The sequence below is a fragment of the Siniperca chuatsi genome, linkage group LG14 (genome assembly GCF_020085105.1).
Source record: "Siniperca chuatsi isolate FFG_IHB_CAS linkage group LG14, ASM2008510v1, whole genome shotgun sequence".
Lineage (NCBI taxonomy): Eukaryota > Metazoa > Chordata > Actinopteri > Centrarchiformes > Sinipercidae > Siniperca > Siniperca chuatsi.
Genome location: NC_058055.1, coordinates 17,591,729 through 17,663,817, shown reverse-complemented (window position 1 = coordinate 17,663,817; position 72,089 = coordinate 17,591,729). Strand labels below are relative to the sequence as shown.

The following is a 72,089-nucleotide window of genomic DNA, read 5'->3' as shown; positions in this document are numbered from 1 at the left end:
TCTGTACATTATGAAAGACCCTCTGGAGAGTGAGAGAGCAGAGAAACTAAATTCTGCATGGTGTAGGAATAGGAGTGGTAAAAGAAAAAAAACAAAACAGCTGTGGACTTGTAGGCTAACAGCTCCGGATATTGTTCACAATCAAAATCAGGACAGAGCAACATTTCACACATACAAGGACCTCATTCACAGAGCAAAATTATTCTTTTTCTTGAGCAATGTGGCTATGTAAAACCAGAAACCAAAGACTTGATGTGTGCCTTCAGGTTTATCAGCTGATGCATTTTCTACAAGTTGGACTGTCTCTCTTTCAAAAAATTAAATTAGAGCAAATAAGAACCATTAAAGCTAATAGGTGACTTTGGACTTGTTGTCGTCATAATGTTACCGCAAGGCAGTTGCATTTTACAAAAGTCAGCAAATAACCTACCTTTATCCTTTATCCACCGTAGATTTTTCCATCTATGGCGTTGAATCCAAAATGCTTCCACACATTAAGTCTCAGATAGTTTGAGAAGTAATGTAAGCCTACATCATGTGCGCATGCGCCAGCCCGCATGCTGCCTGTTGCCGTAGCTCTGTCTCGTCGTCTTACTTTTTCCGTGCAATATTAGTTTTCCCATGTTAGTTTTTCTTATTTATTGTTATTGATATTATATACCTCTATTACTCTTGACAGTACATGCACCTCCGCTTATTACTATTAGTTATTACATATTTGGTGACACTGTATTTTATACTGTACTTTCATCATCAACCAGTAAACCCACTTGGTACTCGACACTTAGTTTATCTTATACTTATACCGACCTGATACTTAATTTATTTTCTGACCTGTTTTATAGTGTTTATAGTGTATCATATCGTTTTCTAGTACTTCTCCTGTGTGCACTGACGTAAAGGCAAGCTACTGTAACAAAGAGTTTCCCTACGGGGATCAATAAAGTATTTCTGATTCTGATTCTGATTCTGATACTCTCCCGTCGCTGAAGTACAAGACGAAACCTGTTAAACACTGTGAATTTTCAATATTGAAGTTCATTGACCGTGTGATGCAGTTAAAAGCCCTGAAAAGCTATGGGTGGACTTTTGAAATAAGGCTATATTTTTTAACTCACATCATTACGGACTGAATTGTGAATGAAAAGTGTCTTTTCACAATCCACATACAAATATAGTGTACTGTATAAAGGTGGATAAATGAATAGATCCTGAAGGAAAAACATCCAACTAAAGGTAACGTCGCCGATAGTGACTTAAAGTGGCTATTATCAATATTTTTGTAATCAACATGTATCAATTGATTTGGGGAAAACAATGTGACAATGTGAAAGGTGTCGCTCGTAGTGATGAAACTACAGAGAATTATAACCTGAATCTACAGCTCCCCTCGGCTTTACGGAGCTTAATAGAGAGTTCATTGTTTAGCTGTCTGGCCTGTAATATTACTGTTTTGGTTCACTCTCGCCGCTCCCATAGTGTTGTTTTTGGCTGCAGCAGGCAGCGAAAAGCTCTAAAAACCCACTGTAGACTACCTGCTCAGCACCAAATAGCAAACAGACACAGTTAACGACTAGATGGTGAACATAGTGGAGAATTTGGTGATATTTCTCCCAGGGGTTGGTAGAGACTAAAAAAAGAGCTAAAAGACAGTCAATACTGGACTAATTACCCAGAAACAAGACTCCAAATGAATACTAATGGTGCTCAATAACTGCAGGTTGTGTAAATAAGCAAGTGTTTGCTAAAAAAGTTTGCCATATCAATTTAAAGGTGATGATTTGTCAACGTGTTTCCTCTGCATCCAAGTTGCCAAAAAATTCAGTCATTGCAGGTTTAAAGAAAAGTAAGTATTTTTGTAAAGTGAAAAAAGTTAAGTGTCTATATCCAAGGCAAACACTGGTATGACGACAACTTTCAAGACAATGCTGCCCAGTTTGGAGAAGGGATTCAGGGGATTAATAGATAGTCTGTACTGTCAGATGTCCATTCATCAACAGAGTTGAACACTAATTAATTAAAACAGCATCTCTATCAGATGGAGAGGTCAGACCCTAGGCTATGTAATAATGTGTTGATTTAGACTGTAGCTCTTGACAGGAGTCTGCCTGCAGTGTCTGAACGCCTCAAATGACCTTTCAGCACACCTATGTTGCCTTCTTCTGATGGAGCAAGTGGCAGGCATGGCCATAATTATGATTGCTGCTTAAGGGTCTAAGATTGTGACAGTGGTGTCACATGGCTGTGTGGCTGTATTCAGGGCTTGACCTCTGTCATGTAGAGTTGAACTAGTTAGTTGCAAGACCCAATTTTCCGTTCACTCAGGTGAAAAGGTTAGTGCACTGTTTCCAGCTGGATTTCCCCAGACAGCTCTGGTCACAACCCAGTATCATGGCAGTTCATGAAATAGTCACAAAATTTAATCTATAGACTTGTGTACATGGACATGAATTTTCCATTTTTTCATGACACTCATGACTTTCAAACTAATAGGGATGAGCGTAGTATAAAGAGCAACAAAGTCCGCATAGGAAGGAGGTTGGGGTGGATGGATGGGTCAAACATTGTTTGTTGTATGTTTTCTAACCCAAACCACTATCTTTTCCTAAACCTAACCAAGTAGTTTTGGTACCTAAAGCTAACCAAACAGCAAGCTTTATTTTTGGAAGTCTAACCGGACGTTGCATATTTATTATTGCTAACTTGGCCACAAAAAAAAAAAAAAAAAAAAAAAAAAAAGCGTGGTGCAGGCAGTAAAGATACTTACAGTTGAAATACATTAGTTTGAAAGTCTTGCTGAGTGTCTGGACTCACAGAATGAACCTTCTACATGTCTTATTTTTGCGAGACTTTTGCGAAACTTCTGCAGATGGTGCTTTTACTTGTTTTATTTGAATGCGTGCAGACTTTTGCTTCAGAATCTATTCCCATTGGGTCTGTTTCACAGTCTAATTTGCATTATGTTTTGTCTCAGCCATTTGGATGCTATGACTGACAGGTGTGGCTGACAGGCCAGTGATAGCATGGATATCTCTGTAAGCCTGTACTAGTGCAAAAAAATATTGAAATTTGATATATTATGGTGACACTTTAATTATGCCATTCAGACGTTTGGGAGTGTGTTGTTGAAGGTGGTTAGGATTTAATCATCATAAGTTACATTCCTGCCAAAATAGTCATGTAGATGAGAGCAGACACTTTTCAGTTCTGCTGCTCAGCTGTGGTTACCAGGTGAAGCAGAGAATTTATGTTTCATTCATTTAGAATGCTCTTTCACCTTGAGGACAGATTAACAGCGAATGCACCGTTTTCACGCTTGTGGATATTATAATTGAACACTTTGAAAAAATCAAGTGAAGTGTTTTGCTGTTAAATACAATTGTCTACTTTAGATAGACTTTATTAATTAAGCTTTGTTGACAATCTTGAGCCATCTATTGTGTGTGCACAGGTACATGGGAGGCTTATGGCAGTCAATCGGCACAAAATGTCTTTGAAACACTTCAGACATTCAGTAACCACAACCACAGTAAAAGAGTATGTCCTTTCAAGAAAAGAATAATTGACGTATTGTGAAAAGATTCACGTTCTAATTTGTCCTGGTTTGAAGAATACGTCTTTATGTTGGCAGGTTTTACATCTGGGCTGCCTGCCAGAGTGAGAGCGGGTGACATCAGTCAATGTCAAGATTTAAATCACAGGAAAAGAACGGATAAATTAGCCCTTGTAAAGTCACAAAAAGTTGAAACAGCAGAGGGAATCTCCATCAATTAATCTCTTTCACAATTTTTTTAATCAATTTTAAACATTTCAAAATGTATAGTTTTAGAGCGATTGACCATAATCAGTCAATCATCAAAGTGATCCCTTAACACAGTGATGATGCACCTTTTATATTTATTTATTTTAAGTCGTGACTTACTAAATCTTGCCAGAAATTAATAATATACAGCAAATATAATAAGCTGGTGTATATTAAGTTCAGAAAAAAAGTGATTGAGAATGAAATTTGTAAATTGTCAAATTTTAAATAATAGAATTTTAAGTCTAGAGAAAACTCCATAGTCCATGTACAGTTCAGACAGGATATGTAAATATCTACCTTTAAATATTTAAATACATATAAATGTCTTATAAGAACGATACAATTTGTTGGCTCAGTGAAGAAGGGAGATAAAAAAAACAAAACCCAGGTGCACAATACTCCTGAGGAAAGGTGCTGTCTTTGTTCTATTCAAAGGCTCTATGTGTGTGTAGGAAGAAGACCTACTTAGTTGAATGTGTGCTACTGTGCACAGGTGTGGTTTTTCACAAGCTTTAAGAAAAGTGAATTGTGCCCAGATATTAATTCTGTCCTCTCAAGCACATATTTTCACTCACCCCGGCTGTTTACATGTTTTGTGAAATGTCATCAAATATATAATTAGTCTATTGTGTCCCTCTCTCTGTTTAGAAAAACTCAAAAGACACCAAGGCTCAGCAGATCCGAAACAGAATGTTTTTATGCTGATCAGCTGAATCCAGGGGCCTGTTTTACAAAGCAAAAATAATAGGTTAGCAAGCTGTTTCTGCAGGGCTGAACTCCGGCTTCCATCTCTCAGTGGTGGTGGTGACTCACTGTTAACTGGGAAAGATCACCATGGTAACATCTGCTGCACAGCTAACCTTATTTGGAGCAGTTTAAGTTTGGGCTTAAGTGACCATTTCTACGATATAGACAATAAAAGTAATATATAAAACAAAAAATATTTCTTCCATGAAATACTAGACAGCCAGTTGATAAGTTATCAGTATTTAATGACAGTTACTAATGGATATTTATTACACTTAAAATCTTTAATTAATCTAAGGGGCTAAATATACAGTAGGCCTTTTATGATGCTTTGCATAGTCACTTTGTGAGTAGACAATCATTCACTCACAGTATTTTATAATTTAAAGAGCTTTTTATTAATGACAGTAACTGTGATAAACATATTTATACTGTTTCCTCTATTAATCCTACCTAACCCCTGCAGCAGAAGCAGAATTACATTTTTCTATTAAGTCTTTGTTTTGCTAATATGCACTTGTTGTAATAGTTTGTTTTACATTTAAATAACAATATTGTAATCTATACATAATTCACAAATAAGACAATACATTTACAGTAGTTTGTGTTTACAGGATGATTATTTTATACTTTTCTACAATTTCTACTGTATGTCAGCCTTTTATATTCTAGTTGTATGCTTACACTTTAGATCTTTTGTCCCATTGAATCATATCACTTTTCCCACTGCAGTGGCTTTCTTTTCCTTGTGGATCAGTACCTTCTTCTTATCTAACAATAGGTTGCTCTTGATCTATTGATAGTGAACATTTCCTCTTTATAACAGACAAACTATTCAACATAAGTGTCAACATAAAATGGGTTAACAGAGCCAGGTAATTAACAGTCCTGTGTTAATTGGGTCAGGTGATAAATAATCCGGGTCCAAAAACACCAGGTCATAGATAATCCTAGATTAACAATGCCAGATGAAAAATAATATTTACCAGGGCCAGGTGATACATAATCCTGGGTTAACAAAACCAGATGATAAATAGTCCTAGGTTAAAAAACAAATGATAAATAATCCTGGGTTAACAGAGAAAGATGATACATAATCCTGGGTTAGTGTTAAAGAGCCAGTCACAAATAAACAAACCCTGAAGATGTTGGACTTGGTTCAGGAGATAGGCCCTAGATTGTGCTGTACCCCATGTGTTCTTCCTCTTGCTTAATGGGCTACTTGTCCTCAGGCCAATATCAGCAAAATTGTTAGATAAATTAATATTTTATGCTTGCCAAGGTGAGACAGTCATTGTGCTTGGACAGAATTTGTGATGACACGCTGCAGCACATTTGCATCAGTGTGTCAGTGTCTATTGTGCCTATTGTTGGATTGTAGCACTTGTTGCAATGTTTTTCTATTTTATCTATTACCTTCTCCGTGCTCGGCTCAGTGTGAAATTATCTGTAGGATTGCTGTTATTCAATCATCACATTTATTTTTGCACTGACCTTTCCAGAGGTGAGTTAGCTTTATTATGCTGGCACTCGTTACCTAGAGTGCTCCTTAGATGCTACACATTATTAGTCATTAAATGCATTTAGATATGAATGCCATTCCCCTTAAAAACAACTAATGGAGGGTAACAGAGGTTATGTATAACTACATTTGTTTATTGTATTGTATTGTTTATTGAGTGTGTGCCACAATGAGTGTGTATGATTTCCTGTGTACACACACACATTCAGATCTGTCAGTTGATGGCAACGTTCAGTATTATGTTGTGAAAGAGAGCTCACTTTTCAGCTGACATGGCGTAACATTGTGTTCTTCCTTTTTTGCTACTCTGTCCTTGTCTCTGAAAAGGCATTATCACCATCCACTTTATCTTCCCGCATCATTTCCCTCTATGGGCACCTGTTTTGCTGTCAAGGCTCCCTGGTGGTTAGAGGAACCGGTCATCTAATCCAGAGCCATGTCACCAAGTAGTGAAATGGCCTTGAACAAAATGCTGAAGCCCTAGCTTTGCAATGCTTAGTTACATGCGTGTAGTAACCCTGGTGTGCTGTATACACAAACCTTTGGCTCAAATAAACCAAACTGCATACAATGTTCCTCTCCAGCTGAGGTGGCCCATACATAATAGAATAGTATTCTGTAGATGCAGTGTTTTCTTGTTGACATCAAAATCTACCAATAACGTTTTTGTGTGAGTCTGCATTTACATATAGTGATGATCGAAAGTGAAAAGAATTAAGATATATACCTAGCAATAAATATTAGAGTAAGCCAGAGGCATCTTCACCAGGTTTCCAATAATTGGACTTTGAGCTTACCCATGTTGGTATAATTGGTTTATGATGCTTAAATGTGCCAACCAAACACCAGTTCACTCTAGTAATCAGGTTTACAATGCATGAGTTGCTCTGGATGAAAATATCCATTAAATGTTAAGATTTTCTATGTTGAACCTTGGCAGAGTTGCATGTTGGTTTGTCAGATAATCACTGTACTGCAGGAAACCAATATATCTATGTATGAATTTAGGATTTGAGGATCTCCAAAGTCCTGCCAGCTAACTGCTCTGACATCTTACATGCACAATACAGTATGTTTCTCACAGTGGGATATGCAATCAAATTGCTCATTACATGCTGTGTAATATGACTAAGTGCATCTAATTGCTTACAAAGTGACTAAATTCAGAATAATTGAATAATTGAATAATTTACATCCCATCTTTCACCTTCTTTATTTTTGAATTTTTGCTCTTTGAGAGTCTAAATCGGTTTCAGATAAGCAGATTGTTGTTAATTCAAACCTGGTAAGAATTTTCAATGCTGCTCATTATAGTCCCGCATTTCTTTCTGAAGCTGTTTTTATCATTTCTGCCCTCCGTAAGGAGATCAGAGCAATGGTCAGTTTCCCCTGCAGCACCTCTAGCGAGTCAATGTCTTGCACAAGGAAACTTAATGTAAGCAGATGCATGGCAAACCACAGGTTAAAACTGTCCAAACTTTGTCCAATAGTATAAGGACATCAACTAACTGACTCTCTCAATCTGGGATAAAATACAAACATTTGACAGACAATTTGTTATCAGAGGACTTCATCATATTCTTGGATTAGGCGGTTGAGTCAGATAAAATATGGCTTTACCCTCCCCCACTTGTAAATATCATAAGTAGGACAGGCGGCTGTAATATTGCAGTAGAAATAAATAGATGGCCATCTGAAGAACCCTCTGGCCATGGGAAACATACATACTGCCTGGTGAAAGTACACCCTCCGAGCTTGTGCCAATCTGTCACCTTGCAAATAGTGCCTCCTGTTTTGGCTCGCTATCGTCTTTTTCTCTGTCTCTCTCTCTGTCTCTCTCTTTTGCCAACTTACTTCTCCATCCTGCCTGCTACTGTACAGTCTGCAGGGTCTATTTCTGTTCAGTTCACTGAGATCCAAACAGGTTGGAGAGGCTCTATCTGTGCCCTCCAGTTGTCTGCTCCGTGGGAGTCCAGCAGGCAATGTGCCCCATTGTCTGCTGCAGGCTATCCCAGAGTGTTTTTTACTGCTTATATTTGCTTATACAAGCATGTCTGTATTTGTCTTCATCAATCTGTCGCTCTGCTTTGGTCTCTCTCTCTTATGTGCCAAGTATTTGGCAACATGTATTTTTATATACAGTTATATATATACATTATGTCTGTTTATTTCTTGCCATGTACAAAATTCTATTTTTAATACTGACTACCACTGCTATGTTTTTAATCCCATATTTGTGTCTGCTAGCAGTCATAATTTCGGTATAATTTGGAACACAGGCATTGAGCCAGAAATGAGCTCAACGACTCTTTGGTGGGAAAGTGTTATCCAGTTGGTATCAAAATGAAACCAATAAAAAAGAAAAATATAAAAAATACACATGTACATTTCTACACAGTATAAGTACAGAGCTATGCCATATGAAAAAAAGAAAATTAACAGCCCTGCTATGAAGTCTACTTTCATGATGCCTATAATGTTCAGTTTTTGTTGACATTGTCATAATTAAAGGTTGTGTTGTATTGGACTACATTTCACTGAGAGGTTTTCCTCATTTGTTATCCTTCCCATGATGTACATGAGGGGGGCTGAATATTAGAAACACCTCTGAATATAATGTAGTCCAGTACAACAACACCACTAACTATGACCTCAATGCTAAAACATATAATTGAATTATACCTCTATGACAAGGTCAACAAAAGGTGAACATTATAGGCATCCTAAAAGTAGACTTTATGGCAGGGCTGTGGTATTGGACTGCATTAGATTGTGCAGGTGTACCTAATAAAGTGACCACTGAGTGTATATGTACAGTATATATTCCTTTTTTGTCAGTGTTTCAAAAATTATAATATATTATTTGTGCCAACAAATTAAATTCATTAAGCTGTTTTTTAACCCAAGTCACATCATATAAACTACTACACATGCCTTCCCCTCTACAGTTTAAGCCTTTTGTAGCATGTACTTGTTAGAAAACAGCACTGCTTATGTGGAGAGCAGAAATAGAGTAAATTACTGAGATATACTTTGTCTAAATTTGGAAGGGCTCTCCACTTCGAGGCGGAACAGGATGAATGTGAACCGGAGGCTCCCATGGGTAAGAAAACATCTGCCAGCCAAAACAAGGGGTGGGGGCGAGCTTCTCCTCTGGCCATGGAAATACAGTATTTAGGCCTACAGGTCTGGCACACAGCTACACTGCTGCTCACTCATCACTGTTGTGATGTTTGGAAGACTCTGTTTCTTTATTTTTTTTCTTCATTCATATGGTGCAGAGGATTCCAGGGCTCATCTTCTGTGAACTTGTATCTTGGGACAAGTCACACCTGCAGGCTACAAGGTTCTGAATATCCTCATTTAAACTTGTGATTATTCAGTCGGTGGGAGTATGTCTGCCAGTGTATAAAGTCTGTTTCTGACAAATACAATGGCTGCATCTTGAGGATCATTTGACTTTATGTATGAATGAAAAGAGAAAAACAGGGAAATATAAAGACACAAAGAAGAGAGGGTACAGACAAGCAGATACAAGTATAAAGGTGAAGTGACATCTCAAGCTTTTTCAGGTAGTGGCTTCAGGTAAAAGTTCCACTCTGCTCAATATTTTATACTTGTAATTAGATTTTAAAGTTCTCTTAATACTGTAATAGGCCAGCTTATTGCCAGTGACACAATTTTATACCAAATTTTACTTCTTCACTGTAGTGCTGCATAAAACATCGTGGAAAGTGCTGGTTTCACCTAAAAATACTGCAGAGCTTATATGTTTTGCATACACTTGAAATTGTGACATGATTAAAAACCTTAGGAAAACAGCACACAGCGTGGCCTGCGAATGTCCTCATTTTCCTCTGTCCTATTATATTTTGCACTCCACTGAATTTGCTCTCTACTCTTAAAGAGTTCTTTGTCTTTGTTTGTGAACATTTAACAATTCCCTGTTAAGGTTACAGAATAAGCTGCAGTGATAATCAGTTTTTGTTGTCGATATGCATTGCTGAACATTGTTTTTCTCTAAGGAAATCAGTAAGATAATGTAAAACAAAAAGTCAATACTGTCTGAGTAAAGTATGTGCAGCTTTTTAAGCCTGAGATTTTGACCTACACATGGATGCAACACAAGCAAACTCAAGTAAATGGAGAAAACATCTTCACTACTTGAGAACGTATATGTTGCATTTAAAACACAAGTAAATTTAGAAACTAATTCACTCAACTTTGAAAAGAAATATAAAGAACACTGCAAATACAGAACATCAACTTAGCACTTTCATCCGGCAAGCTTAGCAGAGAGGAAGGGAGCAGAGCCATGTAGAGAGAGGATAAGGGCAAAGCTGGATGTGGTTAATACCCCACTGGACCACCAGAGTCTACAAGCACTATCACACACCAGTTTACAAGCACTATAAGCACACAGTGCACATTAACAATAAAATAACTTAAGCTGTGCCATGACCCTCTCCTGCTCCAAGCCAGGTCAGGGTGACAGCATTACACTCCACTTACGTAACATACCTCTCTGCATGGCTCTGGAAGGAAAGAACCAAGACACGTAGAAACTGGATGACCCTTGTTTGTACAGCGTTGCTGTGATTGGCTAGTTACGTGCTAGCTACGCCTGATTGGTTGTTTGATTCAGAATGGGTCCAGTTTTTAAAAAAACTAAATACTAAATAAAAACTAAAATGTTTGTCTGTGGGGCGCCCACAGACACATTTTTTTAAGGGAACCTTTCAATTAAATACTGTTAGTGACATGCAATGATCAAAAATATCGTAGAAAAGGTTTCAGTCGTTGTCATCTGGACACTGTTTTCAGAATCACGACTGAAACCTTTTCTACGATAGAACACTCCTGGACGAATGAGGGACTACACCGTCTTATGGTCAAAAATAGTTATTTCAACCAAAATTATAATGAAATAATATTGCCTACTTCAGCTTTAACAGTAGAAGCTGTATGGTGAGGCATGCTGCAAAATGTTCCTGTGACCCTTGTGAGAATTAAAAATTTTAATGAAGGTTGCTTGCCTATTATATTAATACCATGTTGAAACTTTTTTACACATACACACACACACACAGGGCATGAGGCTTAACAATTTAAAGTGTTGTCTGCAGACTGCTGACTGCAGGGAAAAGTTGATTAGCTGTTGCAAACAGGCTTACATTTATACAAAAAAACAGGGATATCAGAAAGAACATCATGTACTGAGGACAGTATATATTGTAATGACCATGAGAGGAAAAGTATCAGTTTTGGGGAACGAAGCAGAGACTTTAGCAACTTACAAACAGAGGAAGTGTAGGATTCCTCCACTAGGGCGCTGTCTCCACACGAAGGGTGGAATCGTGTGCCAAGAGGCTGGGACCAGCCTGTGCACCACCGCAGGGAGAGCTAAGTCTAAACCACAGCTCCTCCCCACCTCTGTAGAAACCTATCAGATAGTTGTACCTTTTCATTTAAAACTCTGTGTAATGTTAAGAATTCTTTTTTAGGATGATGGCTATAGATTAACAGCTTGCTGTCTGTGGTTTTCTGAATAGAAAAGATCCTTGTACAAGATGCTTTTGATCCTCCAATTCTTTAATAAATGCCAAATTAAAGAATTGCTTCTCTCCATACTTTTCTTTTGCAAACAAACGAACGAGCTGACACCCTACACATTGATCATCATCGCCAAGATGGAGAAGTACTTCTAGGGCACTAGAAATGTAAATTTGACCATAAAAGATGATGAAAGTTCATAGGAGTTGTGTTAAACTTCAGAGAGAATATATTAGAGCCGAAGGTTGACATGGGCGTGTGATGTGTGTTTTGTGGGGATAGAGGGGAGTAGAGAAAAAGAGAAAGAGATTTAAAAGGCTGTACACCTCATTGTGCAGATTAAAATACATAGACATATACTGTATAGGGAAAGGTTTTGTGGAAGATTTGTGAGAAAGGCTCTTTTTGGTTCTCCCATGAATCCAGGTTGTAGGCAGAAGTAGACACGCTGCCACAACTGCGGTGGCACCTCACTTGCAAACCTGCATATAACATTGTAATGTATGTAAAGGATTTCACTTTTTAAAGGCTTTAGCCAAGAAATCTGTCCAGGGGATCCTGAAACTATGATGATTGATAAAACAGCTTCAGTTTGTCAAACTACAGCTCACAGGATGTTCATGGTATCTGATGAGCACCACTTTGGGTTTTTTTAAGTCAAAGTAGGTGCAATAACAAAACTGCACTCTGTAAACTTTGTTTAAGAAACAATGCTAAAAACATCTCCCACATAAAGAAAAAAAGTGAGACATAATTACATGAAGGTGCTTACATAATAACACTGAAATAAAAATGACTCACTACTAATGGTGCCTTGTGAGATTGACAACTTGGCTGTACTTATCAAGACAAAGGCATGGCAACCTATAAAATTTGAAAGAGACACATAGTTATATGTTGAAAATATAGTCATCAAATTCCATTAAAATAAAGGTTATAATTTACAACTTAATCAACTAAATTTTGTCCATTTTTAAGAGACATCTACATGTCTTTTCTGATCTGTACTGTTATCAGCTGCTCCAACAACAGACTGAGACTTTGAAAAAAAGCGGAAAGTAAAAGCCATAAGCATTAAATCCTCATATTTCGATCACATTCTGAGTGCCAACCAGGGACTGCCAAAGACCAAGCTGTTGTCCTACAAAACGTAAGTCACCACACCATGTATTTCTTGGTACTACGTTTCCCGGCCGAAATTCCACTTCCACTCTATCTTTTGTTTCTGATTTTTATTAAATAGTGCATCATGGAGCTTGATTATTTAAATCATAAACCAGCAAGTAATTGTGATGTGCTGTGCTGTGATGAAGAATTTAAGACTGAATAACTTCCATATTCAGACAGACTATTCTGACTACCTTCATTTGTCAAAGGGGATGAGTGCCGACCGTGATTAACCTAAACATCTCTGCTTTCACTGTCAGTGTTAATGTGTTCACTTCAACTTCTATACACTGTGATCCTAATGAATTATTTGAGCAATAATTTCTATCAGCAGCCAATATTACACACAGTAATTTGCATGAGTTTATTGGGCTAATTCAATTTGTCAAACCTATATCAGGTGAAGAAAAGCTCCCTTAGTATGTCAGAGAAAGAAAGGAACACCTGTCCTAGTGAGCCAGAGAGATTTCCTGCAGTGACTGCCTGAACTGAATGTGTGTATGTTTGAATGTGCACCTATGATCTAGTGAAAAGTATTTATAGCACCACTTTTTAGTATTGCAATTACAGTTATTACCAGTACTCTTATAAGTATACTGAAATAATATCAAGGTATGTGCAGTAATTTGTATATCAAGTACAACCGAGATAGTATTTAACAAAATAGTTTTTAAAATGGTACCTACAAAATAGTAAATTATAATTATTAAATTATAATAAAAAAGTTGTAACACTGTGTACTTGAATGTGGGTGAAACTAATTTTACAGTCAGGGTTACCCTTACATGAAGGGTAAAGTTCAATATTTAATACTAATACTTAATACTGCATGTTATTTGCAGAACAAAATGACACATACTGACCTTTATGTGTGATTGTTTAAAGATACAGCCTCTGTGTCACATTGAATCCATTCTCTTGGTTTTTATGGAGAGACACAGAAAGGAGAGAAAGAAAGAGTCCATCACCGGTCCTCCAGCTCTGTGCTCCTGTGCTCGTAAAAGCTTGTTCTGACAAGGTGACAAGCGGCATGAATCCCTGTTTATGAAACTAACCAGACCCCTGTTACAGTGTTCACCCCGCAGTTAGCTGCACAAAAAGCCAGTTTATTATCTCAAAATGAAGTATTCTTTATTTCTTACTGCATCATTATATTTTGTCTGACTCACAGCCTTTTTTCTCTCTGCTTTGCATCTGCTCGTTTTTTTTGGCAGAGTTGCTGGAAACGAATTGCTGCTTCCCACATGAAAGGTCATGGCTTTGAAAAAACAAATGTAAGCTTTTAAAATGATGTTAAGCTAGTGAGACCAAAAAATGCATTAAGTGGAAACGCTTTAGAATTTCATAAAGCAGAAACAGTGTTGCATTCACTATAATATTTCACCATCCATTTTTGTTTAAATGGAAAGGAGGGGATATGCAATGATATAATGGAGTCTAACAGTAGGCAGGTGCATATGTTTAGAGTGTATAGACTCATGTTTTTTCTCTTTTTGTCTCTTAATACCTCTTCTGGAAAATGGAGCTGTATTTAGGTCTTTTGATGGTGGAGCCTGTAGCAATTCATGGTGGTGATGTTATTTGAGCTGCTATACTTATAAATTCATACAATGACACCTGGAAACGTTCAAGGTAACAACATTGCTTTTAATAACAAAGCTTAGCAGGTTATCCTCGAGGAATCCTAATTTACTTACTGCTACAAGATATTCTCAAGAACATCCACCAAGAACTAATTGAGCTCTGAAGTATCACCAATGGCATGGTGGGCAGCGGTTCCCGGTGGAGTTTTTTTTTTACCTCTAGTAGCGCTGTGGAGCTGTTTTTCTATGAGTGGGTCCCCGTTGTGTTTGTCTCGTGCACATGCACAAGGATGCACATGCATGTGTGTGCTGTGACGATCCGACTTCCAGTCATCCATCCATATCCTTAAACGTCCTCCTGATATCCTATTGGTCCATTTAATGCAACTGCCGGCCACCAGGTCGCACTTGAAGTCAGGAAGAATCACCGGGCGCAACACTCTTATGCCAGCAGACGGAGACATCAGAAGAGACAGTTCGGTTCTCCAAATAGCCTGAAAAATTGCAATAGGGTGCGTACAGTCAAGTCAGTTTAAACCCTCGGATGAATTGACGCAAGCTCATGGATACCACCAGGGATCGGAAGACTCCCAAAGTGGAAAAGTTCCAGAGAGTTGGAGGTGGCTGTGGACTGACTAACAAACTGCACTGACTGACTGACTAAGCTGCTCTGTGTTTGTGTTGTTATGAGTACTGACTTCTTTTCAAAAGGTGTTTGAGATTAACTATTTTTGCTGTGTTTTGAACTGACCTACATCCAATAAACTGTGTGTTTTCTGCGCAAACTCTAAGTGAGCTCTAGCTGACACTTTTTGTTTGGATTGTGTTTAAGGAAATTAATTGAATCAAATTGTTTGTTATCCGAAGTGAACTGAGTATTCTATTTGTTTGTTTAACGGAAAGCTTTTGAATTCCGAACCATGCCCTGCTTTGTTTATTTTTTGCTGTCAATACATTTTATTGATGACAAACTCAAACAAAGTTCTCTTTGTGGGTATTCTTATCAAGGTCTTGCACTGAATGTTTATGTGTCATTTTCAAGGTTGTATGTACGTGTGACACTCACTTATGACATACACTAAATGTAAACAAGTAAGTCAAGTCTTCAAGTCTTTTTTAAAGTGACTGGAATTTGCCAGTTGGTTTAAGAATACTAGCTGTGCGAGGAAAGGTTGCACACATTCACACACCTATACTTTGGACTTTCCGGTTATGTTGAAGTCATCTAAAAGTAGTCTATTAGCATGCACCACTCATTTCCCCACTGAGCAACTCCACCAAAACATGTGGGTGGTTATTTGGCAGTAATTGAAGGAGATGAGAATGGCAGTCATTATGTTTCTTCACTTAATTTTCTCTGAAAGTCTTAATGTGTGGACAGGCTGACTTTGTGATCACAATCCTGTTCCTTCAACCATTAAGCTGCTACTGCCATCGAGGAACATCTTTATGTCAAATCATGGGGACAGATTGAGATTGCATGGATACCTTCCAGCATAAAACGCCACGTTCATGTAATGCACTTTCATCAACAGCTGCTATGTTTAGTGTAGACAATGGGATTAATCCATCAGCCCTGGATGAGAAGCTGCAGAAAATAGGTGCTATCATTTTGACATCAGCTAGATATAACCTGCTGTAAAAAAAATAAAGATAACATTGCTGCTTATTGCAAGAGATCAGACTAATTGAGTAAGAAACAGATTGGATACATGAATTCTAAACTAAGCTTAATTAACTAAAATAATTGAGATAATTAAGGTAATTGAGAGCTGCAGCCAGAAAATTACATTTGCTCTTTTAAAGAAGTAGACAAGATGACTATATTGCCAAGTGCTTTAAAAGAATAAAATCTGAAAGAGTATGAACATCCAGAGTTATCCCAAGATGATATTGATGTATGTATACTGAGAGAAGATTCAAGACAATAAAACAGACATTAAAGTAATGCAGCAGCAGAGACCAGTGGCAAATTCTTCATTTGTGTTACTCACATGTGCCTCCAGCCTGCAGGACGGAAAATACCTGAGGGATCAACAGGGGCCTGTTGCTGCAAAATCTTTCTGTCTTGTAAACACAGAGCAGCGCAAACTGCAAGGTGTTAGTGTAAACCCAAGGGATTTTCCAGAGGAAGTGAATAACACCAAACTGAAAAAAACACCTTAAACTGAGGCCAAATGGGAACTTAGACTTTGTCTAAGAAATTTTCACACATATCGATGGGTGTGCATACACACATACTGATGTGTTTAGGCAAGTACTTTTGCAGCCATTTGACGTGAGACCAAAGCTGCTCACCTGGAACCAGTGGTGTACGTTTTCTATTTTGAGAACAGTGAAGTCAGGCTGTATTTGGTCAATTTGGCTGAGCTTACACCCAATCAATCATTGACATATTACCATCACATACCATAGCTTTGTTTTCTTTGCAAAACATCAGATATTCTATTTGTTTCCTTTATTTTACATTTACTTAGTCAGATTAGACCAACTGAGGTCAAACTTTTAATCAATGCAGTAATAATTTATTAATTCATTTAAGGTTCTGAGGTAAAATAACAAGATATCCATGTGTCTTATACTACAAAAAGTTATGCAATTACAAAACGATAATAAAGAATCACTACATTTTCGTAATAAACTGTTATTATAGCACACTTCAGTAGAATTCAAGTGTAGCTGGACACATAAATCCCCTGGAAGCTTGCTGTCTTAGCTTTCTCGATGTCTTAGTGGTCTTGAAGGAATAGTTTCTTATTTCGGGAAATAAGCTTATTCGCTCTCTTGCCAAAAGTTAGATGCGAAAGTGGATACCACTGTCATGTCTGTAGGGTGAATATGCAGCTACCACCAGCAGCCAGTTAGCTTAGCTAATATTAAAGACTTAAAACAGGAAAAAACAGCTAGCCTGGCTCTGTCCAAAGGTAACAAAATCCGCCTACCAGCACCTCTAAAGCTCATTAATTAACTGGTAGTGTCTCGTTTGTTTAATCTGTACAAAAATTTAAGTGTAAAAACTTCAATTAATTATTTTTATGAGAGGTCATGTAGCAGACCATTTCCTGGGTGCAGTAACTTCTATGAGTCTCTGCTGGTTGCCTCACAGTGACGACAAAGCTCCAAGAAATAGTCCAGCCTACAGTAAAACAATGGTTTTACAGGAGGCTGGACTATTTCTGTGTAGTTTTTGTCCTTGTGTTTTTGTACAGATTGAACAAACGAGATATTCCCATTTCTTTTTTGGTAATAATGCAAAAACAAAAACATATATGGTAATGTGTTATTAACTAAATGTTCTGAGAATGTGTTTAATGGAGCAAAGGAGATGTTTGAAAGCACAGGCGAAATAACTCAAATACACTAACACTTAAAGCCTTTATTTTACTTGGGTCAGTTCAGGATTAACATGTAGAAAATCACACCAGTGCGTTGCAACCCCAGATGAATAATGCATGTAGGCTGCAAATACAGGTGTGTTTAATCACAGGGGGATAATTCAGTTTATTTGGAAAGGACAAGGTTCTCAGTGAATATCTGTGTGATTAAACAAGAGTGCATGCATATTAATGTCCCTTACATTTGTCATTATATAGACAGTTTCTGTCTTACATAGACTCACACATAAACAGCGGCGCACACTCCAATCTTTCCATCTGTCTCATCCACAAACAAACACATTATACTGTACATTACGATCTAATGTAATGTAATGTTAGACTGTACATTACAGTCTAATGTACAGTGTACATTTCAGAGAACTGACTATCAATGTCACAGTCTGTCTTGTTCTTTCCCCGTCACTCTGCACTCCCTCACCTGATTATTGATTCCCAGCACCTGTCACCCATAGCACACCTGCACATAATCAGCCACTCTACTCCCTATATAACACAGCTCCTCACCTCAGTCAGTGTCCGGTCTCGTTCATGGTAGAGGACAGAACGCTAGTTCACCTATCTCCTAGAACAATTTGGACTCCCTTTGCCGAAACCTACCCATTCTCTGCTACTGCTATTCAGTACCTCTTCCCTGGCTCCTTCGTGTGCCTGTCATCTGTGTGGTTCACTTCAGCTCCAGTCTCAGTGTATCTCCAGTCTTCCGTGTGTGATCACTTCAGCTCCAGTCCCCGTTGAGCTCCCGTCTCCCGTGAGTCTTCCACTCCGTCTCCTGGGTTCGAGTGTCGCTCGTCTACAGTGAGTGTTACTCTAGTCTCCTGGTTCGAGTTGGCTCTACCATCTGGACTTCCCCCTCCTCGCCAGATCTCAGCCAACTCCAGACCAAGGACAGTAGTTCTCCCCTCATTCTATATCCACGCTTTTTGTATTAATAAAGTACTCACTATTCTCCTTGTGTCTCCGGCCTGATCTGTCCGTAACAATCAAATTATAAGCAGTCTCAATATAATAAAGCTATCAAGATACATAACTGACAAAAGACTACTTTTGTAGCAAGTTCTGCATGACTAGAACGGTTTTTCATTTTATTGCACATCGAATAATTGGGAAAACATCAAACGATGTTGCTGTGCAGCTTTGTTACACAGTTCACAGCTTGAGGAAAAAGATGATAAATCCCTTTAATGCTTTCAAGCAATCCATCAATATGTCTATTGTTCTGGTTGCACATTTAAAAGAGCATATTTACTTGACCAAGTGGCTTTCAAACCTTACAGATGGATAATTACTTCTGCCGCGCATGCATGGCTTTCCCATACTTACAAACAATGAGCATCTTGAATTGAGAACTCTTCCTTCTCCTTCTCAGGCTCAGCTCCAGGGCCACTCTACTGATGATGGAGCACTTATTATGTCTCCTGTGATTTTCTCCATTCTTCTGTTTCACTTATTGATTTTCTCCAACTGGGCTTGCAGTACATCTTGTAGGAGACAGGGGTGAAAAGTGTGTTGCTCTGTAGGTGACCTGGCCTTGATACAGCTCTGCTGTAAGGGTAATATCTCTACACATACAACACTTAGTTTGCACTGTAAATTTTAATCTGTCAATAGGATGTTCAGTAGCATGTTAAGTCAGCCATAAACACATAAGTATACCTACAGATATACACTAAGTGAAGGAAACTGAGGACTTTTATCCTTACCTTTGACGGAGTAGCTCTGCCTGACAGCTCTAAACATCTCCCTTTAAATGATTTCTGCCAGTGCAGTAAAGCACTTCAGGTTTGGCTCGTGAAAGAAAGTCTTTAACTTGACAGTATTATGTAAATGAGTAACAGTAGGTGTTTAGGTCAGTCACAGACAGGTAGGGAACCTGTCTCTTGTTTTGTGCGATAAAGTTTCAGTTTTCTGACCGTACACCCAGTGATGTTAAACTAACACCTCATGTATCACGCATATTTTTGTGTAGCGTTGTCAGACTGAATATGGAGCTGTTTTGACAAAACTTACAGTATGCAGTTCAGGATGCATGCTTAATCCCCTGACAGTGGAGGTGCTGATCGAGAATTTGTTTGACCTATTGCAGATAGTGAAGAGGAGGACTTGGTGCCTTATTCAACATTAGAACAAGGGGTATACCGGTTTCTTCACCGTCACTGGTTTCTTCACCGGTTTCTTCACCGTCACCGATGTCACGTATACTGTCATTAACATGATAAATGTTTTAGCATATTAAAACTAATGCTTTACTGTGGCTGCAACAATATGCAGGTAGAGGGCTATGCACTCACTCGTAGTACTGGAGTTAAGCCTACATCCAGTAACTGCTATGTTTCTCGCTAACGCTGTCTCCCGTAACATGAAGATGTAGAAGGTAAAGTTAAGCGCAAAGCACGCCAATTTCTCTGTTGTTGGCTGCAAAAGTCTTCTACTCTCACCATCTGAGGACGTGAAGTCCCAGTGGATTAACTTTTTTAATGGAAATATTCCCACAACAACTGGAAAACTCCTATGTGTGCGCTACATTAACCATTTTACGTCGGATTCGCTTCAAAACTGAAACTTAAAGATGGACTGATACGGACTTTAAACTTGGCAGCTGTAATTTTTGCTGTTTGTAGGTCATCCTGTTGAACTTGGTGTTAGCATGTTGCAGTGCTAATGTGGCTAGCGTCCCACAGGCTGAGATGATGTTGGACTAGCTAATATTGAGGGGCAGTCAAGAGAAATTGTGTGAACTCAGCCTCAGTTGAAGCCAGTTAAATAACCAGAGTTAGGTTGGAAGTGGGCAACAGTTTTTTCACATTGCTTTTTGTGGAACTTCATACTGCACCGTTAGCTCAGCTGGCTTTGTTGTTACACGAAAGCCCCCTCTGCTCTCACTGGTGTTATGTCCCAACTTGTTTTCAAACTAACTGGTTCTACCTAACAGCAGGTTTAATTTCTTTTTTCTTTTTTCGAATCATGTTTTGAGTGGAGTATCCTATTTATGTAATACTGTGATATAATACCATTACTGTAAAAAAACAAATAAAATACTGTGATATAAATTTTAGGTCATATCGCCCAGGTCATTAGGTGCAGTAGGAAAACGACAATGAAACAAGACAACGACAATGCTTACATGCTGATGTTAAGCAGGTATAATTTTCACAATGTTCACCATCAGTTTAGCGAGTTAGCTAGTATATGCTAATTAGCACGAAACTTCTGACCTGATGATGGCTAGAGGAAACATTAAGGGATTACCAAGTTATTACAGTTAATTTCACTTAAAATCACTAATGTGAACCTGCTGGTGGCACTAAAGGAAAAGTCAGGAGATCACCAAAGTCATTAGGATACATTGTATGGGAGCCATGAATGTCTGTAAAAAGTTTCATGGCAATCTATCCAATGGTTGTTTAGATATTTCAGTCCGACTCAGGGGAGACCCCAAGGCAGACCCAGAGCCCACTGGAGAGATTACAGTATGCATCCCATCTGGCCTGGGAATGCATCAGGATCCCCCCGGAGGACTTGGAGTAGAAGGATATCTGGGCTACACTGCTTCGACTGATCTGAGCTGCAGTCCAAATGAGCAGTGGAAAGTACCTAAGTACATTTACTCAAGTACTATACACAAGTACAAATTTAAGGTATATGTACTTGAGTATCAGTATAGATGGATGTTGGATGGAGTGGAATCACTGTCTGTATAACAATAATGTGATTAAGTGTTTAGATCAGTGCAATAAAGGTTCATATATAGTAAGTTAATTTCACAAACTGGTGAGCCCTCTTTTCTTCGTATCTCACTTTAGTAAAATAGAGTCCATCATAACCTGAGAGGAGAAAATACCTTTAAATAAAAATGGCAATCAGAGAATGTTGGTGATGCTTGGAAAACAAACTGATGAGAGACACAATGTAACTGTAGTTTTGATTTTGTGTTGGGACTTTTTGTTTGAATTTTGTGTTTGTGCTGCAAATGTGCAGTTTATTGTTGCATATGAACATTTAAGATAGTTATGTTGCCATTTTGCTGTTGTTTTTTTTAATAAAGGTGTGATCAAAACTAACATCACTAAATTGGTTAAAATGGCATTTAAAATGGTCTAATATATATCTCTAATGACCTCTTTTCATGCACACTCCTGTGTATTCAGTGGATAGAGCCCTTGTTATCCTGAGAAAAGAATTACTCATCAGGGACCTTCACTGTGCCTTTGTCTTCCTATAATAATGGGGACCATCATTATCAGTCCTGGTGGAGAGGAGACAAATGTGAGCCTCTCAGGTTCATTAGGTTATTAATGCAACTGTAGTCGAGCCAAGACCCGGTCACTTGGAACAGGGTGAAGTTACACCTTAATGCTGATGTGCTGTCAGTTTAGGAATTGTCTATTGATGGTTATGGTTGCGATGAGAGGGTGGTGTAGCTGACCTGATCAGCACTGTGGGGGGAGAGACCTTACAGCCTGGGGAGTGATCAGCACTGACTTAGTGCAAAGTTCAGGAAACAATGCACCTCTTTACAGAATAGTTCTGTAAAAAATGGCATCCATTCTCATTTACTGTAGCTTAAAATGTGAAAGGATCAATAAAATACAATGGGATAGCTACAGATCTTAGGAAACCCAAGTGAACGTCTATAATATACTCCACATAAAGCTAGGAGTGTATAAACATCTGGTCTATCATTCAGAGGCTGTTCAGGTCAATTTATTTCTGGGGAGACATTTCATACTGGAGTCCTCCTTTAAATAGACAATTGTATGATGGTAACGCACAAGTATCCCAATGTGTCATGTTGTGTTATGTTTGATTAACGATGAGCTTGAAGGATGCTCTGAGAAAAATAAATGCCACTATTTTATAACGTTTCTGTCTTCCATAAATTGGGAAGTTCAAGCACAATTCCCTCCTGTGAAATTGCTTCTGACCTTGGCTGATGCTGAAGGCAGCTTTCAATTCCATTCAGTTCAATTCAATTCAGTTGGGCTTTACTGGCAAGGGAAACAGATGTTAACGTTGCCAAAGCATGTGTAAAATAAAAGCATACATAAACAGAAGAATTGTAAAATATTAAAATATATACAGATAAGAAAGATAGGATAATAATAATAATAATAATAAATAATAATTTGTAGACTTGCAGTTAAAATACAAATACGAAAAGTGAAAACTAACACTATCACTATTCACTCTGCACAGGAATGCTCTGATTGATATAATACACAGCGGAGCCAAGTAACCATTTAATTAAACACCACTCTTTTCTTTTCAATTCTCTGAGCGTTTCTGTGGATCTGTTCGAGGTAGGCAACAATTTAAACATTATCTGTCAATTGTTGGGAAATTATGTGGAGACTGAAATGTGTCATTATTGTCCTTCTTTCTTCCTTCTTTGAGCCAATGGGATGGCCAAATGGGGAAAAAGTAGAATTATTCCATTTGTAAAGTTACTAAATATAAGTATTGGGGAACTGCAACTAATAATTATTTTTAATCATAGATTAATCTGCTTTTTATTATATATTTTCATGTAGTCTGTTAAATGTTAAAAAATATGTCATTCACAATTTCTCAAAACACAAGGTGATGTCTTTAATATGCTTGTTTTGTCCGACTACAGTAAGAGTCCAAAACCTTAAGATATTCAATTTACTGTCATATATGACAAAGAAAAGCAGCAAATCGTCACATTTGAGAAGCTGGAACCAGAAAATGTTTGCATTTTTACTTGAAAAATGACAGAACTGATTAATCGATTGTCAAAATGGTTGGTTCTTTCTATCAAGTAATCGATTAATAGACTAATTGTTGCAGCTCTAATAAGTATAATGAAGATAATTGCCGTCTTTCTACTGTGAAAAGCTTAGAAAAGATGGCAAATCAATCTGTTCATGTGATGAGGCGAGTTAATGAGTAGAAAGGGATGAAGGCTTACAGGTCGTTATAGTTGAAATTTTATCAATATTTTGGGCAAATCAATCTTCAGATTGGTTAAACTATTGATAAAGAAATAATTTGATCAATGCTTGTATTGACATTTTAGTAAATTAAGTTCACAGGGTTCACCATGTAATTATCAGAGGTCCATTAATTTAAAAAAAAATCACATGGCTGCGGACAGACTTATTTCTAAATTTGACTTCATAAAAGAAATTGTGGATTAATTCCCTCACCCATCAAATCCTTGTGGTTTTGTATCATCCCCCCATGACAGGCTGTGAAGAAGTGAGGGACTCATCACATTTGTAGTCAGAACAGGATATCAAAGCACCAGGCTTGAAATATTTTGTTTGAAGAGGGAGAGTAATTAGAGTTAATTGCTAGTGTGAGGGTAGCCTGTGGATGGCAGATTGCTGAAAGGAGCATTGGCTGGTAATAAACAAGCCATTAGGCATTAGATCATGAGTGGTCGAAAAGCTAAGATGAGGAGAGAACATCGTGAGATTTTGTATTGGTACCAAAAAATAAAAATACGTTTGGGTTTGTTACATTATGCATCACTTGTTTGTTTTGTCTGGCTTGTGCTTGCCATCGAAGATGGCTGCCAACTCTTCTGCTACGCCTTTGGCATGTTCTCCCAGTATTTTACTGCATGGTACTCAGAAAAGATGGAGGTAGACTTGAGACAAACGAACATGGTTGCTATTTTCAGTAAAAAAAAAACACAGTTAGGCTGAATGACTTTAAATAAGACCACACAGAGATGTTAGTGCTGCAGTTCAAAATGTCCACGTACCACATACTTAAAGCTGCATCAAGCAATTTTGGACCTTCTAGAGGGGTGAAACACTGACAGCCACAGAATCCTAATATACAATTGGCTTACCAGGTACTTAGGACTAACGTGTTAGCAAAAATGGGCATCCCATTGGAGTTGTCTGTCTGGTTATCAGACTATTGTGACCAGATGGTGAGCAGGGCAAACTTCAGCTTGGCTGTGGGTGTAATATCTGTAATATGTTGCTATCAAAAATATTTTTCAGTTATATTTTCCATTAAGTCAGAGCTGCAATTTCCCCTCCATTTCAGTTGTCCTGGGCACTCACACATCACATACTGTACATCTTTGCTTGCCATTCTCTATTTTTGCTTTATTTCCCCGACTTTCACCAGAACAATCCAACATTAAAAATCTTAACAGAAACAATGATGACAAGATGGGCTGTAATACATTTGATTATATCTCCTGAGTCTCGCACTCTCGCAGATAGAAAAGACTTGGTGTATCTGGGTCTTATTAGTCAAGATGTTCAGATCATATGTAAATTCAGCATAATAGTGATTATGTGTGTCTTCCTATTTTTTACTGTTGCATCACACAGAAGTGAAGGTGGATGTTTAATTTGCAGTGAAAGAAGTGTTGAGAATATGGTATTGCTGTTATAAGTGAGTAAGTGCCAGAAATGTTAGTTAGTTAATGTTAGTTAAACACTGGCACACACAGATCACTTAGCATACTGAGAAAACAAATGAGTTAGGCCAGGTCTTGTAGATCCTTTCATTGCAACTTGAAAAGTCAGGCCAAACTCCAAACTCACCTTGGAGATGCTTTTATGGAAAATAATATTGAGGGGATATACATCATAGCTTCTGTTTTCAGCGGGACACTTCTCTGCAATTAATCATAACAGAGGAAGGACACGAAATTAACAAAATTGTTTTCAACTGCAACTAAATCTGCATACGTATTGGTACACATTCATTTTAAGAGTCATTATTCAATGTGCTCTTAGGGCCAATTATGGAGACAGAAATGGATAAAAATGAGTTATTGGAAGGTAACCTGTCCAAGTATACTGCCAAACCAAATCCCTCATAACTTTAGACAGATTTCTGAGACTAATATTATTCCCAATATGTCTCTAAGTTAGATTACCATTTCCCCAACCTCCGTGCTGACCTCAGATGTGTCATTGTCTTGGCCGCCGAGCCTCCCACAATGAGCTGAAATAAAAAGCTCATTCTCCACACACCATTTCTACTTCATTAGCTCCGGTCTAATCTATAAGCCACAGCTGAGAGGAGGACGCTGTGTCAGCGGCCTCTGTCATGTACCTGCCACGACCACTGAGAAGTTCTGGAGGTGTGTGTGTGTGTGTGTGTGTCAATGCTGTGACTCACACATTCAGTCTCAAATGCACCTTGTATCTTAGGCAATCCATATTTGTCGCACATTCAGTTTGAATGAGTCTCTACATGTGTTTGTGTCTCTGTGTGAGGGAAGACAGCGGGAGAAAGAGACAAGACTGTATGGCGTAATATGCAAATGAAATGGAGATTGGCATATGGTTTATCTTGAGAGATTCATGATCTTACAGCAGATTATTTTTCTCTTCACTGGACTGGTTTGGTTTAATCTCCTCTGTGTGTGTGTGTGTGTGTGTTTGTCTGTCCCTATCAATAAAAAATACTGGCATTTTTCTGCAGCCTTCCAGTGTTCCACATTGCACCAAGTGCACCAACTTCTAAAACGTTGTCATGTTCTTATAAATAGAATTTATAGCAGCTAATATATATATTTTTTATGATAACAATGTATCAAATGACAATGTGAAAACAATGTGACAAAGTGAAAAGGGTCACTCGTAGTGATAAACCTACTCTAGCCACTCTCATAGCGTCGTTTTTGGCTGCACTAGGCAGCTGTTTCTAAGTTCTAAGAACCCACTGTACACTACCTGCTCAGCACCAAACAGCAGACAGACTCAGTTAGCAACTACTTGGTGAACACAGTGGAGCATTTAGCAGCTAACGAGCCAGATATTTCCCTCAGGAGTTGGTAGAGACCAAAAACAGAGCTAAAAGAGAATATTGTACTTACATTCACCAGGTGGCCACAAACACGACTCCAAATTAATGATAATGTTGTTCTGGAACTGCTAGATCTGTAAATAAACAACTATTAACTTAAAATGTGATGATATTTTAATGTTGTGTTTGTTGTGTTTCCACTGCCCCCCAAAATCTCACTTATTGCAGGTTTAATTTAATTGTTAGTAAAAATTACTATGCATTACATTGCATCAGTGCTGAGTATGCTGAAGTACAGCCCCTTCATATTTTATCTAAAGTTCTTCCAGCAAGAAAATTTGTTTTTGAAGCTCTCTGAAATAGCAATCAGTCAAGTTTTGTTTTGCACCCTGGTCATTTCCTTTTGTCTGATTTGTTTTGTCCTTCAGTAGTTTTGTCATTCCTCTCCATGGATATGCTTAAGTCACTCTAGAGGGAGGGGAGAGAGTGGAGAGAGCAAAAAAGATGAAAGAGAATGAAGAGATAAATGGCTACAGATCGTAATGTATCCTTTTCATTTAAATCTTTTTCATTTAAATAAACATCTGCTTTGCCAGTCTCTGTCGCCAAGAGCAATAACAGTGATTCAACATTCAGTATACCCAGTTAATGAAAGGTTTTATATTAGTCGTTCTAAGCAAACACTGTCTTAGTAGGAAGAAGAAGTGATGTGTTTTATCTCCCTTGCATCTCTAACAGCACTTAAATGGAATAAACAGAACAAGAGTTCTGTATGTAGCATTGCCCACCATTGCTAACAGTCAAAGAGCGCCACCTAGAGTAACTTCACAGACAGAAAAACCAAGGAAACACACTTGATAGCACTGTTTGATTGCCAAATGATGTCTGGGAAGTGTAGTTCAAAAACTGCAGCAATGCCCGCTTATGTCACAGACACATGCACACACATAATTTCTCTATGGAGACACACAAACACAAACCATGGCACAGCATCGTCTGCTTGGTGATTCACACCTTATATAGCCCTCCATCCATCTCTGTTTTCCATTTACCTCATAAAGCTGATGCATGTTCCCTTCAACCACTCTTCCCCCTTTTTCACACCTCCTCTTGCCACTTTCTATTAGCATTCTCTGGTCAGGGGGCCGTATGAAAGTGAGGCACACACCTGACACAGTCAAAGTCCTAAGCCTGTCGCCTCTCAACAGTTCTGTTCAGTTGGGCTCTGGCAAGCTCGATAGGTGTTTACTGGTCTAGCTTTCTTTTTGGATTGATGGATAACGGACTGGCTGGCTAATTGAATGCCGGGCTTGCCAGCTGGTTATGTAAATGCCTGCTGGCTGGCTGAATAAATGCCTTCAGGGCGAATGTCTCCCCTCAGCCTCTCCCTTTTTCATCTTTTCTGTCCCTCTTCCTTTCTCTCCTTTGCTCCCTCCTGCTATCTCCGGCCGAAACCAAACAGCAGCTGCACCAGAGGTAGGAGTGACAGAAAGTGCCACAACTGTGTTCATCTCTGTTTTTAGGCAAGTTCCTAGAATAGAACAGCATTCACAGCGTGTAGAGTGGAAGCTAAACCCCAGAGGCTAGCCGGTTCACTGACATCCTCTATTCAGGAGCAGTGGTACTTAAGCTAGCTGCCATGCACACACACACACACACACACACTCACACACACTTGTATGCATAGAGCAACAGATCGTGCCAGACAAGATTTCACTCTTCTTTAATATTGAAGAAAAAATACTCTTATTATTTATTCATAGCAGCTATTTTAAACTGGAATAGTACATATTTCCCTTTAACTGTCTTGTTGGTGAAAACTACGCAACCATAAAAGGGCCACGTGATTTGTAATTTGATTGTAGTTGGAGGAATAAATTAACTGTGCGTGGTAGGGACTTGTGTCAATCATAGCCTTCATGCCACCATGTGTCACCATCATTTTTGTCTCCCATGCACTCTCCTGAGTTCCTTTTATCCATCCATCTATCCGTGTATCCATATATGGCAAAGGTATGTAGATACGTCTGTTTCATCTGGGGATTTTTTTCAGTGGTTTGGGCTAGGCCACTTAGTTTTAATTCAGAGAAATTTTAATGCTACAGCATACCCGACATCCTCGAAAAGCTCCCCGGACTTCTGGCTGCACTCCCGATGACTATCACGAAAATCATAGTCCATGTCGGCACAAATGACACCGCCCGTCAGCAATCGGAGCTGACGAAAGCAGACTTCATCCGCCTCTTTGACCTGCTCAACAGCACCGAAAGCATGCTTTCATTTCGGGTCCAATTCCTACACTGGGTCGGGAATTGGCCGTTTTAGCAGGATCCTCAGCCTTCATACCTGGCTCCAGTCTGTCTGCAGCACCCATGACGTTGGTTTTATTCACAACTTTAACTTATTCTGGGATCGTTCTTCCTTGTTTGCACGAGATGGTCTTCACCCAAACAAGTCAGGTAGTCGCATGCTAGCAGCTAACCTGCAGCACGCTGTGCTGTCCTCCTCACGTAGTTGACTATTTACATCACCTGTTTCCCCTCGCTCTTCTTCTTCCTCTACTCTGCCCACAATAAACAGCCACGTACTCTCTGCTGTCACTACCGCCCCTTGTGGACTGATCATAGTGCTGCTATCTGGAGCCCGGCTGCCTCTAGTGCCACCTTTAACATTCCTGTGGTAATTTCGGACAGGTCCTTAGTGCGAAACAGACACAACCGACACAGCGACAATAATAACTTAATAAAGATCCGGGCCAGAACCCGACCTCCAGTCTCAACATCAAATCTGAACCAGCACAGACTTTTTAAGATGGCTCTCCTGAATGTAAGATCCTCTCTAACAAAACGTTTATTTTAAATGACTTTATCTCTTCCACTGAGTTAGACTTTATGTTTTTAACTGAATCCTGGCTACATCCTGGTGATCACAGTCAGCTGGCTGAATTGTGCCCTCCTGATTATGACTGCTTTAGTTGCCCTAGGGTCTGTGGTCGAGGTGGGGGCCTTGTTACTGTCTATAAGAAGCATTTTAAGTGTGACCTCATAGCTTGCAATGATTTTTCCTCCTTTGAAGTGCTCATGTTTAAACTTGGTGGCCCCTCCCAGTCATATTTGCTATTATATATCGCCCCTAAACCAGCTGGCTCCTTCTTGTTGGAACTCTCTGAGTTTTTATCCAGTCTTGTGTTAAATTATGATAGAATTGTTCTTTGTGGTGACTTTAATATTCACGTTGATGACTCCTCTAATGCCCTTGCTGCTGATTTTTAAATATCACTAACTCTTTCAACTTACAACAACATGTGTCTGGCCAAACTCATTCCCGTGGCCACACCTTAGACCTAGTCTTTACTTTGGGCCTGAAAACCCCATCTGTGGAAACCAGGGACATGTTTGTATCTGATCACCTATGCATTGTTTTCAATTGTGAATTAGAGGCTGCCAGTTCTGTCTTATCCCGCTCTAAGTACACACGCGTCCTTAATGAGCATAGTGCCTCAAAATTCTGTACACGGTTCAATCCTCCGGCAGTGTGTGTTTCCCGATTCCTCCAACACCAACGATTTGGTTGATTATTTTAACTACCAGTGTTCTTCAACCTTAGATCTCATAGCTCCTCTTAAAAATAGACAAAACTCAAAGACTAGAAAACAGCCATGGTTAAATGACAGTATTCAAGCTGTAAAAAGAATTGCAGAAGAGCAGAACGCAGATGGAAGAAATCACGTCTCCAGGTCCACTTTGTGGCCATGAAAGAGTTATTACGCCTTTATAATAGGATGGTGAAGGATGCAAGAACATGCCATTTCTCTGCACTTATCTCTGCCCATCAGCACAACCCCAGATTCCTGTTTAAGACTGTGGATCAGTTAGTTAACCCTGCCTCTCCTTGTGCCCCTGCTGAGTGTGATGCTGATTGTGAAAAGTTTCTTTTGCACTTTGCTGGTAAGGTGGAGTTAATAAGATCTGATATCACCCCCAATCCTGCCTTTTTAGATGTGGATCACCCGCTCAGGGCTTCTTTGAGCAATTTTTCTGCTGTTACTCTGCCCGAACTTGCAGACATCATGTCTCTTATGAGAGTATCCTCCAGCCCTCTGGACAAAATCCCAACTAGGTTTCTATTGGAAGTTATGGATTGTATTGCGCCCCTTTTACAAATCATTTTTAACAGCTCGCTGTCTACTGGCTGCGTCCCTGATTTCTTTAAAACAGCTTGTGTCCAGCCAGTCTTAAAAACCTGGGCTTGATCCCACCCTCCTGGATAACTACCGCCCAATATCCAAATTGCCTTTTATTTCAAGATTCTCGAAAAACTTGTATCTAAGCAGCTCCTTGCTGCTGTGGAAAACAATAATACCTTTGAAAAGTTCCAATCTGGCTTTCACAACACCACAGCACTGAGACAGCCCTTCTCAAAGTCACTAATGACCTTTTAATGAATGCAGACGCAGGCATGTGTTCAATTCTTGTGCTGTTGGACATAAGTGCTGCCTTTGATACAATTGATCATGGCATTCTTTTAGACAGACTGAGGCACTGGGTGGGCATATGTGGAACTGCACTAGACTGGTTCGCATCTTACCTGTCCAATAGGAAATTCTGTGTTAGCATTAATAACTTCAAGTCATCCTTTTCCCATATCAAGTATGGTGTGCCTCAAGGTTCAATTCTGGGACCAATATTGTTCTCCTTATACATGCTTCCCTTGGGTGATGTAATCCGCAGACATGGTATTTCTTTTCATTGTTATGCGGATGACACACAGTTGTACCTCCCTGTCAAGCCCACTGACCTTAGTATGCTGAGTTCTCTGCAGGACTGCCTGTCTGACATAAAAATTGGATGTCGATAAATTTTCTTCAGCTCAACTCAAATAAAACTGAAATCCTTGTTATTGGGCCCCAACACATCACTAAACAAATACTGCCATCTACTGGTAACCTGTCACAACATATCAAGCCTGTTGCACGAAATCTTGGTGTCCTGTTTGATAGCAATTTATGTTTTGAGCAACATATCACTAAGCTTGTCCAATCATGCTTCTATCACCTCAGAAACATTGCAAAAATACGATCTATTTTAAATCTTAGTGATGCAGAAACTGTTGTGCATGCTTTTATCTCCTCACGCCTTGATTATTGTAACAGCCTGTTCACTTGTCTTAATCAAAAGCTCTGACACGACTGCAGACTGTACAAAACTCAGCTGCTAGGCTGTTAACCAGGACCAAGAAGTATGACCACATAACACCTGTTTTAGCCTCTTTACACTGGATCCCTGTTGGTTTTAGGATTGATTTTAAGATCTTGTTGATTACTTTTAAGGCTCTTCATGGCCTGGCCCCAGATTATATTTTAGACCTTGTAATCCCTTATGAACCTTCACGTAGTTTGAGATCTTCGGGCAGGGGTCTCCTGTCTGTTCCTGAGTCCAGGATGAAAACTAAGGGGGACAGAGCGTTTGCTATCAGGGCCCCGAGGCTCTGGAACAACTTGCCCGAAGAAATTAGATTGTCTGAGTCAGTGTCTTCGTTTAAATCTCGTCTCAAAACACATTTTTATCTGAAAGCATATCCTGATTTTACGTGAACTGGCTGTTTATTTTACTGTTTATTTTATTGCTTTTCTGTATTTCATGTGTTTTATTTCTTTATATTTCGTCATTCACTGTGTTACTTTATTTTTCTTGTTGTGAAGCACTTTGTACTTTGTTTCGATAAGTGCTCTATAAATAAAGTTTTATTATTATTATTATTATTATACAATGATGTTTTAGAAAATACTGTTTTCTGCATTGAACACCATTGGGATGAACTCTAACACAGAATGTGAGTCAGGTCTTAATGGCCAACATCAGTGCACAACCTCGCTAATACTCTTGTTGCTGCTTGGGAGCAAATCCCTGCAGCCAGGCTCCAAAGTCTTGTGGAAAGCCTTTCCAAAACAGTGGAGCCTGTTATAGCAGCATGTTAATTATAGCCCGACCAGTACTGGATTTTGACACTGATATCGGACTCGAGTCATTGTGACTTGGACTGGAGTCACTGTTTTGATGACTTGCAACTTGACTTGACAAGAAATAATTGACTTGAGACTCGGCTTGAACTTGGAAGTTGAAGACTCATGACTTGACTTGACTTGAGACATGATAACTCAAATAATTTGTCTGTGTTATGTTTTCAATTTAAATATTGAATATAAAATATAAAGTGTCTGTATAACGTTACCCATATGTGAGCGCACACTGGGAATGGCATTATCATGACTGGATGACTACCCTGTCAGTCAAGCTCCTGGTGATACTGTGGATCAGATCAGATCATTGTCATCATGCCTGTGCGAGTCATCACTTTTGGATTCAAGAGTTTTATTGTTACATGTTAAGGAAAAAGGCGAACTGCTGAATGCAAGACCCGCTCATCAAAGATTTCTGACAGCCAGGCTACAACATCAAACTTTGTTCGTCATTTGAAGACTCATTTGGATCAGTAAGTGTCTGTGAGGGGTGATGTTAGCTAAGGTTAGCCAGATACAATCTGTTCTCTTGCAACTCCGTAGCTAGCTAATGTTAGCCAGATAACGATTGATATCACTAATCAACCCAATCGCCAGAATAAAATGTTGGCATTGTAACATTAAGTTTCTGCAAACCACTGATATGTTGAATCTCAATCTCTATGTTACTTACATACAGCCTCCATTTCCAAAAACATGGTCAAACTAGCCCCCACGTTGTTTTGCAGGTGCATGTACCAGGCATTACGGTAGGAGTGTGTGAGAACTCATTTCAAAATAAAAGCACCCTTCTACTGAACAGGATTTTACATTCAGTCAGTCAGTCATTAATGAATGAATGAATAAAAAAATAACTAAATTAAAAGATAATAAATATTAAATAATAAATTAAATTAATATTAATTAAAAAATATCTAACTCCTGCAAAATCCTTTGATTTTCACGACAACCGTTCATCCGATTGACAATTGGCGGGTGTATTGCTGAGAACCGGAGGGAGTGCATGTTGAATTTGGTGCAATTTGGCCAGGTTGTGGTGCTATAACAACACAGTTTACGTTTTGGCCTGTAACCTTTTAACTATAAGTCTCAGAAACAAAATCTTTTCTCGATTCTGTTGGTCCAGACAAACCTACCCATGCAAGCCACGCCCATTTGCTTTTTGCTACATTTTCGACCATTTTGAAATTTGTCAGTTTTTTTGCTACTCCTCTAAATTTTGAGCAATCATCACCAAATTTGGTACAGAGCATCTCTAGACCAAGTTGGGAAAGGTATCAGGATTTTTTTTTACTTCATTTATATATTTTGCTATAGCTGGCCCTCAAAGTTTGCTCAAATACTGTGGTCAGGGCTTATTTTCAAAATATACTTCAAAATGATTGCAGAACACCTCACTCTGTCACTCTTGTTACTGTGACAAAATCAGGGCATTCTGATGTTTGATTTCAAAATTAAAGCCCTTTAAAATTTCACATATGATCTACATTCCCTCTAAATTCAGATTGATATTAAAAGGAACCTACCTGATTCCACAGAGTAATTCCACTTCAGACTGATAGCTCACCACCTCAGTGTCTCACTTTGACAATATCAGGACACTCTGATGTGTAATTTCAAAATGAAAGCCCTCTAAAATGTTACATATGAGCTTCAGAATCATATTAAAAGGAAATTACCTGTTTCCACAGAGTAATTCCACTTCGGTATGATAGGAGACAACCTCAGTAATGTTTACTTCACCTTTCTCTGCTCTGCTCCGCTCTGTGTGTGTGTGCTCAGCCCTGCCCTCGGTGAAACACAAAGAGCAGAGGAGAGAAAAGAAAGTAGCACAACTGGCATGCCGGCTCACAAACTGTAACCGATACCCCTGGGTCATTGTTAAAACAACCCAAGGGTGTGCACCCCAGGCTTCCCATGATGCACTAAACGCCCAAGGGAAGAGACATGTTGGGGGTGACGTCGTGTCAGGACTGAGGTGAGGGCTGGGGCAGCCCCTGGCCACCACTGCCTTGTCTACCCTGTTTAGACCTGCCTCGCCAAGATGCATCCAGCTGGAGCCAAATCCAGGTAGGCTGTGGTTGCTTCGACTAATGTGGCTGAGGCCGGTGCCATACATGGCTCCGCCTTAAAGCACCTAACAACTTGCGAGCACAGCTTCCTGTGCCTGCTGAAGCATCTTAGTAGCATCAGGCCCAAATATGACAGACGGCTCTACAGGCAACCTCAGTAGATACGCTCTGTCCTCTGGCTTGTTGAGAACCGTGGTATGGCTGCTTGCAGCATTCTCGAGAACTGCTCATCCAATTGACCTTACATTGACACTGCACTCCTTTGGGTCCTCAGCAATACAACCACCAAGTGTGAAGTCGATTGGATGAACGGTTCTCGAGATATGCGAAGGACACACATACATACATACAGACAGATTCCTTCCTTTATAGTTAGATGATGCTACTACAGCACCACCTATTGGCCAAATGGCACCAACTTTGTCATGGTCAGTCAGACAACATATCTACACATGCCCACCAAATGTGGTTGCAAAAGCCCTGCCCAGAGCATTTGAGCAAACTTTGAGGGCCAGCTATAGCAAAATATATAAATGGAATATCAAAAAATACAGTAACATTTACCAGCTCAGTCCAGAGATGTTCTGTACCAAATTTGGTAATGACTGCTCAAAATTTGTAGTAGGAGTAGTGAAAAACAGGTTTGGACAAAATTCAAAATGGCGGAAAATCGACCAAAAAGCAAATGGTCATGACTTGTATGGGTAGATTTGCCTGGACCAACAGAGACTTACTGTTCAAAAGTTACAGGCCAAAAGCGTAAACTATGTTATGCAAATTGCACCAAATTCAACACTGCACTCCCTTGGGTCCTCAGCAATACACCCAGTTAATTGTGAAGTTGATCGATGAACGGTTGTTGAGAAAATTTTAAAAGTGATGTAGAAGGATTATTTGGATTGAGAAGAAATTAAGAAATAAATAAGCTTTTATAAAGTTATTTGTTTTTTGTTTGATTTATTTCACTGAATATCAATAGTTACAATACAAATTAAATTCATTGTCTCACTTTTTTAACAGGTTAGATACATTGGCCAATAATATCATTATTACACAGGTACTAATACCTTGTCTTTTCTCTTGATAAAGACTGGATACTGCAGGCAAGACTGACTTAGGACTTGTTTGAGACTTGGACTAAATGACTTGAGTCACTAGTACATCAGAGAGTCCCGTTTAACTTGCTGTTAAAACCAACTTACAGCCAACCATATTAGTTTGCATAAAAGCACAGAATTTCATGTACTTGTTTTACAAGAGGTGATGTTTGTCATGCAACATGTTGGCACGCACCCATTGGCCGCCAATAATGCTGGGTGCCAACAAGCATTATTATTCAACTGCTTCAAAATGTAAATGTATCTACTAGTTAACGAGTTTGTATTGTTGATATCACTTGTATCTGAGCTAAGATGTGGTTTGTAGGTGGAGGTGCAAGAGTAGTTTTAGATGCCATAACTGCATCCCACCTGTTGAGTTGTATTGACAATTTTCTCTGGTGTGTTCCCTCCTCCATTACCACTGTAAGCCATGAAATCATCGAATGGGTGCAGGCAAGGAGAAATGTGCTGACCCACATAAATAAAACCTCATAGACAGCAAAGATTAAAGCACAGAAAACAAGGGGGAGCCTATTTTAAAGATGACAAATGGATAAACTCTAAAACTGTAAGAATGGCCTATATCTTCAGAAACCCCTAGGTGCTCTTCAGATGTTAACAGCTCTTGTCATGTTACATTGCCCTTCGAAAGGTCACACACAGCAAATTGCCCTTGCAATGGTATGAACATGGCCAAACAGGCTTTGCTAGACTGACAAAGCAGGCAGCCACCACCCTCAGGTCATCTTGCCTTTAATGTGACACAGCAGTGCAGAGTTCTGCTGACTCTTAGGGATGCACGATGTTTAGATCCTGACTGACAGCCAGACTCTCCTGCTGTATTTACTACTCAGAGGCTCCAATGTGGGAGGTCTTCCCTCCTTCCTGTGAGTCATATACATCCATCCATGCAAAGGCATCTGACCCTATGAGAGGAACTGTGGTTAATGAAATTCCCCAGGTTATTGTACACACACAATTGGATGTAAAAACCCACAGATACATTCTGTAACATGTGTTCTGGCTATGTTTTCTGTGTCTATTTATGTATCTCCTATATATTTCTGCTTCTTGGGTCCATTATGTACTACAAATCCAGAACAAACTGACTTAAAGCTCCACTTATATATATATTTTTTAATATGAACAATGTCACACATAATGTGAAAGCAATTTTATGATGATGACAGTATCAGCCAACTATGCAGCCCCACCAGCCCGCTCATTGTTGTGGTTGCTTGCAAAGATTACTCTCACCAATGCCATTTTCAGCAGCAGCAGCAGCAAATGGCTTTTTTTCTGCAAAAAAGTTCTGATAAATCAGTTGCACATTACGTGCCCAGCAGCAAACGGCACACAGACACAGTTAGCGGACTAGCTTGTGAAGAAATTAGTAGCTAAAAGTCCAGATATTTTTCTCAGGAGTAGGTGGAGACCAAAACAGAGCAGGAGGGTGAATATTGGACTTACTTTCATCATATGGACACAACTCCAAATGAGTTCATGTTCCTCTGTGTCTGCTGGCAAATGCCACATGCCAGTGCCGGTGAGAACATGGATGTGGGTGAGAGACATACATCCATGGTGAGAGAGTGGTGCGCGTCAAGATGGATAGAGCTAGAGGAAACATCGAAGAGATTCAGTCATACATGTCTGAGCCTCAGTCAAACCCAGAAGAGGAGTCTATTGTGCACCAAAATGGGCGACTAGCAGACGTATCAGAATGGTAAGTGTAGTTAGAATCGTTTATTTGCTTATGTTGTTTGTTAGCTTTTTACCTTGTAACTGGCAGTGACTGACACAGTGTTAGCGGATGTGAAACATACAATAATATCTGCTACGATGTTAGTGTGTGCACATTATTATTACGTAACGTTAGTAGATAGTTAAAGGAAGCTCCAGGGTCTGGTTTACATCCAGAAACTGCACACGCTACCATATTTGCTCTCAAAACTTTCACTCTGCTATCTTAGTGCAAACTCCTGGTCTCTGTACTGACAAGTCCACTCTACGCTGGAGGTTTCAGGTTTTTTTGCCAGTAGCATTGCGATTGGCTTTCGAATTTGTGACGTCCCAAATGTAGCTTGCCCAGAGTATGTTTGAATCTCAGATTTTAGGGAAGTGTAAGGACACCTCCCCCTTCAGAAGAGGAATGTGAATAGACCTCTCTACTTACTTGTATCTGTGCAAAGTTTGTCACTAAAGTCCTGGTCTGACATTTTAAACATGTGAAAAATGCATTTTTGAGTGGAAGGGTACATTAAGATAATTTCAGTGCTCTTCAATATCAGTTGATCCTATCAGTTCCCTCATTAACATGCCATACCAGCAACACAGACAATGAAAATGAGTCGAATGGGTCAATAAAATTGTGATCAATTTCCTTTTTATGTTGGGCTGTTTAAGCAAACCCAACAACACAAACGATTTAGTAATTACTTGATGGGCTGCTTGGAGCTCCTGTACCACAAGCTGTTATCAGTACAAAATAAAATCAAGCGTTATGCCACACTACACTCCAGACTACACAATGCAATCTTGATTATCATAGGCAAATAGCAACAAAGGCCAACTTTGAGTCATTTATTCAGATGAACGATGACCCTTGAGCAGATGCCATCCATCAAATCCTCCTCTCCAGGAGGAGGTTTTCCACTATTTACCTCTCTTCATTGCTTTGTCCAACCCATCCAGCACTACCCCACATACACCCACACCCCTATCCCAATATCTCACCATGTGCACTGTTTCCATTTTATTACAATAAAGGGCTCCATCAGTCTTCTTTACCTCTACATGCTCATCAATTCTGCCTTCATCGTTTTTTTTCTTCCTTACTGGGGGTGTCACTTTACAATGAACCACTCAGTTCCTCATTCACAAAGGCAGAAAAGACCCAGGGGCAGAAAAGGTTTTCATGAAAAAGGTTATCATCATATGTCTTTTCTTAGAGTGATAATAGGTCCAGGAAAGACTGAATGTGTGCAATTGTAGGTTCAGATGAGATGTATATCACTGTATATCAGGAAGAAAATCAATCTATTAGCACCATTCTGCTAGAGCTACTCTTACACTGTTAAACATTTATTTCAAATGCTGTGCGCCAGCAGATTTGTGCTCATTTTTTATATTTAAATGTCTTCACCAGAATTTTCCCTTAATGGATTCTCTAACAAAATGTGTGAAAATGTATGTGAGCTTGTGTGCATTTATGTATGTGTTAGGGGTAAGTCAGTGGCTGTGTGATGAGGGTGATCCTGTGTATGTTGTAGGCACAAAGGTTACTGGCTTTGTTGGGACATAAAAGTCACTATAATTCTACCTGTTTTATCTACTTGCCCTTCTGTTTGTGTTAGCACAGTGATCTACAGATAACAACACATAACAGGCACCAAATTATATCCCACAAGTCATTTTCTGTATAATGCCACTACCTGGTTTGAGGGTGATAAAATTCCCTATTGCTTTGTAGGCTGGTACATGCAGAAAAATACATACAGGCACGCAGGTACACAGGGACACAGGCATGCATATATTGAAACACTAGCTTTCTCGCTTGGCACACACAGACACACTCTAGAAGCTCTATGTGTTAACTTGGCACTATAGTGGCACCCCTGACAGAAGGTCAGAATTCACTGCTGCAGTCTGTTGGACTTGTGGTGACATAAACAAGTGTGCGTGCTGCCTGGTGCTTACAAGTCACTGTGGACCAGGAAACGTGGAAATGTGGAATGATAACATGGGATAACTTGTAGTGCTTGTAGCATTGTTACATCCAGCACAACATAGAATGAATAGCCAATTCTGAAGCTAAATTTTGTTTGTTTTGTTGCATCTCATATGAATCATCTACAAACTGTTTATCACATAGAGCTTGAGGCCTTTTTCCACAGTGTCTGGTACACTCGAGACACTCACACTACTCTCACTCTCCACTGTCGCTCTGTTGGACTGATTATACATATTTTGCTATGTATGTTGATATATTTTGTCATATATTATACTATACTTATTATTTATTATATATCATACCCATACTATACCATATTATATTTGATATTCTATTTCTTGTTATATTGCTGAACTATATATATTACGTTATACTATATTACTACATTTCACCTAATGCTATATCTCATATTAAAATGTCCCATCTATGTCCCATACTATAATCACACCACTGTCACTTTACCTTGTAATTTTGTCTCCAAATGCTCTTGTATACTTTCTATTTTTATTTTCTATTCTTATTTTAGCCTTACCTCTTATTATTTATTTACTTTACTTTCTCTATTTATCGGTACTCATTGCTGTCCTTGTGCCGCTGCAACTGAATTTCCCCACTAGGGATCAATAAAGGCTTATCTTATCTTTAAGTATACATTTGGATTTCTTCACGTACTCACATGCCATATGTATATTGAGAGAGTTATGGGTCAGTGTAATCACTCTTCCTGTGAAGCAATTCCTTTTTTATCATGATGCTGTAAGAAAATGGGGGACAAAATCAACAGTGCTGTTCAAAACTGCTCAGCACTCGCCCAACTCAGGTGAGATGGTTAAGTTTGGTTATAAGAAGTTATTAGAAATTAGGGTTAGGTATGGTAAAGTGTTTTTGAGCTGCTTATTTGCAAACTCGTATTATTCTCCAAAGACATGCATCTTTACAAAAGCATGTTTCAAAAAGAGTCACTGAAACCACCCTGACAAGTTTCCAAATGGAGGTCCAGAGAGCATTTGAGCAGAGAGAGACCTAGAAAGTGTAGGTCCTAAGTATAGAACTCCGTAATATTCCAGGACACTATAATGAACCGTGAGGGATGACTCTTAATTGAATTTCAAGAACAAGTAACGATTTAAGTTATGGTTCTAGTAATACCCACCATATTTTAGAGTGCACACACATTTTTATTCTCCGTCTCACACACACACACACACACACATAGCATACTGAATCAGAACTGTAACATTACATTCAGAATGAGTTTTTGTCTTATGTCAAGTGCATGCAAGCCAATGTGAGGAGATACACACACATTCACACCCTCTCTTACACACAACCCTTTAATCCCTTTTACTTTTGTGTTTCTATAGCACACACAGAAACACACACATTATCACTTGTCACCTGTGTCCCCCCCCTACTGACCCCATCCCTTTAGAACCTGTGCAGATCCATGTGCATAATCCTTCCTAATGAGAAAGAGAGAGGGAACCCATGGAGCATTCACATGAAATCATACATGTGAATCTATAAATAGTGTTTATCCCACAGCTATGTTCTCACACATCATATGGCTTCAACAGCCTGCAAATCACATGTCCTCAAACCCGATTCAAAACCGACCTTATGGAATGTGCATGTAATTGACTACTAAAAGGTCATACTGTGAGCTAATCAGGTTGTGTTAGTGCTGGGCCTGTGACTGGGACGAGACAAGGGAAGAGAAGATGAGGTGGCAGCATAGTGAGAACATAAGTACAGTATGTGTGTGAGTTTGTGTAAGACAACGGCAGAGGGAGAGTATCAGTCTGTGTGTGTGTGTGAGGTGAGGTGGAAAAAGAAAGTGAGAGAGAGGGCACTGCAGTGGGATGTGCGGAAAGCATTTTTTTGCACTGTAATGTCAGCCTCTATCTTTGTGCCATTCATTCGTGATGTAGAAAAGGTGCTACGGTGGTGCGAGAGTGCGTGTGTGTGTATATGTGCTGAGAGTGTGTGTGTGTTTTGTGTGTAATTATGGTAGCACGTATGGAAAACTCAATCTGTGACAACTCAACTCCTCTGTCTTCTCCTATGAAGCGATTAAGGTTAAATGGTTGGAGGATGTCAGAGTCACAAAGGTAGAGGCACTCAAACTCATTCTCCCTCTCTTTCACATGCACACACCCTCAAAGATACTTAAGGATGCAAAAAGCATTTCCTCAGCCACATACATGCACACACACGCTCCCTCAAACATTTGTATGGATGCATTTTGCTGTCTAAACAGGTGTTGGAACAATATGGAAGTGTATAAATATGCTAGTGTGTTTTCTGCTCCCGATGCAGCATCATTTGCATTTTTAAAGCCACACTTAATTTCAACTCACTATTCACCACAATAACTCAAGGCAGACACACTCTTCAATTCTTAACATGCAGTATACTGTATGAGCAGCTCAGAGAAGAAGATCTGTTCTTTTATTTTTAGTCCATTGACAAGTAAAATTTCATTCAGTCTTTTTTTGCTCTATTTTAAGAACAGCCAAATTACAGCAGCCTGTTTTTGGATGGTCTCCAGTGGCTTCATTAGGTTTCATTGATGCACACTGAGGCTACTCCTGCAAAATTTTGTTGCTGTAGTGACATCTACTGGATTAAAAAAGGGGACTTCATCCCAACTGTCTTTTAAAGGAGTTTCATCTCTGTGTCTCCCATTCAGTTTGTCTCTCCATTTGCTAATAACTACCAAAAAATGTGTGTGTGCTATTGTTGTGCTTTTACTGTGGTATAAACATTGCCTTTTTATAGGATTTAAGTTTCCAACACAATCACAGTTGGTGGTCGAGCTGAAATCTCTGTCTTTTCAGAGAATGATATGGCGATTACAGCCCTCTCATTAAACAGCTGAATTGGTTTATGCATTTGAGAAAAGTTGGGGAGAGCTTGACTTAGCTAACACCCCATGAAGGACGTCTCTGACTCAGATTTTTGCGACAAGCTCAGGTGGCCTAAGGGATTGACAGACTGTGACCCTTGCTCCAATCCATATCCCAGGTGTCTTCAAACTTCTGAATCTTTCCCCAGCTCCCCTGTTTTTCTTCTTGTCAGTCAGTAAAGACAGTGCACTTACTGTGTATTTGTTAGATTCATTGTACCAGTAAGAAATGTTGCTGAGTCTTTTCATGTATTTGCAGTGCTCCATTGTACACTGGCATAATTTGACTGATGTTTCTTTTTTTTTTTTCAATAATATTTTTTACTGACTACTGACGAACCATGTGCCTAACATAATCCCCAAAATGCCAGGGGCCTGCTGTGGTGTTCTCCATATAAATTTAATTTGTCACAGAATGGAAATACCTCTAAACCGTCATTGAATGGAAAAAAAAAAAATTCAAACTCTCCAAGCTGCTCAGGCTTAGTGCCACATCAGAATGAAAATATCTCTATGCCTTCTTGATCTAAAAGAAAAGCTGAAAAGATATTTACTAGATCCAATGAAGAGGGAATCTCCATCATATCTGTCTAGTCATGTTAGTCATGTCCATTTCTATCCACTACAACTTCCACAAACAGCAGGGTTATGTGTCATCACTTAGAATAGAAAATCTTAACCACTTTGCCACAGCCACTCAAAGTTTTATGTGAGGACATTCATTCAAAGTCAATCAAACTTAGAAATCAGCATCAGTCTCTGAGCTACCTCTGTGTTATGCCAAGCGCATGAATGATTAACTGAGAGGCCTCAGTGGTTTAAGATCAGCGAGCATCACATTTGCATTAGCAGCTTATTCATGACGTCAAAGGCACAGTGTAAGTGATATAAATGGCCATTTACCACTGCTTTCAGAAGCCTCTTAGAAGTTTGATTTTACAATAGCTGAGAGATGAAGTATGACTGTGACTGAGAAGCATTAAATACACTGTTAAAGCGAAGATCCTTCTTGTTTATAGGCCCTGCAAAGTGTATGTCAATGTTCTCTGTGTAAACACTGTTGAATGCGTAATTTCATAACATTTCTGAAATGATTGCTCATGAACAAAAGAAGAGATGCTCTTTTTTAAACGAATCATCAGACTGGCAAATCATCAAATCTATCTCTGTGTGTGTGTGTGTCTGTGTGTGTGTATCTATATTTGTGCTTCAATCAAAGCCATATTCTGCCTCAGTCGCAATTGACATTAGCTGGGACTCCCACAGAGAAAGACAAAATGGATAATCTATAAATGTGCATCATTGAATGTGAAAAGTGAAGTCTGCAAAAAAGGAGAATTGATACAGCATTGAACCTTGAATATTCCAAGTGACTGTTGTCTTCTTGTGACAAACATGTATTGGTTTAAACCAGTTAACACCAGCATGCATGAACAAATCAATAATTCTTATCGGGATGATGCATGTTACGATAAAGGTGTCTATGATTAATCCCATTTGAAGTTCATGTGTGCTAATCCATTTAAAAGCTTTAATGATTCATTTCTGAGAGACTGCAGTTGTATTTTAAAGATGCAAACTATTGAGTCGGCTAGTGCTAAATTACAGTTGGGTAAGTATTTAAAATGTCACAGAAGACGGAAATGCAAAGCACAAAACCAAAATGAGAAAACAAATAACTGGTAAAAGTGCCATCTTGTTTATTTTGTTTCCAAACACGTTTCCCAGAAATCAGTAAAACAGAAACAAGGCATCATTTGAGTGTGTTTGTGTGTGTGTGTGTCCAGCATAATCTTTGGATGCTTTGGCTGTCCTCTTCCATTGGCCTGCTCCAGGCAATTTCCCTACATCTGCTACTGTGGCTCTCAAGGGATATCTCCAAAGACCACACACACACACCCCAACAACAAAATTCTTGTGCATCATGTCCTAGTCTGTACATGGAAACTCACAGGGGGGTTCTCTTTGTTTCTAGGAGGCTCTGCCCAAGGCTTCATTAGTATCTGTAAACTAATTTAAAAGAGAACAAATCATCAGCAGCAGAGAATGCTATTTGCTCTTCTGCATTCTGAAATAGAGAAGAAATGACATTAAAGCAGTGAGAATAAACTGTGAAATACACATTTGCATTTCTCAAACATTCAGGGCTGTTTGGCCAACAGTGAGATGCTGGCCCTAATATTTATATACTATAATATATTTTTAATACTGTTGGTAGTGAGCTGAACTCAGTATTTTTGTAGCTGAGGAGAATTTTATGAGGGTAAATGACCTCATTAGGTCAGTAGTTTATTTGATAAAGATGAGGAGAGCCTGACTAGAATTATTATTCATCCTGAAGAATGCCTCCTACAGCAGATTTTTGTAACAAACTCTGGTGGCCTAATGGAATGACAGAGTCCTGTAACTAAGATCATAGGTGTGATCACAATGATCAACACATTTTTGGAGCATCTTCTCTCAAATCTCTGATTCAGAAAGGAGTTGCAGCCCCATCTCAGGAATCCTTGTCCAGCTCCACTGAAGCAATGATGACTTTTTCTTGGATTCGGTGGATGTACAGTTTAATTGTTATGCTAATAGTGGGATGCTACACTATTGATCACTAATGATATATACATATTAAGCACATAAACATCTGGAGGTAGCCTACTAATGAATGCAATTGCATGGCCAGACAGTAGGTGAGTAGACATCACAAGTGAATGCAACCACCAACCAGGTAGAAATACACAATACATAGACCCCTATGAAGAACTATATACAAATATATTACAAATGTCTACATGTGACCTATCTATAAGCCTTTTTGTGTTCATTTTGGCTATTAGTGCCTGCATTTGAGCTTAAATTGAGCATATTACAAAAATATTTTTTTCTGCAATGAACAGCTCCTCTTTTACAGTTGAAAAAGAGCCTCACATTAACCAATCAGTTTGTGTTTAGTTTCCCAGTGTGTTATCAGCCTGAACACTCAAACCAATTTTACTCACATGTTGCTTCACAGAACAGTGAGGGGAAAGAGCAAGAAGGAAGGTTTTTCCCATAATGCTATATTACAAACAGCCACTAGAGGAGGTAGGAGACAAGTACATAACTTGCAGACAGAGAGGGGCTCACTGTTAGATGAACAGCAGCTGACAATGACAAAAACAGATCGCCAGTGACAACCCCCCCCAAACGAAAATAATTTATTGCATTCTCCACCACTGAAATATAACACCCCTCCAGTAAGTAGCACAAACCTGATGTTTCACAACAGACTTCGAGCCACTCCTGCCAATCTGCACTTCATTAGGCTGATTGCTTGCCTGTGTATGCTACTCACTTTGCCTGCCAGTTCCCTCTGCCTGCCTGCCTGCTTGCCTGGCCTCCCCGCCTTGTTCTGATTAAAGGGGAACCTCATATATACGCTGCTGCCTATAAAAGATTTCCTTGTTACATCAAAGTCACACGGAAGTTGTGAGCTGCTCTTATAATTGCAACAAAGCACAGGCACCACACGCCACCAAACTCACCCTGCAGCTCTGTAAAAACTGGCTCTAAGCTGAGGTCTGGTAGAATATGGCTAATTCAAACCTTAGTCAACAGCGGCATTAATATTAAGTTTAATGAGGCAGGAAGAACATGCTGCTGATGAGGATAAGAACAGTAACAAATGAGTAAACTTCTCCTAACAAGCTAAGCTTTTACTGTGTAAGCATTAAATATATGAACATTTTGCCAATCAACACCTCTGCCACAACAAGTCTTGTTCAGCAAGTGTTGCTTCTAGTTGCTGGTGAGATTTAGTAACAAAGATTTGACAAAAGGTAAAAATTATAGACAATAGTTTAAGGTTGTTTATCCCTTATTGAGATAAATACTGTTAAGAGTTCTCACGCTATACTGTTGTGAAACCTGAATAACTCAGTAATGGTCATAAATACAGAGCTAATGATTGCCAGAGAGACAACACACTGTATGTCTGCACAAACAAAACATCATTATAAAAGTGTATTTCTGCTTCAAAAAAAAGAAAAGAAAGTTTGACCAGTGTGGTAACTGACAGCACAGTAATAACGGGAACTATCTGTGAAGTTGGATAATTTATGGGCATCATTTGTGGTTTGTCAAACATTGCCTTGAACTGACCACTGTCTGATGGGAAACACAGACACGGGATTAAACCACACAAACACGCGCGTTGGCGCACACACACGCACAAAGAGCAGCTGTAAAAAAAAGAAAAAAGAAAAAGCATAACAGCTGGTTTCACTGGTAAATTACTTAAAATATTACTTTTTTGAAAGATCTTAAGTGAACGTAGCTGCACATGTTTACATATTGCTACTTTATTTTTGACACATAACCGTCTGAAAGGCTTTAATTGTTTTGTTCATTAGAAATGATACAACATTGGTGGAAAAAATATATTTATAAACTGCATAGCACAATGTAGGCCCTTTCAAAGGGACGTTCAAGAAGAACAATATAAATACACTTCTGGTCAGAACTTTAGTACCATATTCTCACAACCTATCATAAATACACAACATGTGACATTCGTACATTTCCAGCATAATTATATTTCAAAGAGAATAAATATGTTTACACTCTTTAAATGTGTGGTGAGGAAATGAGGGAGTGATGAAAATGATTTTTATTGCTACGAGAGATAAAAGATGAAAAAAAAGTTAAAATTACAATTGTGTAAATTTTTCATTGTGATGAATAATTTGAGGGTTAAACCTTACTGCCATGGAGAGCACACAAACCTGAATGTGTCTGTTTCAAAATTGAAAAGGAGAACAGTTTTGTAGAATGGAAATTAAAAGAATGCTTCACTGATATGTTTTATTTGGCCTGAGATGCTGAAATACTCATCATCCACACAAGTGTACAAAGTGTCTTCATATTAAGGCCCAACACAAGGCACTGTATCGCATGAAGAAAAAGGCTTAAGTTTGTATTATTGTGCCCAGTGCAAGTCCTCGCCCAGCTCAATTATTTGCAAAAGTAAACAAGTGAAGAGTATAAACAGCTGGACAGTAACGCCCCTCCTCGTACAGACAAGTCATGTAAACAGGCGGTCCAAAGGGGCGAGAGGACATCTAAGTAGTTTTTTTCATCCTTGCTGTGAAAAAAAAATAGATTATTAATTTGAAGTGCTTGGATAGTTGATTCAAACACTCCTTGTGCAGTAGGTATATTATAAACATTGATTTTTAAAATGTCAGCCACACGTCCTCTATGTCCATTTTTGGGAATCCTTGGAAACGCATCACAACGCATTTCACCAACGATATTTCACCAGCGATATTTCCATTTTTATGATAAGTGGTACATGCTGTAGCCCAGAGGAGCAGCGTACAGTCCTAAAGGTGAAATGGGCAGTATGGGTCTGGGGTGGTGGTGGTGGTGATAGGCAGAGTATGACTGTCCGTACAGTGACACGGTGCCAAGCGACAGCGGCAAAGTAAAGCCAGGGTGTAAACCTCCAGCGGTAGCGGCCGCCACCGCTGCCGTCTTGGCGTCAGCGGCCATCTTGAGTTTCTCCAGCTCAGCCTCCTGGAGCCTCTTGGCTTTTGCCCGCCGATTTTGAAACCAGATCTTCACCTGGGTCTCTGTCAGGCTCAAGGAGGAGGAGAATTCGGCCCGCTCGGCGATGGACAGGTACTGCTTCTGCCTGAACTTCCTCTCCAGGGCCAGGAGCTGAGACGTGGTGAAGGGAGTGCGGGGCTTTCGGTTGGTCTTGTGTTTCCTCAACGGACAGGAAGGACTGACATGACCTGGGAGAGGAAACAATGAAGATTTTAGACTGAGGATGAGATTCATTCATTGGACTTTCATAGAATGATATTGGTTTATTGTGGATTTTGAGTGTCCTTATACAGTCAGTTGTCAGTTGGCTATACTTTAATAAAAATGGCTAAATTAATTTAACTTAAAGTTGAAAGTTGGATATCAGGACACACTTGTATTACCTATAGGCTACATTTTATGAAAATGCCACATATTCTGATGTGTTAGAAGTACTCCCTCACACAGGAACCCCCAGTATACTGAATATCTGATTTAGAGTGATTGGTTCACTTTGCACAGCCTTTCTTTAAACAACTCTGTCCAACAGGAGACATCCTTGCAGCACAGCTTGTAGAGAATAATATGCCAGTAAACTGCAAATCTTACTGAGAAAAAATGAAAAGTTTGTCCTCTTCCTCCAAAGTGTAAGTAGGCTGCATGTTCAAACTTAAAGGTAACTTTGATATTGTGGGCTGTATAAAACAGGGTGATACTTAAAAGAGAAACTTACGAGGCTGTGTAGAAAACGCGCAGCTGGTGACCCAGGGTGCGCAGTCCTCTGGCTCTGATGCCTCGGATTTTACCGGCGACGAGGGCGCAGCCGTTAAGCTCTTTCGACTTCCCCCGGGAAGACTGCACGTCTCTCGACACAGATACAGAGAGTTTAAACCTGCAGGGGACACCGCCACCGAACCCCCCTCCGGTTTACAGCCTGTGGACTCTCCGCCGCGGCCGTCCGTCTTCCTCCTGGACATGAGCGCCTCCACGCTGAACGGATGATGCCGACGCACCACCGGAGATGTCTTCTCTTCCGCGGTCCCTTCTGTCAAGTCCGCACGGTTACTGTCCTCCTCAGACGAACTGCACCCCAAGTCGTTGAAAGTATCCCGAGAAGCCATCTCTGCTCCAGCTCTCACCCGAAAAACAAGAACTCCAAGCGGGACAGTCAAAGGGAAGCCAGGTGAGAGCCTCTCCGGCGAGCGCAATGTTATGGAGCTGTCAACTATGTGGGAGTATGTAGACTCAGCATGTTGACACGACTCAACTTTGACCAATCACTGCTGCCCAAAGTGTTTAGCCTATGAGTGAGGCGATGCTGCCTTCAGAGACAGTCGTAAACTGAAGGTGCCTGTTTTTGTTTTGAGGAGTGCGGTGAAACATTTATTTATTTTCAAAATAAGACGATGTAGTCCCTCATTCGTTTATTTATTTTATTTTTTTATTTTTATTATTATTCATAGGTGACCAAACCACTTCAACGGTCAATTTCAAGGTAATTTTTAGAAGGTTACGTGGAGTACTTGAAAGCAGCAAAGGTCCTGAAGGATCACTGGATCATTCCCCTTCCAGGTGAAAATAAAAAATAAAAAAATAAAAATATGTTTCCTCAGTCTTTATTTAATTTCAAACTAGATCAACAGAGACAATTATAAAATAAGGACTATTCTGACCAGAAGTTTCACTTTTCCTAGCAGTTACCCGTAACAGCTGTTCTGTTTAGTATCACAAGACAGTAAAAATTTCCAGATGGGTGTCAAATAAAGCTTTACAGGTCTGTAGTTTCTTTTTGTTCTGTTTCTTTGAAAACTTGACGACACACGTTGCCCTCATGTTGCCTCTTTGGTTTAATAAGTGAATAAAGGGAAATAGCCTGCAAAAAATTATAGTTGTGCCCCAGCATTCTCACATGTTAAGCTTCAGTAATGGATTAGCTCTAACTCTAACCTCATGAGACTGCATGTGTAAACACGGGCCCCATGCGGATAATTATGGAGAATTATACCCGGGATGATCCCTTTTCTTCTTTATCTCTCTCTCTCTCTGATTTGTTTGTTGTTCCCTTTATTGGGACTTTCCATTGTAAGTTACAATGCTGTTGTGTGCTATGTCAGTCCAGCATTTAATGATGACTGTCACACTCAAATTACATAGTAAATTACATTACTAAATTATAGATTTAGTTTTTTAAATCCTTGGCTCGGTCCAGCTGGTGAAGGCGCAACTGGACACAAACTAGATGTGACATCCACATGTCTGTATAGCCGACTCATTCATTCATTGTCCTATGATTCAGTCCCACTCTCATGTGCACATTAGACATTAAGTAAGTCAGTGTGATCCTCATTGTGATTTTTGCATGGACAATTTCATGTTATGTCAAATGAAAATGCCTGACTCCTGATGGAAAACTTTACACATGTTCCAGCAGTTTATCTGAACAAACAGTCCTTTGATAACGGTTGAAATATTATTAAGCTGAAAGGACGTTTCACTTATCTTAAGATTTCTGCCCATGGTCATGCTTATCTAAGAACTTTCTTATCTGTTGCCTAATTGCTCATATTTAACAGCCACGCCATTATTAATAGGAACCGCTTTGTCACTGAATGATGATTAATCACTATTTCACACCACAAGGCCTGATCCACACTCATAATCTACTAATGTCTAAGTGGTAGAGAGTATATGTTTGTGTGTGTCTGTGTGTATTTGTGTGTGTGTCCATCATACGCAGCCTACAGCAGTGCAGAACTATTACAGCCTCCCACTCCCACAAGATTAAGTTGCTTTTCAGATTGTTTTCCTTAAAACTCACGGATGGCAAAAGTCTCACTTGAGAACTTCAGAGAGAAATACAGACGTTCACTTTTATGCGGCAAGTGTTTGCTTTTCAGTGTAGCCACTCTGTAAAGAGGACACGCTGAATACATTTTCCAACACCCCCAAGAATAGACTTATATACAGTAAATACTCAATTTCTTTATGCATTCATACGTGTAGCCAGCAGGCCTGAGTAGCTTGTCTATGTCAGACTGTGGAGCAGAGCTCAGTTCCCAGGAGGCTGCCTTATTAAAGTGGGGTTATTTCACAGACAATCAGAGGTTTGTGAAGGCGCCAGTGAGCGGCCAGATGAAAGGACTGACTCCTCAGGGGAGAAACTGTTGCCTTTTTTTTGTTGTTTGCAGCTCTGTTCAGGATCCCCACCTCCATCCTCCTCCACACCCTCCACCTCTGTCTTTCTTTCTCTTTCTCTGGCTGTGCCCGTACGCCCTGCGGGCACCTTGTCAGTCATTACTCACTGAACTCGTTCTTGGCTGAGTGTCAGTGGTATGTTTCCTTCTTTCCTCCCCCCTGTCTTCTTTCTTGCACCCTTTTTTGCTTACTATGTTTAGTTCAGTCATGTATCTTTATCTATAACATTATATTCTTCTTTCTTTCTGTCTTTACCTCCACATGTCTTTTCTTTTTTACTTTGTCTCTTCCCTCATAAATTCTTTATTTCTGTCCTTCTTTCGTGTTTATCTCCCCTCTGACCCTCTGTGCCCCCTTCCTTTCCTCCATCCTTTCTTTCTTCATTCTGTCTTCACTCTGCTCTCTCTATCTGTCCACTCTTTCTTTCTTACTTGCCATATTTTATCTCAGCATCAACATAAAAATAATCTAAATGAGATCTATCAGACGAGAAATCTTTTACAGAGGTGACAAAAAAGAGGCAATGTGCTCATCAGAGTTAGGTCTAATAAGGAAGGACATACAATCATTCTTGACATGTGTGCCAATCAATCGTTCAACCCTGCTGCGAGAGGAAAACTGCCAATTGCAGATATTTTATTCACAGAGTCTGCTGGCACTCATTTAATTGTCTAATGTGGCAAATGCAACCCATCTGGCACCAATACAAGCTACAGCCTGGGCTGACAACACATCTACAAACAATGTCAGGCCCAGCTCAAGTAATACCAAACCTGAGGTGATGTTATTTTAGATGCACTTTAAACATGTGAATGCATGGGAACTGATATAAATAAAATACTGTGTATATATTACATGCATGTTAAATATATTTTAGACATGCAAATAATGTGACCACAGCTTTTTGTGACCATGGATCCAAAGGGAATTTTGCAAGAGAAAAAGAAGGAGGAATAAAGGAAGGAAGGAAGGAGGAGGAGGGGGGTAGAAATGAGAGGGGTGCTCTCCTGGGTGTAGCAAAATTACCCACACATCCCACTTCCTTTTTTCCATAATATCATTTAAGCCTGATAATAGCGAAAGCAATTTGTCTGAGCGTGTGTGTGTGTACTGTGTGGATGTCCATACAGTATTTGTGTGTGTGTGTGTGACAGAGAAGCTGGAGAAGCCTCTGGTTGTGTGGGTCGGGCACACCTCATAGCACTGTAATTACAGCAGATGCTTTGAAGTGGTGAAATGTTTGGTTGGGATAATCAGTGGGCTGTGCTGCGCTCATACACTATTTACATTCCCATTAAAACACTCATTCACACCATCATACCATTCTATACTGATACTTACTGGGTACAAGGTTGGGGAAGTAACATGTTAAAATGTAAAAGGTGATGGGTTACACTATGTCAATTTATGTAATCCTGTACAATAGTAGTTGGCAGTTCCTCTTGGAGTTTTGAATTTGTGAATTTAGGTTTTAAAAATAAAATTGAATTGACTTGACGTGGTTAGCGTCAAAGACCTCTAGGCCACCAGGGCAACCACGGCACTCAATTTACCAGTATCCTAACGAAACTGCTCATCCAAAATATTTGCGAAAATATGTTGAATTTTTTCACTTGTCTTCTAACAAGGAAGTAATTTGGAAACTAACCAGTACTGTACCAGGGCCCATCAGATGTGGTTGATCAGTATATAAAAAAAAAATAGCTTTGACTCCACAATTTTGTAAAATGACACAACACACACAACAACAATTATATATTTTCATGACACAATTTCACTGAAATTGCTTTGTACAGTATATATATATATATATATATATATATATATATATATATATATATATATATATATATATACAGACATTCATGCATATTCTTGGCCATGCTGTACAAAAACACACATGCTCTGTAGTATTGTACACACAATTAAGTCACATTCTTCTGAGTAAGACAAGCAACTTGTCAAACCACTGGGGCATGCATGTTGTTGTAAATAACTAATTGGCACATGCACACATGCACACATGCATACTCAATGTAATCCCATTGTTTTCACACAGATCCAAATGATTTCCTCCATCAATGATCTTAATACTGTCTGTCACCCACCCTGCCTCTCTCTCTCTCTCTCTCTCTCTCTCTCTCTCTCTCTCTCTCTCTCTCTCTCTCTCTCTCTCTCTCTGAGCTTCCCAAGCCTTCAGAACCTCAGCCTGTAATGCACCTAAATAACTACCTTGAATGCTACAATGGCGCCAGGGCCAATTAGCTGTTAACACTGGAGACAGATCTATTCAGAAGCCAGAGAATGAGGCCTCCTGTAATGTGAAAGATTGATGCCCACTTTGCTAATGACAAGAGAAGGAGGCAATCTGTTGCTTGACTCAGTCCTGGGCTATGTTACAGGATAGTCAGCTGATGACCGTGAGCAGTGCAGGGGGGCCTCCTGAGAAAATTGGAAATGCAGTATAAGTCACGATAGGGGTTGAATGGAGGACATCAACACACATACACACAGATACATACACGGCCATATAAACATGTATGTTTGGAACTAGTATATTGGGCAATATGATGATATATATTGTGAGATGGCAGAGGTTTGCTAAACATAAGAGATTTTGCTATGCTATGAGTTAGCTATCCCTTTAATATATTTGGTTGCATTAGGACGTTGCATTAGGACGTTGCCGGCAAAAAATTAGCAAACAGCTTTATGAAGTACCTTGATTAATAAAGTATTTCTTTCTCTTTGCCAACAGATATTCCCAACGGATTATTTTATCTGTGAATCTGTCAACAGTTAATAGTAACAGTTAATAACAGTATAATATTTATTTGTATATATATATATACATATATATATATGCTTCCTACAGACAAATCAGTCATCAATCTTTAGAAAGAAAGAAAGGACAGGGCTGGACTAATGTCACGTGCACTCATTTAATGGAGTGGGACATGGGATGGACAGAAATATTAAGACAGCTTCATATTAAACATTTGAAACCATAGCCAGGCACAAGAAGAAAATAAAGAAAGATAAAGCACAGGTAATGGTAACAGTCAGTACCTATGGATAGAGTCCAACTATGTGACTTACACTCTGTTACCAGTTTATTAGGTACACCTAGCTAAAACTAATTCAGTCTTATACAACAGTTCTGCAATAAACCCTATTTTCAGTTTATGTTAGAACCCATTTTAGAGAGGGGTTGATTCAACGGTATAGTTATTTTGGAGAATGTAGTTTGTGGTGCTATTAAATGATGTTGCATATATATACTCTGAACCAAATAGTGATGGGAATTACAGCTCTTTGAAGGGAGCTGGATCTTATGGCGCTCCTTTCCAAGAACGACTCTCAGACTCATAAAGCAGACTCGTTCACAACCGACACATCACTAGAACCAAATACATGTAGTATATGTCAAAGAACATACTGCACACCCATTAAAGAGCCCATACTGCATACTTATTAATAGCTTTACAAACACAGATATACACACATTCAGTTCAGTTCACTTTAATGACCACAAAGCCACGCTGGCAGAGTTTATTACAGGCAGTATGAAATAATACAGTTCCAATAACAAGATCACACAACGGCAGTGATGCATAACATGACATAGGCACAACTCATCTTTTATATAACAAATTTTACACAACACACTCCCACAAACGTAGAGAAATTGGCTTCGTGCCAAATTGAATGTATCAGTTCCACGTAACAAACTTTTCCTTTGAAGGTGATAATTGCTTGGGTGATCGCCAACTGCAATTATATTTTTGGAATCGTTCTCTGCTCTTTGATTAAGTTTTGAACACTGCATAGCCTATGTACTTATCCACTTCACCTCACTATAACCCATCATTTTCAGGTCTTCCCTTCAATTCAAAACTAAAATATTACTCCCTGAAGGGTTCTGTAAAGTGGGGCACATTCAAACTCAGCGACCTCTTAACCTTCCTCGTACCCAATAAAATTGTGCAAATAGGTGTACGTTCTTTCCCTATCCAGGTTATATAATGAGCTCTACTGTATGTACCTTTAACACATTACTGCTAGCAGTGGTACATCTATAACTCTTGTAGAGCACCGTATAGTACAAGCACAATACAAATTAGAAGAGGTTAGCTCTGTGGACTGACGCTCACCTTAAATACAAGCAGCATCACAGGAACTTATCCTGATTAAAAAAATCTTCTACATTTTGCAGGAGAAGAAGATTATGTGCTCTTTTCAAAAATAGAGCTATATTGTAGATTATTTTGGCTTAGGAGCTCCATGTGACATTTTCAGTTATTAAAGGACACTGCACCTTGACTATACAGAGGACTAGATGACTTTGCATTCAGGCTTTTGGAAATTAGCCATGGAGTCCCATCAGGATCAGGGACTAGGAGCATCATCAGACTTCTGTGACTTAGTGTGCATCACAGGCCTCATGACTTCAGTTTCCGTGTCAAACTCTCATCCTCCGCATAGAGCGAGAGAGACTAGCCAGGGGCCATCTGTTCCTTGCAAAACCATGTAGATTCCCTTTGACACACTATATCTTAATCAGTTCTGACAGGTAAGATTTATGACAAGGCCGTCGTGTAAATCACAAAGAGGCTTGTTATTATGGAGAGGCACTGAAATGGTATAATTGTTTTAAAGTGGTGCTGGGAGGGCAAGTGTGCATGTATTTGTGTGTGTGTTGCATGTGATTGTGTGAACATGCACAGTATTCTGGGAAGTTTTCCAGAGATTGGGGAAATCCACCTTCCACACAACAAACAACTCAAACCACAAAAACAAATCTCCTTAAAAGAAATCTTTGTCTCATTACAGCAAATAACATTTCATGGTACAAAAAGCCACAACTTTCCCAGCTATTATGGCTGCGTTACACGCACCCTTCTGGTTATATGAGAGTGAAATGTGCTTACACACAGGAACAGAAGCAAGACAAATATAGTTTATCTGTGCAACAACAATACGTTTTTTTGCAATTGTGAATGTCCCTGAAAAGTATTCTCAATATTAGTGTTTCATTTACATCCAGAACCATGTGAAATGTTTTTTACCCTCTGGTTTATGTTATAGCTTGATGCTTGAAGTGAGGTATTAACCCTAAAACTTGCATTGTATATATATTTACAGCTTTAATTTTCCTGACCTCATTACTTAACAGTTTACGTGGTGAGTTAGGTGTCTTATGTAATTATTAAAAATATCATCTATATAATAGCAATTATTGGTACTAACCTTTGATTAAAGCTAGAGTGTGGGACTTACATATAAATGAACATCCGTTACACTCAAGCCCTTGCCAAAAGAGTTCACACAATACTGATTAAACCTATGGTAATTCTCTCTGTATTTGGCAGTATACCAGAGTTTTTAAAGAAAGTATGGCGAAACATTCCCGTGCTGGCGCAGTGGTAATGATGTGTTTTAGACCAACCAGCAATGATTGGTTTGCCAAAGCGGAAGCAGGGAAGAGCAACCTGGAGCCATGTAGAGAGCTCCGCGATCCGCCATTGCTGACCATTGGTGTAGCTTTAGCTTTTTCTTGTTGGAGAGCGCTGAGAGAAGGGACTGAGGGTAGACACAGATGTCACCTTACTGCTCTTGGACAGGTTGGTAAAACATTTTCAGTAGGCTATGTAGCTATTACATTTACTCTACCTAGATAGTGGATTATTGTCTTGGAACTGTGGGAATTTCTCTGTATTTTTGTAACTATTTCTGAACACGAGCCTGGGGCGAGCTCACTGTAGGCATACATCATAAGCAGGAGTCGCCAGTGTTTGTGTGATTACTCTCACTGCCAGAAGGGGGAGACAAATGTTTCCGCACTCCAGCTTTGAGATATGGTGCTTTAAAGAATAAATTGTATGTCCAATTTGAGACCTGATATACATGTAACTTTATCTCCCTCATTATTAACTTTTAAAAACTGGTCTATCATACAGTAGTCTCTTTTTGTTTTTGTCCTTTGTCCTCTTCTTTAATATATGCCGCCAGCCTTTCAAGATTTACAGTATAACATTAAGTCCACTCATCTTTACTGAGATTCAAGTTTCAATCTGTATGTGTTTTGTGTTTAACTACCTTGAGGTAAAATCAGTATGTGCAGCTCTGCATCCGTGTCTAGTGAGAGCTTCTTTTATAGAGTCATAAAGAACAAAGCACTTAACTGAATAAACAAATCAGCCACTCTGCCAAAACAAGGAAAAGGAAACATCAAAGCTGGTCGTAATCATTTTTAAAGGTCAGCAGTTGGAAAGGGACTGGCTGGCTTACTGGCTGACTCATTGGTTAGTTATCTGGTGGGTTTACTGTGTAGTTCCGTTGGCTGACTGAGTAGACGACTGAATATCTTCTGGGAGGACTGGCTAACTGAGCAGCTGACTATTTGAATCACTCAGTGACACACAGATTGACTCCTGCTGACTGAGGCTACGTTCACACTTATACATTTTCATTTTAAAACAGCGTTTTAAAACGAAAACTCTCTGAACACACAAGCATTTTAGCACCGTTTCAGAAATAATCCATCTATACCAACATGCGCGAAAACGCATATCGCATGACCATTCATGTTCACTGGGCATGCGCTTGCCGGTGTAAACAGGAAGCAGATTGTCTACTCTGTGCTGGGTTGCTTAGTTGCATGCAGATGTAGTTTTTTGCTGAGGTTGATAAGGGCCGATCTGGACATTCAAAAGTTTTCTCGCCATTCCTTAGGAACCTAAAATTATCCCACCAGGCACTGGTTCTTCCCGGCCTCACCCAAAACCGGCGCTCCATGTAGGGTTGATAACACTGCAGGACACGGGAATTGTCACATATCGCTCGAATAATAGCTCGCCTGTGACTGATAAGACCAAATCAGGAAGCAAACGTAGTTGTCTAGTAGTTTAGTTGTTTAGTTGCTGACTGTGTGTGTGTGTCTATGTGTGTATGTGTCTGTGTGCGCGCGTGTGTGTGTGTGCTCCGGCAGACTCAAGACTCAGACTCACTGCTGTTTAATGAGCGAAAGACGCCAGTCACAGTGGGACCATGAAGGACAGAGCTAGGATATGATAGAGAGTCCAGAGCACACAAACACACAACCACACTGATCTTTGCTCTGCCCCTTTAGAGTGAGAACTGACACTGGGGTCCTTTGTCGTGACCTTTTTTTCGCCTGCAGGGTCAAAGGTTACAAACCTCTGCATGCTCCCTTTGAAATGGAGCAACAGGGGCTTGCTACTGGTGTGATTGGCAGGATGGCAATTACTAAAATGCTTGTCCAAATTACCTGCCTCACCTTACAGCTGTAACACATGAGACAGATAGAGAGGCAGCGAAAGCAGCTAAACAGCAAGTGTAAATAATAGTGGATAGAGTGGACATCCTTGCCTTGCCCCTTACAGACTAAAAATGGAACTGCATATTAAGTTTACATTAGCAATTTATAAATAATGCAGTTGTTGAATTCTTGTCAAAAATATAATCTTAAATATGAAATATGTGTTTTATTTCATGCTAAGTTATGTCATACAATTTATTATATGGTTCCAGCCAGAATTGCCACAACTAGCTCCAACCTTGTCTGTCATCACCCACAGACAGCCATCATCTATTTTCATAATGAGCATTAACGAGGTGGCATTGTTCCAGGTTTCTGCTGTGGAAGGCATTGTTGTGAATTATTATTTTGTGGGCAAAACATGTTTGGTCTGATATTAATCGGCTCAGGATGATATTGACCAGAAAAAATCTGTGTAATCTCAAAATCAGCTGGTAAGACATTGGGAAAGCTGAGATCAAGACTTTGGACATAGCTAGAATGGAGTCCATGAGAGAAAGCAACGCATTGTTTTTATTCACTACAGCTGCTCTCATCAGAAAAAAAAGCTCTAAAAACCCACAATACAATACTTGTCCATCACAAATGGCAGACAGACAAAGTTGTGGTGGACCATTTATCACCTAAAGAGCCAGATATTTCCTCAGGAGTGGAAACCAGAAACAGAGCTAATGCTTAAACAACAGTGAATGTTGCACTTACATTCATGAGGTGGCCAGAAACATTACTCAAAATCAATGCGAATGTAACTCCATATCTGCTGGATGTGTAGATATGCCACTGTATGCTAACAAGTTCACCGCATCAACTTTAAAGGTAACAGTGTGTCAGTGTAGTGTTAACAGCAACTGCCCCAAAATGGCCAAAAAATAATTTCTTGCTGGTTTAAAGAGATTGGCACTTTAACAACCTCACTAAGATAATAATTTCATTACTTTGATATTACATTCTCTCTCTTGCTCTCTCTCTGCTCCTACATCGGTAGGAGCCCCCTCCAAGCCTTTTGAGCTGGGCTGTCTGCTGATCTGTAGATAACTGTTGACTGTAATACTAGGCAGGAAATGGAGTGATCAACTCCAGATGACGAGACAAGAGCGAGGAGAGAGCAAGTAAGACAGACACAGACAAAAGGAAAGAGAGAGCAAGAGAGAGAGAGATGTGGGGATATACTTAAGGACAAATGTACTGATAATGCAGTTTATATAGTAAATGTGACAAATAGTCCATTTGTGTTCACACAATCTAACATCAGCTCCTAGATATTCACGGCAAAATCAACATTTGATTAAAGTAAGACGAGCATCATGTGTTCTTAATTGCACTTTATTGCAACAGTGTTTGTGTTGCACTTCACTTTATTCCTTACCTAATTGAAAGGCAATTACTCCTGATTCAATAGTACTTGAGTAGTACTTAAACCCTATTCGAATGTAATTTCCCCTGTGGCTGTGTTCTAACACAATGACTACATCTGCCAGCTTGACCCAGAGTTTGGAAAAGTGAGTGACATTGTTTGCCTTTGGAGTAATGGCTGTCATTATGGTGAATTACTACTCTACGCAAACACCCAAACATTCTCTCAAACCTCCCTACAGCGTTCTGTCTCTATCTTACTCTCTGGTGCTGGTGCCTTGTTACAATCAATTAAGCTGATTACAAGCACTATCTTCACCACTTCAAAGGAGGGCCATTACAGCTGGTCAGACTAACTGTCTCTTTACTGCACTGCCCTGTTGTTTGTCTCAGAGTAAAAAGGCCTTAGATACGTTATGCATTAACATTTGAGGTGCTGAAATCTGTTGATAAAGAGAAAAAAAAGTAACTAACAATGCTGGAAACAGGCCGATTTTATCATGCTAATTAAAGGTTAAATGACAAGTAATGATCTGAAGACAAATGGTGTCGCCTGTCCTCTTTCAAGGTAAAGGTTGACTCCTCGTCAGGTCAGACAACAGGTCAAAAAATAAATGAGGGACATAGAGAGAGGGAGCGAGACACCATGTCTAGACAGCGTATTTAGGGACCCTCCCTGATTTGCTTTGTTCTCCGCCATGTCTACAGGTAATTACCTCAACAAACTACTGGGAACCCTGTCAAATTTGAGGCAAGTGAGAGGTGAAATACATGAAAAAGTAAATGAAGTAGAAGAATTAATAAATGAATGCGTCCATGCACATTTGTGTGCTTGTGTGGACCAATGAGTGTGTTGCCATGAAAACAAGAAGATATTACCAATGATTATGTGTGAACACGTTCTGATGCTTTAAAAGTTAAACATAAATATTCAAAGTTGCCCTTTAGGGTGGTCTTCAACTGAAATATCAAGTGAATATGGTTGCTCTTTAAAATCAAATGGCAAGCCAGCGGATGTGTTTGCAAGCGCATAACAATCAACAATACACAACAATAACAAATATGCTGAGTACTGAGTATTCACAGTACAATGGTGCTATACTCACTATTACTTCAAGTCACAAAACAAGAGCAAAATGACACATTTATGGTGGTAAATAATAAATTAAATGTAACAAAGAACCACAAATAAAACTACACACTGAAAGAAAAGGCAAACTAGGAATCTAACCAAAGCTAGAATATGTAATATACTCAGTCAGTCATTTGTGCTCAGCCAGCATGTACAAATGCATTTATATCTGTGCATCACAACTCTTTGCATTTTATTAAAATACTACTTCGAAATTCATTTAGTTAAAAACACACCACAAATCTTAGTATTTAACAGAGGAGGGTTTTAGCTACAAGTGGAAGGGTTTCAAATTTTACTTTTACTTTCTTAAATAGGATGTTTTCTTTTTATATCTTTCACAAATTGCTGGATTCGCCAGTTCATCCCTGTGAAAATCCTGTTGGCCTACACATCTGTCATGGCTGCATGTTCAAAGTCTTCACATTGTGAAGCTAGATCTGGAAATAACCTTCAATAAAATGTTAGGCGCCAGCTTTATCTTAATTGTATGGAAAACAGCCATGCGCTGCCTCATCCTGTAAAGATGGATTGATAGTGATGAGCTGTGATTGAAATGTTGGATAATTTTACACAAGCCATGAAAATATGATTTGGGTTGGACTGTGTGTGAAGTTAAATCAGTATTTGTATAAAATGTATGCATGTTTGCATATATATATGCATATATATTAACTTTAAATACCTTTTTGGGGTGTGTGTATGTATATCCTCAAATTCATTCAAGAAGATTGATTGATTGAATTAATTTAATGATTTAAAGTACAATTGCATTAACGCTTAATGGTTTCTTTACATTGTGGTTCTCTAACATCCAGATGGAAAAACATAAATAAAAAACATAAATAAGATGATATTTAGATTCAGATACCTGGAAAAAGCAGATTTCTGTTATATTTTTTAAGCTTTTGGGCCTCTTTAATTATATCTTTGCCTAATTTTTTCATACTTAAACAAAACATGAACTTGTCTCAAAGTATTTGGAAAATAATATGTGCTCTACATGGTATGTCTGTGTAAATATAAGTAAAGTCATTGGTTAAACACAGGGTGATGCGTATCAGTTTTTGCTGTTCCGATTATAGAGGGCTTTCACCTAACCTAATAATTTCCTCTGGCAGCTATGAGGTCTTGGGCATTATATATATGTTGGCGCCATGAGGGCTTGAGATGCAGTAAAGTCTACACCATAAAAAATTACCAGATAAGATTTCCTTCTGTATCTGTAATATAGAGAACTTCCAACACAAAAGTGATTGTTGCCTTTTCATTATCATGAAACCAGGGCATTAGTCTGAAGCATTTATGAAAGGGGAAAAAACTTTTTGATGGCTTAAGATATAATCCATTATCACAGGATTGTTCCCTTCGCAATGCTTTTGATATGAAGTCTCACAGACACTTGCACACAAATCCATACTCACACACTCAGTAAAGAAGAACAGATAATTTACTCCTCACTGATGAAGAACAGATAATTTACTCCTCACTGATGAAGAACAGATAATTTACTGCAGAAGGCGCCCGAAGTCGTGTCTGGGCTTCAACCCACTTTGTTACATTTGCAAATATCCTGTCATTAGCCTGCAAGCACATATCGATCACATCACCTATCACTTGGTAAATATCAAGCCCATAAATCAGCAGAGTTATTAAGTTAAAATCACGGCAGTGACTGACAATGAGTGTCACTGATTGTTTCTGTCTTAATTTACTGTATCAGTTGAAAAACATCTTAGAATTTGTAGCATGGCTTGGGTGAATACTTACTTGGGATTGACTGTTTGGGAGGCAAAGCTTTTCTGGCAGGGATGTCAGTACCTACAGTACAGAATGTCATAGCTTCCAGTACCCTGCAGGTTCAAGAAGCTGACCAGACATTGTTAGCTTAATTCTCAAGCTCAAAGCAAAAGGGCAAGTAAATAAACATCATGTTTTCCTCCCTCTACCTTTAAGCAGCAACTGAATTATCCTTGAGCAAGACATTTAATTTCTGTGTATGTGTGGAACTTTGGCCTGTAGCTCTGCTTAAAATTAATAAAAAAAGCACTTGTTTTGACTGAAGAAAAAACAAAATTTTAAATCTTGGCCAAAGTGTCTGAAGTGGAGTGACTCCCTCATTTTAGTGTTTCTCCCTCTCATTTGCTTTGCCACCCTAAACCCCTCTCCCGCAACCCTGGTCCCCACCCCTGCCTTTTTACACACACACACACACACACACACACACACACACACACACACACACACACACACTAAATATAGCAATATTCCTTTGTCAGCCAACTTTCAGAAGATTAACCTCGATCTTGCCAAAGGGGATCCCAACTCCCCTCCTCCCTCAGCCACTTCCCCCGCCTTTCTCAGTGTTGCCCTCCCAGCAGCTCCCTCTCTGTGAATACTTGCGCAACAAGTGGCGCCGCTGTAGAGCCCCCTGGGTATTAGAGGGTTGAGTGGCGTCCCAGAGAGCCGTAATTACACCACCACTCAGGTGATTTAAAGGTCCGGGAACATGCTGACCCATGCATGGCACCAAAAGTCCCACATTACACTGACACCCACCCATATTCTGTGTCTCAGGACACATTATTTATTCTCTAGTGTAACACTTTTTATTCTGTGCAAACATGAACAAATCATTTTCCATGTTTTGACAGAAGTGAAATGAACTTTCTCACACCCCTGCCAACATTTTTTGTCAGTTCTTTGGACGCAGTATTTTGCAATACAGGTTAAATGTTTTTAATTTACTGATGCTTGGTACAGTGAGAAAATCATCAACTACAGTGAGTTCCTCAAGACTCACCTGTTTGGCTCCCTTCAAACACAGCTTTGTGATCATTTTTACAACTTTTTTTTAAATCACCAGTTCTGTTTAGTAGACATTATCTGAAAATAAGAAATAATCATATACAAATGCTAGTCACAAGAACATGAACTTGACAGGCTATAATTCAAGAGAAACCCAATTGGGTTTGGTTGACTCTCCACCCCCTGCAGACATTGTGGTGACTACAGGGAATGTTTCGTTTTTAACAAGGTCAGGGCTAATACTGGTTAATGGGAAGGGGATGTTCCTCTGCCCCTCTGCTCCACAGCTCTCACCTCTCTCTAGTTCTCCGTCTTATCTTCTCCCTCTTTCGGTTTAACAAGTTGATCTGACAGAGTGGTCACAGTGATGTATTAGAAATTAATTGGCTTGTGTCTGCACAGGATTGAAAGTTTCCCCAGTTTCGCCCACGGGAATCGTTAAAGTTGCACTGAAACTCTGCCTCACTGCATTCGCTACGAAACTGTCAGCTACAACCTATGCACCAATATTATGGTCAGTTTTGTGCAGGCACAGAGGTGCATGCAAACACAGGTTTGAGAATTTTCTCTACACAAGAAGATGTATATCTGACAGAGAATCCCAGAAGCAAGTTATCTGCTGTCTTGGGCCATAAAACAATGAGCGTCATGGGAAAACATGCATGTGCTAATGTTGGTGAAAGTAATCCTTTCATCTCTGTTTAAATCTTTGTCTCTCAGCATTGGTGGTGTATCAGCTCCAGGGACCTACAATTTATAACAGAATTTACATGTAACATTTGTAAGAGTGTTAATTCATTTCAAAGGAGAAATAAAAGTGAGTGAAAGAAGGAGACAAGGAGAAAAAGCTTGAAAGACAAGCATTAGTACAAAGACAGATTATAAATAGTTTCCTTTCACTCAAGGTTTTCTCAGGGTTAGCAAATGAGGTATTAAATTTTCCTTTCTTCCTGTTAAGATTTCGTTTCTGACAGCACTGGTTAAAGAAATTGTGCCTTTTCAGTTGTAATCCCTGCAATTAAGGCTGTAGGTGCGGCTCTATTACCTCAGCAGGATTAGTAATGACCCAGGAGAGAATATAATTGCTTCTTAATTTGAAGTTGTGAAGTGCATGAAATACCTGAGGCTCATCCTGCCGTCTCAGCAGTGGTTAGTTCATGGATTAGCTGTTTTTTTCCCTCTCTCTCTCTCTTGAGCTTTATAGTTAATGTGTTTTATAATGCTGTTTGCACTTGTTACTTCTTCTCTACACGGTGATCTTTATGAGAGATCTGTTATCTCCAAAAATGTAATAATGTATAAAAACATAAAAGATGACAATATGCTGAAAGATCCTTAAGGGTAGCTATTTTTCTTTTTTCCTTTGCAGTATTCAGTTTATCTTTCCTTAAAGCTATACCATCTAGATTATACATATGTACGGTTTACCACAGTATATTAAAATGATAGATACCACAGTTTACACAGTATGGTAAAATATCTGACATTAGACAAATCTATATCATCTCACACTATATATTGTCATTTTACCCAATAGCTATACTACTCTATACTTTGTATGCCGTAGATGTATTTATACTATTGTGTGTTATACTATACTAAAGACTATATACTATATAGGCTACTATGTAAATATAAAAATTAATATGTTTGCCATCATTTGTTTGCTCCGTAAACCATCCTCTGCAAAAGAATCATATCAGATTGGAATAGTCAAAATGATCAATATATTATTATGTTGTATCTAATACAGAATCAATAAAGAGAAGAGTACTGATGCCATGAAACATGATGACACCCCAGGACCTACCTATTAAGTAAAAAAAGCATGTGAGAAAGTTGAACATTTCTTTTGGTGTGTAGAAATGACACTGTTGTGACACTGGCCAGCATGTGAGACTGCAACATCTTTCATTATTCAGGCCTGACATCTGTCCAAGCTGACTAATCCAATATAATTACAAGGCCTTTGACCAGCTATAATGGTCTTGTTAAGTCCTGTCTGTTGTCCTCAGTGAGGCATTTCCAAAGTGTCCATTAGTGACAATACAGCACTCACAACTGACCCCTTGCTGCTCAACACTAACTAGCCATTATTTAACAACATGGATCTAATGTGATTGTCAGTAAGTTGATTTTGTCAAAAATAATAATAATAACAAAGAAAGAAAGAAGATTATATATAAAGTATGAGGATTTACATAATGGACACACTATGTGAAGTTGTCTCATCCACAGTGAATGGTTCAATGGTCCAGAACATTCAATGTTATCAAGTCTAGCCTGGTGATACAGACACTGTGTTGATTCTTTTATCTATGCAATTAAAATGTACTATCTTGAAAGACACAGATCTTTGTCACCACCAAGTTATCAGACCTCTTTAATACTATTTATGGTCTGTATTTTTTCAGCAATGGCCATTCAGTGTATTTACATTCTGCAAATACTTCTCTATAAAGTAGTTTTCATTGATAGTGGCGGAGTCACGCACAAAGGATTCACAGGAAACCATGCTTGTAATCCTGTTGCTGTATGCAATTTTATCTCATTGATATCAACGTCACTGTTTACTGTTCACTCTCCTGACACTGTGTCAGAGCTGTATTAAAGGTGGGGTATGCGATTCTGGAGAAATCCAATACCATCACAAATACCATGATATAGAGCAAACAACGACACAGCAAGTAATATAACTAACGTTAGCTAGGTTGTGAGTTAACAAACTATCACTACAGTTGCTGCTGCAAAGCTAAAATGCAGAGTGGATGAGACGGTTTCCCAGAGCAAGCAAACCAGCTCCAGACAGCGAGGCTCACAACTCTCCTGCTACTATAGCTAACATCACAACAACAGCATATCTTCGTAAACTAGAAAGTAAGCTGAATGTCCATGGTCAAGTCACTTAACGTTACCTGACACACAAATCATTGCTGGAATGGCTGTAATAGTGTTGGTCACTTCATTTGTTTCCCATTTACAGAGCCAGGGCTGTGTACAAACACCAGATTTTTTTTCAGCGCACACACAGAACGGACAGCTAGCGGACAGTGAGGAGATATTCGCTGAATTTGACAAAAATATGTGCATTGCATTAGAACCGCACACCCCAACTTTATGTTACTGCTATGATGTGCTAAAGCATCCAAAAGAAGTAAGTCAGCCATGGCGCGCCTGGTTAAACTTCCCGTTGACCTTATTATATATAGAGACAAACTTCAATTAGCGCATAATTTAAGTCATTTTGCAGTTTGAGATTTTCATATTGATATTGTCACGTTGTACAATAGAATCACATTATGAAGTGTAATTTATATTTAGGATTTTCAAACTCAAAATTGCTTCAAAGTAATGAAATATATAATCCATTAGTGACCAAAGGAATGGTATGAAAACTAGATTAACAGCAGACTAATTGCACATGACTCGTACAACACGTCTGGACCACTAGTAAGTAAGAGAAAATTCAAAATACGAGAAAATTGGTGAAAGCGGCAAGTTCTCCTTAATCAGTTGTACAACACACTTAAGAATGAATCTGTTCTGAATCTACAAGTGGTTCTTGTATGAGGCCCAATGTTATTTTGTTTTGTTCTATTTTCAAAGCATTTTCACGCCATCATCTAAGAAAGCTCCTCCTGCTGGTTTGTCCATGTAGTGTCGAAATGATCATCCAGTCCAGTCTGCGTATCAAAAACTTCTGTTGAGACCATGTCATGAGCTGCCAATTTGAGAGATGGATATAGTTTCACTTCTCAGGCACACAAACACACATAAAGACAAACTTCTGCATTCACAAAAACAACTGAATAATTTTCACAGGCCTCATCATGTGACCTGTATTGTTAGTGCAAGAATGAGGCACCGCTGTTCTGATGGAAGGAGCAGTAGAAAAAGAAAAGAGGCTGACAAGCAACAGGATGTCAATTACACGGCAGCAGTGAAATCCACACTTCGTGTCGGCTTAAAGCTGTCAACTGTCAATAGAGAGGAATGCCAGACAGCCGTGCTGGAGACTGCGTTGTAGAACAGGAGACAGTGTGTGCGTGTGTGTGTGTGTGTATGTGTACACTTTGTAACTGTAATTGGAAACATTCACTCATCCATGCACAAGTGTGCTGCACAAACAAATTCTGGCATATGAACCCAGATAACTCCTTTGACAGCAAATTAATGGAAAAATAAGTCATGTTCACATTTGCCAATGCAAAGAAACGGAGGCAATTATCACTTTAACTATGTTCTGTCTTTGGCATTATTGAGGACTGCCAGGGATTGTTACGCACACTGGTTCAGACCAAAGAAATCATTAGAAGGGAGTTAATAATGTGTTAGTCTGTCTCTGTTGCATTGATTTCCTTGTCTCCTGTAAAATGGACCTCTAAGTTAACAACACTATAGATCTATAACTAATCTAGCTGCCCTGTGAGACTCAATAGAAGAGACTCACAGAAGACAACAAAATTGCTGGATGGGCAGAATATGAGACAACTTAGCTATTCGTGGATTGTTACACGCAATGTAAAGTTTGGTCTGAGGTAACTGGCCATGTTCTTACCTAAATTAACATTTATCACCTCAAACTCAGCTCTAGAGAACTTTCATCTGTCTGAGCTGTAATATATCAGCCTTGGGTGTACTTATAGGTGCAGCTCTGCTTTGAATTGGAAGTTAGCATGTGCAAACATTTAGCATATTAGCATGCTCACTGAGCATAGCAACTCACTGCGCCTCTGTATTCCAAACAGAGATTTTTTTTTGTTGTGCAGCTGATGGAATTTCTTTTTCATCCAAATATTTAGAAGGGAGTTTAGAAAAGGGAAGGTAATGGTTACCATAGTGACTCTAATGTAATGCTAGTAGGCCTATATGAGAGAACTAAAGAGATCTGGACAAGAAGAAATTTGGTTGTGGTGCTAGATGAAAAATTAGGGGATCGCCAAAGTAATTAGTACCCAGCCATTGGGTACCACTCATGGCAATCCATCTAATAGTTAGATATTTTAACAGACATTGCTACTTGCTAGCATGGCTAAGAACACTGTATATTGTCACTCTGTTTACTGATTACTAACCTCTGGACCAAGCGATACCTTGATACAAAGATACAATACACAGCAGAACAAAATATATAAAAGAGAGAAAATAAGGAAAAACTCATTTTGCTTTGTACTGTAAAAAAAACTTTGTCCTTCACCCTCCGCGGGTGGTCTCATCCTTCGAGCTCGGGTCCTCTACCAGAGGCCTGGGAGCTTGAGGGTTCTGCGCAGTATCTTTGCTGTTCCTAGTACTGCACTCTTCTGGACCGAGATGTCTGGTGTTCTTCCAGGGATCTGCTGTAGCCACTCCTCCAGTTTGGTGGTCACTGCCCCGAGTGCTCCGATGACCACGGGCACCACTGTTGCCTTCACCTTCCAGGCCTTCTCCAGCTCTTCTCTGAGCCCTTGGTATTTCTCTAGTTTCTCATGTTCCTTTTTCCTAATGTTGCCATCACTTGGTATTGCCACGTCAACCACAACGGCTTTCATCTGCTGTTTGTCCACCACCACGATGTCAGGTTGGTTCGCCATTACCATTCTGTCAGTCTGAATCTGGAAGTCCCACAGGATCTTGGCTCGGTCATTCTCTACCACCTTTGGAGGTGTTTCCCACTTTGACCTCGGGGTTTCCAGTCCATACTCAGTGCAGATGTTCCTGTGCACTATGCCAGCCACTTGGTTATGGCGCTCCATGTATGCTTTTCCTGCCAGCATCTTACACCCTGCAGTTATGTGCTGGATTGTCTCAGGGGCCTCTTTGCACAGCCTACACCTTGGGTCTTGTCTGGTGTGGTAGATCTGGGCCTCTATCGCTCTGGTGCTCAGGGCCTGCTCCTGTGCAGCCATGATGAGTGCCTCTGTGCTGTCCTTCAGTCCAGCCCGCTCTAGCCATTGGTAGGATTTCTTGATATCAGCCACTTCAGTTATGTTCCGGTGGTACATCCCATGCAGGGGTTTGTCCTCCCATGATGGTCCCTCCTCCAGCACGTCTTCCTCTGTTCCCCATTGCCTGAGACATTCCCTGAGCACGTCATCTGTTGGGGCCTTATCTTTGATGTACTCGTGGATCTTGGATGTTTCATCCTGGATAGTGGCTCTCACACTCACTAGTCCACGGCCGCCTTCCTTATGGCTAGCGTAGTCTCAGGGTGCTGGATTTGGGATGGAACCCCCCATGCATGGTGAGGAGCTTTCGCGTCTTAACGTCTGTGGTCTCTATCTCGTCCTTTGGCCACCTTATTATTCCCGCAGGGTATCTGATCACTGGCAGGGCTTAGCTGTTTATTGCCTGGGCCTTGTTCTTGCCATTGAGATGACTTCTTAGGACTTGCCTTACTCGTTGGAGGTATTTGGCCGTTGCTGTTTTCCTTGTTGCCTCTTCAAGGTTGCCATTTGCCTGTGGTATTCCAAGGTACTTGTAACCATCCTCAATGTCTGGTATTGTTCCTTCTGGGAGTGAGACCCCTTCGGTGTGGACTACCTTCCCTCTCTTTGTCACCATTCGACTGCACTTCTCAAGCCCGAATGACATCCCAATGTCAGAGCTGTAGATCCTGGTGGTGTGGATCAGTGAGTCGATGTCCTGCTCGCTCTTAGCGTATAGCTTGATGTCATCCATGTAGAGGAGGTGACTGATGGTGGCCCCGTTCCTGAGTCGGTATCCATAGCCAGTCTTGTTGATTATTTGGCTGAGGGGGTTCAGACCTATGCAGAACAGCAGTGGGGACAGAGCATGTCCTTGGTATATGCCACATTTGATGGATTCTTGTGCAAGTGGCTTGCCATTGGCCTCAAGGGTGGTTTTCCACAGCCTCATCGAGTTTGCAATGAAGTCTCTTAGAGTCCTGTTGATGTTGTACATCTCCAAGCATTCAGTGATCCATGTGTGCGGCATTGAGTCATATGCTTTCTTGTTATCAATCCAGGCAGTGCACAGGTTGGTGTGTCGGGCTCTGCAGTCTTGGGTAACTGTTCTGTCAACCAGGAGTTGGTGTTTGGCTCCTCTGGTTCCTTTACTCAGCTTTGCTCATGTATTGATCCATGTGCCCACTTATCTTAGCCGCGATGATGCCTGACATGAGCTTCCATGTTGTGGAGAGACAGGTTATTGGCTGATAGTTGGATGGGACTGTACCCTTTGCAGGATCCTTCAGGATCAGGATTGTGCACCCTTCTCTTAGCAGCTGGTTCATTTGTGCTGCTAGGCGCTCATGGAGTGCAGTGAGCTTCTTTAGCCAGTAGGTGTGGATCCTGTCAGGGCCCGGTGCTGTCCAGTTCTTCATACCTGAGACTCTTTCTTGGATGTCTGCCGCTGTGATGGTGACTGGATTCTGTTCAGGGAGGTTGCTGTGGTCCTTCGACTGCACTCTGAGCCGCCAGCCACTGTGCATCACTGTTGTGTGATGCCTCCCTCTCCCATATACTTTTCCAGTACTGCAGCCTTGGTGTGTCTGCTCTGCTGTTATTACCCTGTCATTGAGCGTACACTTTCGCAGGTTGAGTTGTGAACAGCCGGTTTATTCTTCTGGCTTCATCCTCTTTAGGATATATATATATATACAGTACAGACCAAAAGTTTCGACACACCTTCTCATTCAAAGAGTTTTCTTTATTTTCATGACTATGAAAATTGTAGATTCACACTGACGGCATCAAAACTATGAATTAACACATGTGGAATTATATACATAACAAAAAAGTGTGAAACAACTGAAAATATGTCATATTCTAGGTTCTTCAAAGTAGCCACCTTTTGCTTTGATTACTGCTTTGCACACTCTTGGCATTCTCTTGATGAGCTTCAAGAGGTAGTCACCTGAAATGGTTTTCACTTCACAGGTGTGTCCTGTCAGGTTTAATAAGTGTGATTTCTTGCCTTATAAATGGGGTTGGGACCATCAGTTGTGTTGTGCAGAAGTCAGGTGGATACACAGAAATGAAGGTCAGTCAGTCCGAAAAATTGGGAAAACTTTGAAAGTGTCCCCAAGTGCAGTCACAAAAACCATCAAGCGCTACAAAGAAACTGGCTCGCATGCGGACCGCCCCAGGAAAGGAAGACCAAGAGTCACCTCTGCTGCGGAGGATAAGTTCATCCGAGTCACCAGCCTCAGAAATCACAGGTTAACAGCAGCTCAGATAAGAGACCAGGTCAATGCCACACAGAGTTCTAGCAGCAGACACATCTCTAGAACAACTGTTAAGAGGAGATTGTGTGAATCAGGCCTTCATGGTAGAATATCTGCTAGGAAACCACTGCTAAGGACAGGCAACAAGCAGAAGAGACTTGTTTGGGCTAAAGAACACAAG

General features: G+C 39.6%; 1 protein-coding gene across 1 annotated transcript; it reads right to left on the bottom strand.

The window, feature by feature from the left end:
• Positions 1-44,035: 44,035 nt before the first annotated feature.
• On the bottom strand, positions 44,036-49,180 carry msx2b (muscle segment homeobox 2b). The gene is made up of 2 exons (XM_044223408.1): positions 48,648-49,180; positions 44,036-48,123 (listed from the first exon to the last, which is right to left on the bottom strand). Exons 1-2 carry the CDS (start codon positions 49,033-49,035, stop codon positions 47,663-47,665), a joined length of 849 nt encoding a protein of 282 aa, XP_044079343.1. The 5' UTR covers positions 49,036-49,180; the 3' UTR covers positions 44,036-47,662.
• Positions 49,181-72,089: the final 22,909 nt, after the last annotated feature.

Bases quoted from the DNA above. Each gene is read 5' to 3' on its own strand.
- msx2b (XM_044223408.1), bottom strand. From the start codon at position 49,035: ATGGCTTCTCGGGATACTTTCAACGACTTGGGGTGCAGTTCGTCTGAG. The intron at 48,124-48,647 runs GTAAGTTTCTCT...TTCCTCTCCCAG, and splicing joins CGCGTTTTCTACACAGCCTC to GTCATGTCAGTCCTTCCTGT.